At 46.1% G+C, this 72,089-nt stretch overlaps 1 protein-coding gene across 2 annotated transcripts; it reads right to left on the reverse strand.

Annotated features, from left to right (window-relative positions):
• Positions 1-16,830: 16,830 nt before the first annotated feature.
• Positions 16,831-58,101, reverse strand: MBD2 (methyl-CpG binding domain protein 2). 2 transcript variants are annotated; one of them, XM_069745999.1, is made up of 7 exons: positions 57,870-58,098; positions 46,894-47,053; positions 35,915-36,052; positions 34,242-34,332; positions 30,622-30,799; positions 18,163-18,292; positions 16,831-17,273 (listed from the first exon to the last, which is right to left on the reverse strand). In XM_069745999.1, the coding sequence occupies exons 1-6, from the start codon at positions 57,977-57,979 to the stop codon at positions 18,175-18,177; spliced, it is 795 nt and encodes a 264-aa protein (XP_069602100.1). In that variant the 5' UTR covers positions 57,980-58,098; the 3' UTR covers positions 16,831-17,273; positions 18,163-18,174. The 2 variants fall into 2 exon arrangements, with proteins under 2 accessions (XP_069602100.1, XP_069602101.1); XM_069746000.1 differs by lacking the exons at positions 16,831-17,273; positions 18,163-18,292 and adding an exon at positions 26,699-30,476 and having other exon boundaries at positions 57,870-58,101.
• Positions 58,102-72,089: the final 13,988 nt, after the last annotated feature.

Genomic DNA, 72,089 nt, shown 5'->3' on the forward strand with positions numbered 1-72,089 from the left:
TTGATTCTTCTTCTGGTCGATCTGTGAACATGTAGCACATGCTGCAGCTCACCATGTAGGTTGTCACATCTGCCATGTTGCTCCTAGATCCTGCTGACTTGCTGTGTGTTTTCCTTCTTGTGTAATCTACTCAGCCAAGCTCTCTTGCAATAATGTGCTACAGGCAAAAATTCGCGCGCAGTAAGGCGCGCGGTTTGGTGATTCTTTCAAAGCAGCTGGTCCCGGCTGTACCCAACGATCTTCTAGCTTAGGGAGACTTCGCTTCTCCCAGAAGGCACCTGGAATATGCAAATTATCCTCCTCAAGCTTGAATCCCTGGTTTTCAGCTTGAATCCCTGGTAGTTATATTCTTGTACATAGGGGCAGTATTATAGTAGTTATGATCTTGTATATAGGGGCAGTATTATAGTAGATATATTCTTGTACATAGGGGCAGTATTATAGTAGTTATATTCTTGTACATATGAGCAGTATTATAGTAGTTATATTCTTGTACATAGGAGCAGTATTATAGTAGTTATGATCTTGTATATAGGGGCAGTATTATAGTAGTTATATTCTTGTACATATGAGCAGTATTATAGTAGTTATATTCTTGTACATAGGAGCAGTATTATAGTAGTTATGATCTTGTATATAGGGGCAGTATTATAGTAATTATATTCTTGTACATAGGAGCAGTATTATAGCAGTTATATTCTTGTATATAGGAGCAGTATTATAGTAGTTATATTCTTGTACATAGGAGCAGTATTATAGCAGTTATATTCTTGTATATAGGGTCAGTATTATAGTAGTTATATTCTTGTACACAGGAGCAGTATTATAGTAGTTATATCCTTGTACATAGGAGCAGTATTATAGTAGTTATATTCTTGTATATAGGAGCAGTATTATAGTAATTATATTCTTGTACATAGGAGCAGTATTATAGTAATTATATTCTTGTACATAGGAGCAGTATTATAGTAATTATATTCTTATACATAGGAGGCAGTATTATAGTAGATATATTCTTATACATAGGAGCAGTATTATAGTAGTTATATTCTTGTACATAGGGGCAGTATTATAGTAGTTATATTCTTATACTTAGGGGCAGTATTATAGTAGTTATATTCTTGTACATAGGAGCAGTACTATAGTAGTTATATTCTTGTACATAGGAGCAGTATTATAGTAGTTATATTCTTGTACATAGGAGCAGTATTATAGTAATTATATTCTTGTACATAGGAGGCAGTATTATAGTAGATATATTCTTATACATAGGAGCAGTATTATAGTAGTTATATTCTTGTACATAGGAGCAGTATTATAGTAGTTATATTCTTGTACATAGTGAGCAGTATTATTATAGTAATTATATTCTTGTACATAGGAGGCAGTATTATAGTAGATATATTCTTATACATAGGAGCAGTATTATAGTAGTTATATTCTTGTACATAGGAGCAGTATTATAGTAATTATATTCTTGTACATAGGAGCAGTATTATAGTAATTATATTCTTATACATAGGAGGCAGTATTATAGTAGATATATTCTTATACATAGGAGCAGTATTATAGTAGTTATATTCTTGTACATAGGGGCAGTATTATAGTAGTTATATTCTTATACATAGGAGCAGTATTATAGTAGTTATACTCTTGTACATAGGGGCAGTATTATAGTAGTTATATTCTTATACATAGGAGCAGTATTATAGTAGTTATATTCTTGTACATAGGGGCAGTATTATAGTAGTTATATTCTTGTACATAGGAGCAGTATTATAGTAGTTATATTCTTATACATAGGAGCAGTATTATAGTAGTTATATTCTTGTACATAGGAGCAGTATTATAGTAATTATATTCTTGTACATAGGAGCAGTATTATAGTAATTATATTCTTATACATAGGAGGCAGTATTATAGTAGATATATTCTTATACATAGGAGCAGTATTATAGTAGTTATATTCTTGTACATAGGGGCAGTATTATAGTAGTTATATTCTTATACATAGGAGCAGTATTATAGTAGTTATATTCTTGTACATAGGAGCAGTATTATAGTAGTTATATTCTTGTACATAGGAGCAGTATTATAGTAGTTATATTCTTGTACATAGGAGCAGTATTATAGTAGCTATATTCTTGTACATAGGAGCAGTATTATAGTAATTATATTCTTGTACATAGGAGCAGTATTATAGTAATTATATTCTTGTACATAGGAGCAGTATTATAGTAATTATATTCTTGTACATAGGAGGCAGTATTATAGTAGATATATTCTTATACATAGGAGCAGTATTATAGTAGTTATATTCTTGTACATAGGAGCAGTATTATAGTAATTATATTCTTGTACATAGGAGCAGTATTATAGTAATTATATTCTTACACATAGGAGGCAGTATTATAGTAGATATATTCTTATACATAGGAGCAGTATTATAGTAGTTATATTCTTGTACATAGGGGCAGTATTATAGTAGTTATATTCTTATACATAGGAGCAGTATTATAGTAGTTATATTCTTGTACATAGGGGCAGTATTATAGTAGTTATATTCTTATACATAGGAGCAGTATTATAGTAGTTATATTCTTGTACATAGGAGCAGTATTATAGTAGTTATATTCTTGTACATAGGAGCAGTATTATAGTAATTATATTCTTATACATAGGAGCAGTATTATAGTAGTTATATTCTTCTACATAGAAGCAGTATTATAGTAGTTATATTCTTGTACATAGGGGCAGTATTATAATAGTTATATTCTTGTACATAGGAGCAGTATTATAGTAGTTATATTCTTATACATAGGAGCAGTATTATAGTAGTTATATTCTTGTACATAGGAGCAGTATTATAGTAATTATATTCTTGTACATAGGAGCAGTATTATAGTAATTATATTCTTATACATAGGAGGCAGTATTATAGTAGTTATATTCTTGTACATAGGAGCAGTATTATAGTAGTTATATTCTTGTACATAAGGGCAGTATTATAGTAGTTATATTCTTGTATATAGGAGCAGTATTATAGTAATTATATTCTTGTACATAGGAGCAGTATTATAGTAATTATATTCTTATACATAGGAGGCAGTATTATAGTAGATATATTCTTATACATAGGAGCAGTATTATAGTAGTTATATTCTTGTACATAGGAGCAGTATTATAGTAATTATATTCTTGTACATAGGAGCAGTATTATAGTAATTTTATTCTTATACATAGGAGCAGTATTATAGTAGTTATATTCTTGTACATAGGGGCAGTATTATAGTAGTTATATTCTTATACATAGGAGCAGTATTATAGTAGTTATATTCTTGTACATAGGAGCAGTATTATAGTAGTTATATTCTTGTACATAGGGGCAGTATTATAGTAGTTATATTCTTGTACATAGGGGCAGTATTATAGTAGTTATATTCTTATACATAGGAGCAGTATTATAGTAGTTATATTCTTGTACATAGGAGCAGTATTATAGTAGTTATATTCTTGTACATAGGAGCAGTATTATAGTAATTATATTCTTGTACATAGGAGCAGTATTATAGTAATTTTATTCTTATACATAGGAGCAGTATTATAGTAGTTATATTCTTGTACATAGGGGCAGTATTATAGTAGTTATATTCTTATACATAGGAGCAGTATTATAGTAGTTATATTCTTGTACATAGGAGCAGTATTATAGTAGTTATATTCTTGTACATAGGGGCAGTATTATAATAGTTATATTCTTGTACATAGGGAGCAATATTATGTTAGTTATATTCTTGTACATAGGGGCAGTATTATAGTATTTATATTCTTGAACATAGGGGCAGTGTTATAGTAGTTATATTCTTATAAATAGGGGCAGTATTATAGTAGTTATATTCTTGTACATAGGGGCAGTATTATGGTAGTTATATTCTGATACATAGGGGAAGTATTATAGTAGTTATATTCTGGTACATAGGAGCAGTATTATAGTAGTTATATTCTTGTACATAGGGGCAGTATTATAGTAGTTATATTCTTATACATAGGAGCAGTATTATAGTAGTTATATTCTTGTACATAGGAGCAGTATTATAGTAGTTATATTCTTGTACATAGGAGCAGTATTATAGTAGATATATTCTTATACATAGGAGCAGTATTATAGTAGTTATATTCTTGTACATAGGGGCAGTATTATAGTAGTTATATTCTTGTACATAGGGGCAGTATTATAGTAGTTATATTCTTATACATAGGAGCAGTATTATAGTAGATATAGTCTTATACATAGGAGCAGTATTATAGTAGTTATATTCTTGTACATAGGGGCAGTATTATAGTAGTTATATTCTTGTACATAGGAGCAGTATTATAGTAATTATATTATTATACATAGGAGGCAGTATTATAGTAGTTATATTCTTGTACATAGGAGCAGTATTATAGTAGTTATATTCTTGTACATAGGGGCAGTATTATAGTAGTTATATTCTTATACATAGGGGCAGTATTATAGTAGTTATATTCTTGTACATAGAGGCAGTATAATAGTAGTTATATTCTTGTACATAGGAGCAGTATTATAGTAGTTATATTCTTGTACATAGGGGCAGTATTATAGTAGTTATATTCTTATACATAGGGGCAGTATTATAGTAGTTATATTCTTGTACATAGGGGCAGTATTATAGTAGTTATATTCTTGTACATAGGGGCAGTATTATAGTAGTTATATTCTTGTACATAGAGGCAGTATAATAGTAGTTATATTCTTGTACATAGGAGCAGTATTATAGTAGTTATATTCTTGTACATAGGGACAGTATTATCAGTATTATAGTAAGTAGTTATATTCTTGTATACAGTGGACATTATAGCAGTTATTCTTATACATTAGGTCAGTTTTATAGTAGAATACATGGAGATGACAATTTATGTCATAAAATACAGGAAGGAACCTTTCCAAGTCTAATGATTTTCATCTTCTGATGACAGCAGTGGACACATTTGTGCTTTAACATTATACAATGCTGCCGCCTATAGGACAAATAAAGCGACATCTGTAAAAGAAGTGAAATTAAAGTGGAGAACTCCGCTAAAAGAGAAGTGATGATAAAACAAATGCAGCAGAGCTTTTCTGCAGTGCAGTACAGATGGTTTTGCAAAGTAATTGACCCCGTCTCCATCTTGTCCATCATTAAAGGTGGCTTGCAGCACGCGGCATATTTGCCCGTCACTGTCCGATTACCTAATTAAATTTCACAGCCGGATTAAACGCTAAGCGATGAAGAGCCGGCGTTTAGTAGAAGAATCCCAGGGTTCTGTTTTAACCATCTGCTCCTTACAAGTGTCCACTTTGATAGTGACCTGCAGCCACTCACTAGGAAAACTTTAAAGCTTTTATCCCAGTTTTGATGGCGCAGAAAGAAAAAGGGAAAAAGCTGTTCTTTTGATGGGCGACCAAGAGCCGATGCTTCAGCTTAGAGGGGAAGAGGCTTTCTCTGTGATGCTGGAACTCTGTATAATGACTGCGGAGGACAGATGGACCACTATAGTATGGGACCAGTGCAGAACTTTGGATTTTGGCCATTTTTGTTTCTTGGTTAAATTCGTTATGACGCTTGCACTTTTATTTTTACACTAGTTTTTGTAAGTCATTTTTTCACATTTTACTGTAAACAGGTGCAACAAAAAATGACAGAATTTTGGTTTTCCTAAACTCAAACTAACTGCGCCACTATTAATCTGGTGCAAATTTCACCCATACAAAGAAGAATTAATCCATTCCTTGTTTTAAGACCCAATTATTTCAATTTCTCATCAATGTGAACAATTCTGTGGGATGGAGGTGGATAGGAACATTAACATCCACAGTGTAAAAATGATGAGTGGACGTCATGAGAATAGTGGATTATTGTGTATAGCAGGGGTGTCAAACTGCATTCCTCAAGGGCTGCAAACAGGTCATGTTTTCAGGATTTCCTTGTACTGCACAGGTGATAATTTAATCACCTACACAAATAATGAGTTGGTGATTAAATTATCACCTGTGCAGTACAAGGAAATCCTGAAAACATGACCTGTTTGCAGCCCTCGAGGAATGCAGTTTGACACCCCTGGTGTATAGCACAGTCCCTTAGTATATAGTGTACTCACTTATATATAGCACAGTTCCTTAGCATATAGTGTACTCACTTATTATATGTAGCACAGTCCCTTAGTATATAGTGTACTCACTTATATATAGCACAGTCCCTTAGTATATAGTGTACTCACTTATTATGTGTAACACAGCCCCTTAGTATATTGTGTACTCACTTATTTGTAGCACAGTCCCTTAGTATATAGTGTACTCACTTATGTGTAGCAGTCTCTTAGAATATAGTGTACTCGCTTATGTGTAGCACAGTCCCTTAGAATATAGTGTACTTACTTGTATGTAGCACAGTCTCTTAGTATATAGTGTAATCACTTATTAGGTGTAGCACAGTCCCTTAGTATATAGTGTACACACTTATGTGTAACACAGCCCCTTAGTATATAGTGTACTCACTTATGTGTAACACAGCCCCTTAGTATATAGTGTACACACTTATGTGTAGCACAGTCCCTTAGTATATAGTGTACTCGCTTATGTGTAACACAGCCCCTTAGTATATAGTGTACTCACTTATGTGTAGCACAGTCTCTTAAAATATAGTGTACTTACTTATATGTAGCACAGTCTCTTAGTATATAGTGTAATCACTTATTAGGTGTAGCACAGTCCCTTAGTATATAGTGTACACACTTATGTGTAACACAGCCCTTAGTATATCGTGTACTCACTTATGTGTAACACAGCCCCTTAGTATATAGTGTACTCACTTATGTGTAACACAGCCCCTTAGTATATAGTGTACACACTTATGTGTCTTATTTTTAGTGACTCTATAGCGACAGGGTCTGTTCCGCAGGACTGGCGCATAGCAAATGTGGTGCCAATATTCAAAAAGGGCTCTAAAAGTGAACCTGGAAATTATAGGCCAGTAAGTCTAACCTCTATTGTTGGTAAAATATTTGAAGGGTTTCTGAGGGATGTTATTCTGGATTATCTCAATGAGAATAACTGTTTAACTCCATATCAGCATGGGTTTATGAGAAATCGCTCCTGTCAAACCAATCTAATCAGTTTTTATGAAGAGGTAAGCTATAGGCTGGACCACGGTGAGTCATTGGACGTGGTATATCTCGATTTTTCCAAAGCGTTTGATACCGTGCCGCACAAGAGGTTGGTACACAAAATGAGAATGCTTGGTCTGGGGGAAAATGTGTGTAAATGGGTTAGTAACTGGCTTAGTGATAGAAAGCAGAGGGTGGTTATAAATGGTATAGTCTCTAACTGGGTCGCTGTGACCAGTGGGGTACCGCAGGGGTCAGTATTGGGACCTGTTCTCTTCAACATATTCATTAATGATCTGGTAGAAGGTTTACACAGTAAAATATCGATATTTGCAGATGATACAAAACTATGTAAAGCAGTTAATACAAGAGAAGATAGTATTCTGCTACAGATGGATCTGGATAAGTTGGAAACTTGGGCTGAAAGGTGGCAGATGAGGTTTAACAATGATAAATGTAAGGTTATACACATGGGAAGAGGGAATCAATATCACCATTACACACTGAATGGGAAACCACTGGGTAAATCTGACAGGGAGAAGGACTTGGGGATCATAGTTAATGATAAACTTACCTGGAGCAGCCAGTGCCAGGCAGCAGCTGCCAAGGCAAACAGGATCATGGGGTGCATTAAAAGAGGTCTGGATACACATGATGAGAGCATTATACTGCCTCTGTACAAATCCCTAGTTAGACCGCACATGGAGTACTGTGTCCAGTTTTGGGCACCGGTGCTCAGGAAGGATATAATGGAACTTGAGAGAGTACAAAGGAAGGCAACAAAATTAATAAAGGGGATGGGAGAACTACAATACCCAGATAGATTAGCGAAATTAGGATTATTTAGTCTAGAAAAAAGACGACTGAGGGGCGATCTAATAACCATGTATAAGTATATAAGGGGACAATACAAATATCTCGCTGAGGATCTGTTTATACCAAGGAAGGTGACGGGCACAAGGGGGCATTCTTTGCGTCTGGAGGAGAGAAGGTTTTTCCACCAACATAGAAGAGGATTATTTACTGTTAGGGCAGTGAGAATCTGGAATTGCTTGCCTGAGGAGGTGGTGATGGCGAACTCAGTCGAGGGGTTCAAGAGAGGCCTGGATGTCTTCCTGGAGCAGAACAATATTGTATCATACAATTATTAGGTTCTGTAGAAGGACGTAGATCTGGGTATTTATTATGATGGAATATAGGCTGAACTGGATGGACAAATGTCTTTTTTCGGCCTTACTAACTATGTTACTATGTTATGTGTAGCACAGTCCCTTAGTACATAGTGTACTCACTTATGTGTAACACAGCCCCTTAGTATATAGTGTACTCACTTATGTGTAGCACAGTCTCTTAAAATATAGTGTACTTACTTATATGTAGCACAGTCTCTTAGTATATAGTGTAATCACTTATTAGGTGTAGCACAGTCCCTTAGTATATAGTGCACTCACTTGTGTAGCCAAGTCCCTTAGTATATAGTCTACTCACTTATGTATAGGACAGTCCCTTTATAGTGTACTCATTATGTATAGCACAGTCCCTTATTATAGTGTACTCACTTATTATGTATAGAACAGTCTTTAGTATATAGTGCACTCAGTTATTTGTCGCACAGTCCCTTAATATATAGTCTACTCACTTATGTATAGGGCAGTCCCTTAGCATATAGTGTACTCATTTATGTATTGGACAGTCTTTAGTATATACTGTAGCGTACTCACTTATGTGTAGCACAGTCTCTTAAAATATAGTGTACTTACTTATATGTAGCACAGTCTCTTAGTATATAGTGTAATCACTTATTAGGTGTAGCACAGTCCCTTAGTATATAGTGTACACACTTATGTGTAGCACAGTCCCTTAGTATATAGTGTACTCACTTATGTGTAACACAGTCCCTTAGTATATAGTGTACTCACTTATGTGTAGCACAGTCTCTTAAAATATAGTGTACTTACTTATATGTAGCACAGTCTCTTAGTATATATGTAGCACAGTCTCTTAGTATATAGTGTAATCACTTATTAGGTGTAGCACAGTCCCTTAGTATATAGTGTACACACTTATGTGTAGCACAGTCCCTTAGTATATAGTGTACTCACTTATGTGTAACACAGTCCCTTAGTATATAGTGTACTCACTTATGTGTAGCACAGTCTCTTAAAATATAGTGTACTTACTTATATGTAGCACAGTCTCTTAGTATATAGTGTAATCACTTATTAGGTGTAGCACAGTCCCTTAGTATATAGTGCACTCACTTGTGTAGCCAAGTCCCTTAGTATATAGTCTACTCACTTATGTATAGGACAGTCCCTTTATAGTGTACTCATTATGTATAGCACAGTCCCTTATTATAGTGTACTCACTTATTATGTATAGAACAGTCTTTAGTATATAGTGCACTCAGTTATTTGTCGCACAGTCCCTTAATATATAGTCTACTCACTTATGTATAGGGCAGTCCCTTAGCATATAGTGTACTCATTTATGTATTGGACAGTCTTTAGTATATACTGTAGCGTACTCACTTATGTGTAGCACAGTCTCTTAAAATATAGTGTACTTACTTATATGTAGCACAGTCTCTTAGTATATAGTGTAATCACTTATTAGGTGTAGCACAGTCCCTTAGTATATAGTGTACACACTTATGTGTAGCACAGTCCCTTAGTATATAGTGTACTCACTTATGTGTAACACAGTCCCTTAGTATATAGTGTACTCACTTATGTGTAGCACAGTCTCTTAAAATATAGTGTACTTACTTATATGTAGCACAGTCTCTTAGTATATAGTGTAATCACTTATTAGGTGTAGCACAGTCCCTTAGTATATAGTGCACTCACTTGTGTAGCCAAGTCCCTTAGTATATAGTCTACTCACTTATGTATAGGACAGTCCCTTTATAGTGTACTCATTATGTATAGCACAGTCCCTTATTATAGTGTACTCACTTATTATGTATAGAACAGTCTTTAGTATATAGTGCACTCAGTTATTTGTCGCACAGTCCCTTAATATATAGTCTACTCACTTATGTATAGGGCAGTCCCTTAGCATATAGTGTACTCATTTATGTATTGGACAGTCTTTAGTATATACTGTAGCGTACTCACTTATGTGTAGCACAGTCTCTTAAAATATAGTGTACTTACTTATATGTAGCACAGTCTCTTAGTATATAGTGTAATCACTTATTAGGTGTAGCACAGTCCCTTAGTATATAGTGTACACACTTATGTGTAGCACAGTCCCTTAGTATATAGTGTACTCACTTATGTGTAACACAGTCCCTTAGTATATAGTGTACTCACTTATGTGTAGCACAGTCTCTTAAAATATAGTGTACTTACTTATATGTAGCACAGTCTCTTAGTATATAGTGTAATCACTTATTAGGTGTAGCACAGTCCCTTAGTATATAGTGCACTCACTTGTGTAGCCAAGTCCCTTAGTATATAGTCTACTCACTTATGTATAGGACAGTCCCTTTATAGTGTACTCATTATGTATAGCACAGTCCCTTATTATAGTGTACTCACTTATTATGTATAGAACAGTCTTTAGTATATAGTGCACTCAGTTATTTGTCGCACAGTCCCTTAATATATAGTCTACTCACTTATGTATAGGGCAGTCCCTTAGCATATAGTGTACTCATTTATGTATTGGACAGTCTTTAGTATATACTGTAGCGTACTCACTTATGTGTAGGACAGTCCCTTAGTACATAGTGTACTCATTATGTATAGCACAGTCCCTTAGTATATAGTGTATTCACTTATGTATAGTAGTCCCTTAGTATATAGTGTACTCACTTATACAGTCATGGCCAAAAGTATTGACACCCCTGCAATTCTGTCAGATAATACTCAGTCTCTTCCTGAAAATGATTGCAATCACAAATTCTTTGGTATTATCTTCATTTAATTTGTCTTAAATAAAAAAAAAACACAAAAAGAATCGTCCTAAGGCCAAATTGGATATAATTCCACACCAAACATAAAAAGGGGGTGGACAAAAGTATTGGCACTGTTAGAAAAATCATGTGATGCTTCTCTAATTTGTGTAATTAACAGCACCTGTAACTTACCTGTGGCACCTAACAGGTGTTGGCAATAACTAAATCACACTTGCAGCCGGTTGACATGGATTAAAGTTGACTCAACCTCTGTCCTGTGTCCTTGTGTGTACCACATTGAGAATGGAGAAAAGAAAGAAGACCAAAGAACTGTCTGAGGACTTGAGAAACCAAATTGTGAGGAAGCATGAGCAATCTCAAGGCTACAAGTCCATCGCCAAAGACCCGAATGTTCCTGTGTCTACCGTGCGCAGTGTCATCAAGAAGTGTAAAGCCCATGGCACTGTGGCTAACCTCCCTAGATGTGGACGGAAGAGAAAAATTGACAAGAGATTTCAACGCAAGATTGTGCGGATGTTGGATAAAGAACCTCGACTAACATCCAAACAAGTTCAAGCTGCCCTGCAGTCCGAGGGTACAACAGTGTCAACCCGTACTATCCGTCAGCATCTGAATGAAAAGGGACTGTATGGTAGGAGACCCAGGAAGACCCCACTTCTTACCCCGAGACATAAAAAAGCCAGGCTGGAGTTTGCCAAAACCTACATGAAAAAGCCTAAAACGTTTTGGAAGAATGTTCTCTGGTCAGAAGAGACAAAAGTAGAGCGTTTTGGGCAAAGGCATCAACAGAGTTTACAGGAGAAAAAAAGAGGCATTCAAAGAAAAGAACATGGTCCCTACAGTCAAACATGGCGGGGGTTCCCTGATGTTTTGGGGTTGCTTTGCTGCCTCTGGCACTGGACTGCTTGACCGTGTGCATGGCATTATGAAGTCTGAAGACTACCAACAAATTTTGCAGCATAATGTAGGACCCAGTGTGAGAAAGCTGGGTCTCCCTCAGAGGTCATGGGTCTTCCAGCAGTACAGTGACCCAAAACACACTTCAAAAAGCACTAGAACATGGTTTGAGAGAAAGCACTGGAGACTTCTAAGGTGGCCAGCAATGAGTCCAGACCTGAATCCCATAGAACACCTGTGGAGAGATCTAAAAATGGCAGTTTGGAGAAGGCACCCTTCAAATATCAGGGACCTGGAGCAGTTTGCCAAAGAAGAATGGTCTAAAATTCCAGCAGAGCATTGTAAGAAACTCATTGAGGGTTACTGGAAGCGGTTGGTCGCATTTATTTTGGCTAAAGGTTGTGCAACCAAGTATTAGGCTGAGGGTGCCAATACTTTTGTCTGGCCCATTTTTGGAGTTTTGTGTAAAATGATCAATGTTTTACTTTTTGCTTCATTCTCTTTTGTATTTTTTCATTTAAGACAAATTAAATGAAGATAATACCAAAGAATTTGTGCTTGCAATCATTTTCAGGAAGAAACTGAGTATTATATGACAGAATTGCAGGGGTGTCAATACTTTTGGCCATGACTGTATATAGGACAGTCTTTAGTATATAGTGTACTAACTTATATAGGACAGTCTTTAGTAAATAGTGTACTCACTTATGTATAGCACTAGCACAGTCCCTTAGTATATAATGTATTTAAATATGGGTATTTCAGTTCTTAGTTATATAGTTTCCTTTTTTATCATGTATAAAACTGTCCCTTATTAGGTACCATCCTCTAGTTATGCATAGGGTGGTCCCTTATTATAAAGAGTCATCTCATTATGTACAGTTCTATCCCTTACATAGCATATTTGAAGTGCCCTCTCTATATTACATAGTCCTATCTTATAAGATATAAAATGACTGCTGATGGAGCAGCCGGTGACCAGAAGATCAGTTCATCAGGTCCTCCATAAAAAAACGCTTTTCCGTGCTCCATCAGCCATCATTGCATTATATTTATAACAAGAGAGGACGGTATGTAATAAAAAAACAGGGCTCTATATAATCCGATATGTAAGGGACGGTGCTGTACATAACAGAGGACATTATGTAATAAAGGGACATACTGTACATATATACAAATGCACACATTATATAGAGCGCAAAATCCCTCAGCAGGGGAAAACTGGTGAAAATGTAGGATACAAGTCACACAATAGCCAGAAATAGCGTTATTGTTTACAAGAGTCACCTGAAATGACAGGTAAACTTTAATAGTAATCATCTACTATATAATTGTCTAAGGGTCAATTCCGTCTTTCCGTCTGTCTTTCTGTCACAGATATTCATTGGTTGCGGCCTCTGTCTGTCATGGAAATCCAAGTCCCTGATTGGTCGTGGCAAAACACCCACGACCAATCAGCGATGGGCACAGTCCGCCGGCAAAATGGTCGCTCCTTCCTCCCCGTAGTCAGTGCCCGCTCCGTACTCCCCTCCAGTCAGCGCTCACACAGGGTTAATGCCAGCGTTAATGGACCACGGTGTAATGCACTCCGTTAACGCTGCTATTAACCCTGTGTGACCAACTTTTTACTATTGATGCTGCGTATGCAGCATCAATAGTAAAAATATCTAATGTTACAAATAATAATAATTAAAAAAAAAACATTATTCTCACCCTCCGACGTCGCGCCCTGTTCTCGGCAGTGCAAGCGTCAGGTTATCCGGTGCCAAGGATGCTATGCGAGAAGGACCTGCCATGACGTCACGGTCATGTGACCGCGACATCATCACAGGTCCTGCACTCATACCAACCCTGGGACCGGAAGCTGCCGCGTGCACCGCACACAGGCGCCAGGACTGCAAGGGGCCCTCGGATGGTGAGTATATGTTTATTTTTTATTTTAAGTCTTTTTTAACCTGTTACAAATGTGGCTGGGCAATATACTACGTGACTGGGCAGTATACTACGTGACTGGGCAATATACTACGTGGCTGGGCAATATACTACGTGACTGGGCAATATACTACGTGGCTGGGCAATATACTACGTGACTGGGCAATATACAAGTGACTGGGCAATATACTACGTGGCTGGGCAATATACTACGTGACTGGGCAATATACTACGTGGCTGGGCAATATACTACGTGACTGGGCAATGTACTACGTGACTGGCCAATATACTACGTGACTGTGCAATATACTACGTGGCTGGGCAATATACTACGTGGCTGGGCAATATACTACGTGACTGGGCAATATACTACGTGGCTGGGCAATATACTACGTTGCTGGGCAATATACTACGTGGCTGGGCAATATACTACGTGACTGGACAATATACTACGTGGCTGGGCAATATACTACGTGACTGGCCAATATACTACGTGACTGTGCAATATACTACGTGGCTGGGCAATATACTACGTGGCTGGGCAATATACTACGTTGCTGGGCAATATACTACGTGGCTGGGCAATATACTACGTGACTGGACAATATACTACGTGGCTGGGCAATATACTACGTGACTGGCCAATATACTACGTGACTGTGCAATATACTACGTGGCTGGGCAATATACTACGTGGCTGGGCAATATACTACGTGGCTGGGCAATATACTACGTGGCTGGGCAATATACTACGTGGCTGGGCAATATACTACGTGACTGGGAAATATACTACGTGGCTGGGCAATATACTACGTGGCTGGGCAATATACTACGTGGCTGGGCAATATACTACGTGGCTGGGCAATATACTACGTGGCTGGGCAATATACTACGTGGACATGCATATTCTAGAATACCCGATGCGTTCGAATCGGGCCACCATCTAGTTTTTTAAATTTCTCCAATGAAAAAATATTTGAACAACTGTAAAAACGAGCATGATTATTAAATGAAGTCTGGAATGAAGTTGGGAGGGAATGTGGGGCTATTAGAATCGGCCCCATGGGGTTTTTGCCTTCTTCTGGATCAACATGTTAGGATATACAGTGGGGCAAAAAAGTATTTAGTCAGTCAGCAATAGTGCAAGTTCCACCACTTAAAAAGATGAGAGGCGTCTGTAATTTACATCATAGGTAGACCTCAACTATGGGAGACAAACTGAGGAAAAAAAATCCAGAAAATCACATTGTCTGTTTTTTTAACATTTTATTTGCATATTATGGTGGAAAATAAGTATTTGGTCAGAAACAAACAATCAAGATTTGTGGCTCTCACAGACCTGTAACTTCTTCTTTAAGAGTCTCCTCTTTCCTCCACTCATTACCTGTAGTAATGGCACCTGTTTAAACTTGTTATCAGTATAAAAAGACACCTGTGCACACCCTCAAACAGTCTGACTCCAAACTCCACTATGGTGAAGACCAAAGAGCTGTCAAAGGACACCAGAAACAAAATTGTAGCCCTGCACCAGGCTGGGAAGACTGAATCTGCAATAGCCAACCAGCTTGGAGTGAAGAAATCAACAGTGGGAGCAATAATTAGACAATGGAAGACATACAAGACCACTGATAATCTCCCTCGATCTGGGGCTCCACGCAAAATCCCACCCCGTGGGGTCAGAATGATCACAAGAACGGTGAGCAAAAATCCCAGAACCACGCGGGGGGACCTAGTGAATGAACTGCAGAGAGCTGGGACCAATGTAACAAGGCCTACCATAAGTAACACACTACGCCACCATGGACTCAGATCCTGCAGTGCCAGACGTGTCCCACTGCTTAAGCCAGTACATGTCCGGGCCCATCTGAAGTTTGCTAGAGAGCATTTGGATGATCCAGAGGAGTTTTGGGAGAATGTCCTATGGTCTGATGAAACCAAACTGGAACTGTTTGGTAGAAACACAACTTGTCGTGTTTGGAGGAAAAAGAATACTGAGTTGCATCCATCAAACACCATACCTACTGTAAAGCATGGTGGTGGAAACATCATGCTTTGGGGCTGTTTCTCTGCAAAGGGGCCAGGACGACTGATCCGGGTACATGAAAGAATGAATGGGGCCATGTATCGTGAGATTTTGAGTGCAAACCTCCTTCCATCAGCAAGGGCATTGAAGATGAAACGTGGCTGGGTCTTTCAACATGACAATGATCCAAAGCACACCGCCAGGGCAACGAAGGAGTGGCTTCGTAAGAAGCATTTCAAGGTCCTGGAGTGGCCTAGCCAGTCTCCAGATCTCAACCCTATAGAAAACCTTTGGAGGGAGTAGAAAGTCCGTGTTGCCAAGCGAAAAGCCAAAAACATCACTGCTCTAGAGGAGATCTGCATGGAGGAATGGGCCAACATACCAACAACAGTGTGTGGCAACCTTGTGAAGACTTACAGAAAACGTTTGACCTCTGTCATTGCCAACAAAGGATATATTACAAAGTATTGAGATGAAATTTTGTTTCTGACCAAATACTTATTTTCCACCATAATATGCAAATAAAATGTTAAAAAAAACAGACAATGTGATTTTCTGGATTTTTTTTTCTCAGTTTGTCTCCCATAGTTGAGGTCTACCTATGATGTAAATTACAGACGCCTCTCATCTTTTTAAGTGGTGGAACTTGCACTATTGCTGACTGACTAAATACTTTTTTGCCCCACTGTAGGTTGAACTTTGACTTCTTTCAACCTTCAACCTATGACACATCCATGCAACTTCAATGATTCCCTATGAAGGGGAAAAAGGGTTAAAAAGCTTAATTTTGATTAAGATTATTAGCACATGTTAAGAGCGGCCCATGGGAAGTCAGTTCTCCTGTTGGTGAATGCAGATGAGAACAAGTAAGGTGAAGACCAGGCGCGGATCATTATTGCATAGAAATTATTTCTTTATTTTTAGATTTAAATATATAAGATGCCGATAATATTACACATCTCTGAGGTATAAAAAGGGATTTAAATAACTTGAAAATGACAATAAACGTCCATCAAAATTTCAATAGGAAAAAAAAAAAATTCTTTATATTAAGAAAAAAAAAATAAAAAATCTGCCGTAGACACCGGCTGGCTGTGGACCTGATGCATAAAAACGGAGGCTGGATTAATATCGCTTTACATTTAAAAAGTCAGAAAAAATAAAAATTGCTCTGTTCCATCATAATATAGATATATACATCAAAAATACAAAGTCTAGGAAGGCATTGCATCGATGAGATTTATAAAAGTAAAAGTCCTCTAAAAATGTGCATCTGTCTTTATTCGAAGCTCAGACCCAGGAATTGCACTTTTTGATAAATAGTCGCGGTACCTGCAAAAAATAAATATGTTTGTTGAAAACGTCAAAATCGCATTAAGAAATGTGTTTTCACAAAAAACAAATGAGACGGCAATAAATAAATAGCTAAAAAAGTTTTTATAGAGGCTGCCGATATTTTCAGAAACGGTGCCGCTCCTGTGGAGCAGTGCAGAGCGCGCAGGAGCGGTGCAGAGCGCGGAGGAGCGGTGCAGAGGGCGGAGGAGCGGTGCAGAGGGCGGAGGAGCGGTGCAGAGGGCAGAGGAGCGGTGCAGAGGAGCGGTGCAGAGGGCGGAGGAGCGGTGCAGAGCGCGGAGGAGCGGTGGAGAGAGCGCAGGAGCGGTGCAGAGGAGGGATGCAGAATGCGGAGGAGCGGTGCAGAGTGGGCAGGAGTGGTGCAGAGTGCGCAGGAGTGGTGCAGACCATGCAGGAGTGGTGCAGAGAGCGCAGGAGGGGTGCAGAGCGCGCAGGAGGGGTGCAGAGCGAGCAGGAGGGGTGCAGAGTGCGGAGGAGCGGTGCAGAGTGAGCAGGAGCGGAGCAGAGAGTGCAGGAGTGGTGCAGAGCGTGTGCAGGAGCGGTGCAGAGTGCAGAGGAGCGGTGCAGAGTGAGCAGGAGCGGTGCAGAGCGCGTGCAGGAGCGGTGCAGAGCACGTGCAGGAGCGGTGCAGAGCACGTGCAGGAGTGGTGCAGAGCACGTGCAGGAGCGGTGCAGAGTGTGCAGGAGTGGTGCAGAGCACGTGCAGGAGCGGGCAGAGTGTGCAGGAGTGGTGCAGAGTGCGGAGAAGCGGTGCAGAGTGCAGCGGAGCGGGGCGAGTCTGGTAGTGATGTGGAGCTGGAATGTGGTGCGGAACACGTCCAGGTACCGATTCTCCAGGAGTAGAACAGACACAGGTTTCTGCTCTTACCTAAAGACAAAGTTATGTTTCCATGGCATTTTCTGTGTCACTTGTGGTCTCAGCGCTTCGGGCTAATATGTCGGCCATTAAAGCATCTTCTAATTTCTTTCTGACGTGCTGCACTCGCTCCTCTTGTTTTCTATAATATTAAAAGAAAGCAAAAGTTACAAAGGAAAATGCAGAATAATAGTGCGGCACCTGCATTACTATGTCATTCAATAGAATTCCAATGCATGTGCTTTTAAAATGGTCCTAAAGTAAGTGCCCCCCTCCCTGTTAATAGTCAATATATAGATACATTACTTATCCAGTATTATGCTCCAGAGCTGCACTCACTATTCTGCTGGTGCAGTCACTGTGTACATACATTACATTACTGATCCTGAGTTACATCCTGTATTATACTCCAGAGCTGCACGTACTATTCTGCTGGTGGAATCACTGTGTACATACATTACATTACTGATCCTGAGTTACATCCTGTATTATACTCCAGAGCTGCACTCACTATTCTGCTGGTGCAGTCACTGTGTACATACATTACATTACTGATCCTGAGTTACATCCTGTATTATACTCCAGAGCTGCACTCACTATTCTCCTGGTGCAGTCACTGTGTACATACATTACATTACTGATCCTGAGTTACATCCTGTATTATACTCCAGAGCTGCACTCACTGTTCTGCTGGTGCAGTCACTGTGCACATACATTACTGATCCTGAGTTACATCCTGTATTATACCCCAGAGCTGCACTCACTATTCTGCTGGTGGAGTCACTGTGTACATACATTACATTACTGATCCTGAGTTACATCCTGTATTATACCACAGAGCTGCACTCACTATTCTGCTGGTGCAGTCACTATAAACATACATTACATTACTGATCCTGAGTTACATCCTGCATCATACCCCAGAGCTGCACTCACTATTCTGCTGGTGCAGTCACTGTGTACATACATTACATTACTGATCCTGAGTTACATCCTGTATTATACCCCAGAGCTGCACTCACTATTCTGCTGGTGCAGTCACTGTGTACATACATTACATTACTGATCCTGTACTGATCTGGTGTTACATCCTGTATTATACCCCAGAGCTGCACTCACTATTCTGCTGGTGGAGTCACTGTGTACATACATTACATTACTGATCCTGTACTGATCCGGTGTTACATCCTGTATTATGCTCCAGAGCTGCACTCACTATTCTGCTGGTGGAGTCACTGTGTACATACATTACATTACTGATCCTGAGTTACATCCTGTATTATACTCCAGAGCTGCACTTACTATTCTGCTGGAGCAGTCACTGTGTACATACATTACATTACTGATCCTGAGTTACATCCTGTATTATACTCCAGAGCTGCACTTACTATTCTGCTGGTGCAGTCACTGTGCACATACATTACATTACTGATCCTGAGTTACATCCTGTATTATACCCCAGAGCTGCACTCACTATTCTGCTGGTGTAGTCACTGTGTACATACATTACATTACTGATCCTGAGTTACATCCTGTATTATACTCCAGAGCTGCGCTCACTATTCTGCTGGTGTAGTCACTGTGTACATACATTACATTACTGATCCTGAGTTACATCCTGTATTATACCCCAGAGCTGCACTCACTATTCTGCTGGTGTAGTCACTGTGTACATACATTACATTACTGATCCTGAGTTACATCCTGTATTATACTCCAGAGCTGCGCTCACTATGCTGCTGGTGCAGTCATGTTGTACATACATTATATATTACATAAGCCATGTGCTGTACAGACTCTGGCTCAGTAGGAAATGCCAGAGATAGGAAGTGTTAGCCAGCAGAACTGTAAATGCAGCTGTGGAGTGTATAACAGAACATGAAGGTAACCAGTATCGCTGACACTTTCATCACTCCTATGCTCCGCCATCAGTCTATCACTTATCATGCAGGGCACTGTGCGGGGGAACGATTAGTACATAAGTGAGGATCTGTGCATCTCAGCTGTGCGGCTCCTCGGGTACGACGTGCAGAGAGCGCACAGACTACTAAAAGATCCTCCATCAGTCACTCACAGCATCTGAACTCCGGATCTGTAACTCCAGGGACGACTCCGGAGGATTTGGCAGAACAGAGCAGGCACAAAACGCCACCTTGAAGCGAGATTTGCAGCGATGGACGAGCTCCATTAATTTATTGATTAGGCGGCTGCCTGCATTAAATACTAATGAGCGGAGGCTCCAGTGTCAGGCGGCCAGCGGTGCTGCATGGAGAGCCGCGCGGGGCGGTGTACCCAGGGCGGTGTACCGCGAGCCCCAGGAGCAGCTACATAAATCTGCGGCCATTTTGGTGGGAATTACTCAAATAGATCAAGGGGATCGCAGTCCAAAAATAGAAAAAGAGTCCTCAGAAAAAATAACAATAATATAGATTAATCTGAGAACTACTAGAGATCAAATGCCCAAATTAAATGTTATTATTTGATAGAGTGACCAGTTTCTTTTGTATGTATGTGGAAATATATATATATATATATATATACCTACATATATATATATATACCTACTGATATACTTCTGTCACCTGTAGTTCACTTCTGGCAGATATTTGACCATTTTACACTTCTATTGTTTTTTTGATTTGTATCTTTTTCTTATTTTTGTATTGTTTTGTAGATAAACTGCCTTAACAAAGGCCTTATGGCCGAAACGTTGGCACAGTGTATGACTGGTCACTATCAAATAATAATATTTAATTTTGGCATTTGATCTCTAGTAGTCCTCAGAGTAATCTATATTATTTTGGTGGGAAGGCACAGGATTTTTTTCCTGTTTTCAGCCCTTGTATTCGGCCATTTTATTTTTTCCTCATAGTAAGTGTGTGTGGTTGTGTTATGCAGAATGGAGAATATTGTCGGCTCTGATGTGGGGAACTTATAAGATAGTAATTCTTGTGCTGAAGATCGCAGCGATCTTCTTACAACAGCTAGCGCCCCCTGCAGCCTCCTCTTAGTCGCCCATTAAGAGTCTTCCTCTATGGAGTAATAAATCACAACTTACTCTAAGGGAGGGAGGACGCCACTGGCCAATCACGACCGGCCGAGGGTGGGAGGGAGGGACGTCACCACCGGCCGAGGGTGGGATGGAGGGACATCGCCACTGGCCGAGAGAGGAAGGGAGGAAGCCACCGGCCGAGAGAGGAAGGGAGGAAGCCACCGGCCGAGAGAGGAAGGGAGGAAGCCACCGGCCGAGAGAGGAAGGGAGGAAGCCACCGGCCGAGGGTAGGAGGGAGTCGGGCACCACTGGCTGAGGGTGGGAGGGAGGAAGCCACCTGTCGAGGGAGGAAGGGAGGAAGCCACCGGCCGAGAGAGGAAGGGAGGAAGCCACCGGCCGAGAGAGGAAGGGAGGAAGCCACCGGCCGAGAGAGGAAGGGAGGAAGCCACCGGCCGAGAGAGGAAGGGAGGAAGCCACCGGCCGAGAGAGGAAGGGAGGAAGCCACCGGCCGAGAGAGGAAGGGAGGAAGCCACCGGCCGAGAGAGGAAGGGAGGAAGCCACCGGCCGAGAGAGGTAGGGAGGAAGCCACCGACCGAGAGAGGAAGGGAGGAAGCCACCGGCCGAGAGAGGAAGGGAGGAAGCCACCGGCCGAGAGAGGAAGGGAGGAAGCCACCGGCCGAGAGAGGAAGGGAGGAAGCCACCGGCCGAGAGAGGAAGGGAGGAAGCCACCGGCCGAGGGTAGGAGGGAGTCGGGCACCACTGGCTGAGGGTGGGAGGGAGGAAGCCACCGGCCGACAGAGGAAGGGAGGAAGCCACCGGCCAAGGGTAGGAGGGAGTCGGGCACCACTGGCTGAGGGTGGGAGGGAGGTTGCCACCTGTCGAGGGAGGAAGGGAGGAAGCCACCGGCCGAGAGAGGAAGGGAGGAAGCCACCGGCCGAGGGTAGGAGGGAGTCGGGCACCACTGGCTCAGGGTGGGAGGGAGGAAGCCACCGGCCGACAGAGGAAGGGAGGAAGCCACCAGCCGAGGGTAGGAGGGAGTCGGGCACCACTGGCTGAGGGTGGGAGGGAGGAAGCCACCGGCCGAGAGAGGAAGGGAAGAAGCCACCAGCTGAGAGAGGAAGGGAGGAAGCCACTGGCTGAGAGAGGAAGGGATAAGCCACTGGCTGAGGGAGGGATGCAGCCACTGACCGAGGGATGGATCAAGCAATCGCCTATGTGCCCACTCTGTTGCAATCAGAGATAAAGCCGGCAAACTGACTGATCAACTGGTATATGGGGTGGAGGATAAAGCAATTGGTTAGCACATGAGTGAGAAGGGGAGGATAGAACGACCCACTGAGTACAAAGGGAGTGAGGATCCAGCGATCGGCCAGTGTATGGGGGGGGGGGAAGGGGTTAGAGGATCGAGCAGCCAGGGTATGGGGGTACAAGTGAGGATCGAGTAATCGGCCAGGGTGTGGTGGAAGAGAGGATCGAGTGATCGGCTGGGATACAGGGGAGGTAGGATCGACTGATCGGCCGGGATATGGGGGGGAGGGAGGATCGACTGATCGGCCGGGATACGGGGGAGGGAGGATCGACGCCAGGATACGGGGGAGGGAGGATTGACTGATCGGCCAGGATACGGAGGGAGGGAGGATCGAGCAATCGTACAGGATACGGGGGAAAGGAGGATCAAGCAATCGGCCGGGATACGGGGGAGGGAAGGATGGAGTGTGGGGAAACGTTGCTGCACGCTCGGATGCACAGTAGGTCAGGCCACCGTCTGGCTGCAGGCATTGTGCACGTGTCCTATTGCTTAGAAGGGGACACTACTGGCAGGGTCTCCATGCCTGAGGTCTGATCAGATAGAATACACTGCAGATCCGCAGACTATCGCAGATTAGAGGAGCACAGTACGTATCAATAACCCCAATTACAAGGAGCAGAAGTTTGTTCTTCATAGATCCATCGCTTCTCGCGGATCCTCCGGCCTGACATGGGAAATCTAGATTTATTTTCGAGCAGTAATAGCTCTTATTTAGAGGACACTGGGGAGATTTTCTCCCTCGACCCAAAAGCATTTTTACAGCCTTTTTATTGCCATCTCAGCTTATCGACATGAACCTCTGAATGCAGTGGTGATCGTGGAAAGCAGCCGCACTCTCTGCATTCGCAGGACATAAATCTGACAACTTTCTTACACAAGAAGAACTGACGGGAGAACTGGATAATGCCCCCGAGATCCTTTACACAAAGCGCCCGGTACAGAAGATGTATCATCTGCTTCCAGGGATGAGATAGAGGCGGCTACTGCTGAGCCAGCGGCTCTCCGACCATCACAGAAGATCAATGGTCTCTTTACCATTTCAAGGAATAAAGGAAAATTTACTCCCCGATATTGGGAACATTGTAAAGAATCGCCCCCTGTCTACAGTTAGTGGCGCAGGAAAAATGGGGTTTTAATATAGCAGGTATACAGTCATGGCCGAAAGTGTTGACACACCTCAGATTGTTCCAGAAAATGGAAGTGATTCTGCGAGAAAATTATTGCAATTACACTTCTTGATATACACATGTTTATTTCCATTGTGTGTATTGGAACAACACAAAACAAGAGAAAAAAAAAGGCAAATTGGACATAATTTCACACAAAACCCCAAAATGGGCCGGGCAAAATTGTTGGCACCCTCAACTTAATATTTGGTTGCACACCCTTCGGAATATATAACTGCAATCAATCACTTCCTGTATCATCCACAAGCTTCTTAGAGCTGCCAGCTGGAATTTTGGAGCACTCTTCTTTTCCAAACTGCTGCCGGTCTCATATGTGAAGGCGCCTTCTCCCAGGAACAATTTTAAGTTCTCTCCACAGGTGATCAATGGGATTTAGATCCGGACTCATTGCGGCCACCTCAGAACTCTCCAGAACTTTGTTTCCATCAATTTCTGAGGGCTTCTTAAAGTATGTTTGAGGTCATTGTCCTGCTGGAAAATCCATGACATAGGACACAAACCCAGCTCTCTGACACTGAGCACTACATTGCGACCCAAAATCCTGTGGTAAGCTTTAGATTTCATGATGCCTTGCACACCACATTCAAGGCAGCCAGTGCCAGAAGCAGCAGAACAACCGCAAAACATCTTTGAACCTCCACCATATTTGACTGTAGGACCTGTGTTCGTTTCTCTCTAGGCCTCATTTCGTTTTCAGTAAAAAGAATGATGTGTTTTACCATAAAGCTCTATATTAGTCTCATCTGTCCACAAGACGCTTTCCCAGACGGATTTTGGCTTACTCACGTACATTTTAGCAAACTGCAGTCCAGCTTTTTTATGTCTCTGTGACAGCAGTGGGGTCCTCCTGGGTCTCCTGCCATAGTATTTAATTTCTTTCAGATGTGGATGGATAGTTTGTGCTGACACTGAAGCACCCTGAGTCTGCGGGACAGTTTTAATTTCTTTGGAACTTGATTGAGGCTGCTTATCTACCATCCGGACTATTCTGATTTACAACCTTTCATCAATTTTTCTCTGCCGTCCATGTCCAGGGTTGTAAGCTACAGTGTCATGGCTTGTAAACTTGGTTATGTTGCACACCGTGAACAAAGGAACATCAAGATATCTAAAGATGGACTTGTAACCTTACCTTGGGTTTGTTGATATTTTTCAACAATTTTGGTCTCATGTCCTCCGGACAGTTCTGTTTCTGTACTTTATGCTTAGTGCAGCACACACAGACACAAAATGGAAAGATTGAGCCAACTTCTCCCCTTTTTATCCAGTTTCAGGTGTGATTTCCATATAGCCCACACCTGCTACTTGCCATAGGCGAGTTTGAATGAGCATCACATGATTGAAACAAAGTTGTTTACATGCAATTTTGGAACGGTGCCAACAATTTTGCCTGACCCATTTTGGGGTTTTATGTGAAATGATGTCCATTTTTTCTTCTATGATTTTTTTTCTAGTTCCTCCAATACACAGAAAGGAAATTATCATGTGGATAATACATAATTTTCTGGATCAATTTCAAGGGTGCCAACAATTTTGGCCGTGATATATATATATATATATATATATCTATATCTATCTCCAGTCCAGTCAGTGCCCAAAAAATATCACAACAGGATATTAATGCAGCAGAGAAGCCTGGACAGCATAAAGTGGTCCATACCACAGACAGCTAGGGAACACAGGCATTGAGCGGACCGGACCCCAGACAGCTGGAGGACATAGGGATAGAGCGGCCCGGACCCCAGACAGCTGGAGGACATAGGCATAGAGTGGCCCGGACCCCAGACAGCTGGAGGACATAGGGATAGAGCGGCCCGGACCCCAGACAGCTGGAGGACATAGGGATAGAGCGGCCCGGACCCCAGACAGCTGGAGGACATAGGCATAGAGCGGCCCGGACCCCAGACAGCTGGAGGACATAGGGATAGAGCGGCCCGGACCCCAGACAGCTGGAGGACATAGGCATAGAGCGGCCCGGACCCCAGACAGCTGGAGGACATAGGGATAGAGCGGCCCGGACCCCAGACAGCTGGAGGACATAGGCATAGAGCGGACCGGACCCCAGACAGCGGGAGGACATAGGCATAGAGCGGACCGGACCCCAGACAGCTGGGGACATAGACAGAGCGGCCCAGACCCCAGACAGCTGGAGGACATAGGCATAGAGCGGACCGGACCCCAGACAGCTGGAGGACATAGGCATAGAGCGGACCGGACCCCAGACAGCTGGAGGACATAGGCATAGAGCGGACCGGACCCCAGACAGCTGGAGGACATAGGCATAGAGCGGACCGGACCCCAGACAGCTGGAGGACATAGGGATAGAGCGGACTGGACCCCAGACAGCTGGAGGACATAGGCATAGAGCAGCCCGGACCCCAGACAGCTGGAGGACATAGGCATAGAGCGGACTGGACCCCAGACAGCTGGAGGACATAGGCATAGAGCGGACTGGACCCCAGACAGCTGGAGGACATAGGCATAGAGCGGACCGGACCCCAGACAGCTGGAGGACATAGGCATAGAGCGGACCGGACCCCAGACAGCTGGGGACATAGACAGAGCGGCCCAGACCCCAGACAGCTGGAGGACATAGGCATAGAGCGGACTGGACCCCAGACAGCTGGAGAACATAGGGATAGATTGGCCCTGACCCCAGACAGCTGGAGGACATAGGGTTAGAGCGGACCGGACCCCAGACAGCTGGAGGACATAGGCATAGAGCGGACTGGACCCCAGACAGCTGGAGAACATAGGCATAGAGCGGACTGGACCCCAGACAGCTGGAGAACATAGGGATAGATTGGCCCTGACCCCAGACAGCTGGAGGACATAGGGTTAGAGCGGACCGGACCCCAGACAGCTGGAGGACTGGGGCACAGAACGGCTCGGACCCCGGAGAGTTGGGGGACTGGACCCCAGACCCCCAACTGGGGACCCCAGACAGCCGGGGTGGACTGGGGTATAGTACATATATCTGATAGTATTTTGTGCCCAAAACTAATTCACCTAAATCAACGATTAAATTATCCTATCAAAAAAGCTTGGAGTACTTCTTAATAAAATCAACAATTCTTTATTAAACACAATAATTAATAAAACACACAGATTGTGAGTAGTACATGATTAGACAATACAAGATACCTTCAAGTAAGAAGTGGTGCAAAATATTAGATAGTTCTTTAAAAATACAGGATTATTCTCACAAAAACACCGTCCTCGTTATATTGGACTATGGAACTATATTCACCATTACCTTCTCAAACATTGCAGAAACAAATCTCCACAATTTATTCATACAAAATATTATTATTTTATTATTACACTGCCCTCTAGTGGGAAAAAGAATTACATCCTACTGGTGATTAAAACCATATATCCTGCTGCAATCATTCCTATAGTTCCTTATATGCCTTTTTGCAGATTGTGCCAAGCACCATCCAATACCCAAATATATCTCCTTTAAATCTATATCATAATCACTGCAAAAGTGCATAAACAAAGAGGAAAGTTATTTAAAGTGCAATATTAGTAGTATTATATTGGTGCAAGGCAATCCACATAGCAAAAAGATGAAAAAAACCTTTAGGCTATGTGCACACGTTCAGGATTTCTTGCAGAAAATTCCTGAGAATTCCGGACATTTTCTGCAAGAAATCCGCAAGAAAACCGCATGCGTTTTTGCCGCGATTTTGCCGCGGTTTTTTCCAGACACTTCCCAATGCATTTTGGAGTGGGAAATCCGCAAAAAAAACCGCAAAAAGATAGAGCATGTCCGGATTTTGTGCGGTATGCGTTTTTTTTGCGGAAAAAAAACGCATCATGTGCACAAAACATGCGGAATTCATTCTAAATGATGGGATGCTTATTGTATGCGGGTTTTTTGCGGTTTTATAGCGTTTTTATCGGGAAAAAACCGCGAAAAAACCGCAACGTGTGAACACAGCCTTAGGTTAACATACCACTGAATCAGACTGAAGGACCACGTGTGAGAACCCCCTAACGCACGTTTCGCGTTCTTGCTTCTTCCGAAGGGGTGGGCAAAGTACATCCTGGACCACAGACAACTGGGAACAGCAGCAAAGAGCAGCCCGGACCCCAGACAGCCGGAGGACAGAGGGGAAGAGTAGCCCGGACCCCAGACAGCCGGAGGACAGAGGGGAAGAGTAGCCCGGACCCCAGACAGCCGGAGGACAGGGGCATAGAGCAGCCTGGACCCCAGACAGCCGGAGGACAGGGGCGAAGAGTGGCCCGGACCCCAGACAGCCGGAGGACAGAGGGGAAGAGTAGCCCGGACCCCAGACAGCCGGAGGACAGGGGCATAGAGCAGCCCGGACCCCAGACAGCCGGAGGACAGAGGGGAAGAGTAGCCCGGACCCCAGACAGCCGGAGGACAGAGGGGAAGAGTAGCCCGGACCCCAGACAGCCGGAGGACAGGGGCATAGAGCAGCCCGGACCCCAGACAGCCGGAGGACAGGGGCATAGAGCGGCCCGGACCCCAGACAGCCGGAGGACAGGGGCGAAGAGTAGCCCGGACCCCAGACAGCCGGAGGACAGAGGGGAAGAGTAGCCCGGACCCCAGACAGCCGGAGGACAGGGGCATAGAGCGGCCCGGACCCCAGACAGCCGGAGGACAGGGGCATAGAGCAGCCCGGACCCCAGACAGCCGGAGGACAGGGGCATAGAGCAGCCCGGACCTCAGACAGCCGGAGGACAGGGGCGAAGAGTGGCCCGGACCCCAGACAGCCGGAGGACAGAGGGGAAGAGTAGCCCGGACCCCAGACAGCCGGAGGACAGGGGCATAGAGTGGCCCGGACCTCAGACAGCCGGAGGACAGGGGCATAGAGCGGCCCGGACCCCAGACAGCCGGAGGACAGAGGGGAAGAGTAGCCCGGACCCCAGACAGCCGGAGGACAGAGGGGAAGAGTAGCCCGGACCCCAGACAGCCGGAGGACAGGGGCATAGAGCAGCCCGGACCCCAGACAGCCGGAGGACAGGGGCATAGAGCGGCCCGGACCCCAGACAGCCGGAGGACAGGGGCGAAGAGTGGCCCGGACCCCAGACAGCCGGAGGACAGGGGCATAGAGCAACCCGGACCCCAGACAGCCGGAGGACAGGGGCATAGAGCAGCCCGGACCCCAGACAGCCGGAGGACAGGGGCATAGAGCAGCCCGGACCCCAGACAGCCGGAGGACAGGGGCATAGAGCGGCCCGGACCCCAGACAGCCGGAGGACAGGGGCAAAGAGTGGCCCGGACCCCAGACAGCCGGAGGACAGAGGGGAAGAGTAGCCCGGACCCCAGACAGCCGGAGGACAGGGGCATAGAGCAGCCCGGACCCCAGACAGCCGGAGGACAGGGGCATAGAGCGGCCCGGACCCCAGACAGCCGGAGGACAGGGGCGAAGAGTGGCCCGGACCCCAGACAGCCGGAGGACAGGGGCGAAGAGTGGCCCAGACCCCAGACAGCCGGAGGACAGGGGCATAGAGCGGCCCGGACCCCAGACAGCCGGAGGACAGGGGCGAAGAGTGGCCCGGACCCCAGACAGCCGGAGGACAGGGGCATAGAGCGGCCCAGACTGCAGACAGCCGGAGGACAGGGGCAAAGAGTGGCCCGGACCCCAGACAGCCAGAGGACAAGGGCATAGAGCAGCCCGGACCCCACACAGCCGGAGGACAGGGGCGAAGAGTGACTCGGACCCCAGACAGCCAGGGGACTGGGGCAAAGAGTGGCCCGGACCCGACAACCGGAGGACAGGGGCGAAGAGTGACTCGGACCCCAGACAGCCAGGGGACTGGGGCAAAGAGTGGCCCAGACCCCAGACAACCGGAGGACAGGGGCGAAGAGTGACTCGGACCCCAGACAGCCAGGGGACTGGGGCAAAGAGTGGCCCGGACCCCAGACAGCCGGAGAACAGGGGAAAAGAGTGGCCCGGACCCCAAACAGCTGGAGGAAAGGGGCAAAGAGTGGCCCGGACCCCAGACAACCGGAGGACAGGGGCGAAGAGTGGCCTGGACCCCAGACAGCCGGAGGACAGGGGTGAAGAGTGGCCCGGACCCCAGACAGCCGGAGGAAAGGGGTATAGATTGGCCCTGACCCCAGACAGCTGTGTGACAGGGGCAAAGAGTGACCCGGACCCCAGACAGCCGTGTGACAGGGCAAAGAGTGGTCCGAACCCCAGGCAACTGGGAACAGCGGCATAGAGCGGCCCGGAACCCCAGACAGCCAGAGGACAGGGCAAAAGAGTGGTTCGGACCCCAAGGCATAGAGCAGCTTGGACCCCAGAAAACCAGGGAACATGAGCATAGAGCACCCCGGACCCCAGACAGCCGGGGGACTGTGGCAAAGAGTGGCTTAGCTGACTGTGCAAAGGAAGCTCATTCCCACTCATACACTCAGTTGTCGGTATGATAGTCGTACCATGCAGAGGAGCCGTTACTGAAATTATCAGTCTATACTGGAGTCAGAGGACAGAAAATGACTCGACAGCCACCTAGTGGCCATTCTGCAGAAAGCACGTGTGGTACGAAATATTTCACACTACAATGAGGAATGTACTGGGAACAGGAGACCCCCTGATGTAGGGGATTTTGTTCTCTTTAACCACTTACTCCCATGGCCAACTTTAATTTTTGCAGTTTGCTTTTTTCTTGCACTTCTTCCTATTTTTCCAGCACATAGCCATGAAGGGTTGGATTATTGTTGGATGACTTGGAGTTTTGTTTTGTTTTTTCTCTCTCTCTCTCTCTATATATATACACTTATATGCACACACACACTTTTTTCCTCATCTGTCCGAACTTTCACGTTTAATATGAGCAACGGCCACGGTGCATCGACCTGCAAACACACAAAGCAAATTCAGCTTTTGAGCCACCTGGACCCCGGGGAGCTCAGGACTCAGCCCCTTGGGGGGCTCTTTCCCCCATATCCAGGTGGGCATTACACTGATATTTCTGCACCTTCCTCTGGCGCCGGCCCTTACCGGATATCCTCATCTGTGACTATAAAAGCTTTACACAGCGGCTGCAATGTGTTTAGCCAGACGGACGGATTTTTCTCTACGGCTGCAGAAAGCTGTCCTGTGATCGGTGCCGAGCTGGTGTGCAGGGCGCTGGCAATGGCGGCAAGAAGGGTGTCCTCATTGTTTCCTGGCCCGACACCTACAGCAAGAAGAGAAGCAAAAAGATTTTAAAACCAGTTCATGCCTTGCATTAGTTACTGCGAGGGTTCATACTGCATGGTGGATACTGTAAGGGTAAAAGTAAGACCGCAGCCCACCACCACTTCCTGTACAGAAAAACAGACACCTGCCCAGGCTTCTCATAGACAGACGGAGGCCTGCCCACCCTTCACGTAGAGAGAGAGAGACAGCGGCCCACCCCCTGTAGAGAAATGGTGGCCGGCCCTCATTTCCCGTAGAGAGAGCGAGATGGCAACCCACCCCTGCTTCACATAGAGAGAGAAACAGAGGACCGTTTCCCCGTAGAGAGATAGACAGCGGCCCCCGCTTCCCGTAAAGAGAGAGTGAGACAGCGGCCCGCCCCCATTTCCTGTAGAGAAAAACAGACACCTGCCCAGGCTTCCCATAGAGAGACGGAGGCCTGCTCACACTTCACATAGAGAGAGAGAGACGGCGGCCCACCCCCCGTAGAGAAATGGTGGCCGGCCCTCATTTCCCGTAGAGAGAGCGAGATGGCAACCCACCCCTGCTTTCCATAGAGAGAGAAACGGCGGACCGTTTCCCCGTAGAGAGATAGACAGCGGCCCCCGCTTCCCGTAAAGAGAGAGTGAGACAGCGGCCCGCCCCCATTTCCTGTAGAGAAAAACAGACACCTGCCCAGGCTTCCCATAGAGAGACGGAGGCCTGCTCACACTTCACATAGAGAGAGAGAGACGGCGGCCCACCCCCCGTAGAGAAACAGTGGGCCCCCCTCACGAGAGAGAGAGAGAGACAGAGACAGAGAGAGAAGAGAAACGGCAACCCGCCCCTGCTTCCCATAGAGATAGAAACGGAGGACCGTTCCCCCGTAGAGAGGTAGACAGCGGCCCCCGCTTCCCGTAAATAGAGAGTGGGAGACAGCGGCCCGCCCCCATTTCCTGTAAAGAGAGAGAGACAGTAGCCCAAACTAACCGCGGCCCGCCCCCGCTTCCTGTAGTAACCGCGGCCCGCTCCCCTTAGAAAAAAAAACTGCGACCCACCCCCGCTTCCCTTTGACAGACCGTGGCCCGCCCCTGATTCCCATAGAGAGAAACCAAGGCCCGCCCCCAATTCCCGTACAGAGAGACCGCGGCCCGCCCCTGATTCTCAGAGAGAGACTGTGGCCTGCCCCCACTTTCTGGATAGCAAAATATTCCCACCTCGCTTCCCGATGAGGCCCACCCCCCCAACCCGCTTCCCGATGAGGCCCCCCCCCCCCACCCCCTTTACTGTAGAAAATGACAAGACTGTCTCACTTTCCGAAGAGAATGGGGGAGAGAGGCCCGCCCCCACTTCTTATATAGAGACAGAAGCCCACCCCCGCTTCCTAGAGAGAAAGAGGCCCGCCCCCGCTTCCTACAGAGATGCACGCCACCACTTCTTATAGAGAGAGACAGAGGCCCGCCCCCACTTCCTAGAGACAGAGGCCTACTACCGCTTCCTACAGAGAGGCCCGCCACCACTTATAGAGAGACAGAGGCCTGCCCCTACTTCTTATAGAGAGACAGAGGCCCGCCCCCGCTTCCTACAGAGAGAGAGGCCCGCCCCCACTTCTTATATAGAGACAGAGGCCCGCCCCCACTTCTTATAGAGAGGCAGAGGCCCGCCCCCACTTCTTATAGAGACAGAGGCCAGCTGCTGCTTCCTACAGAGAGGCCCGCCCCCACTACTTATATAGAGACAGAGGCCCGCCCCCACTTCTTATAGAGACAGAGGCCCACTGCCGCTTCCTACAGAGAGGCCCGCCACCACTTCCTACAGAGACGCCCGCTCCCACTTCTTATAGAGACAGAGGCCCGCCCCCACTTCCTATAGAGAGACAGAGGCCTACCACCACTTCTTATACAGAGACAGAGGCCCGCCCTCGCTTCCTATAAACAGAGGTCCGCCACCGCTTCCTACAAAGAGACAGAGGCCCGCCCCCACTTCCTACAGAGAGACAGAGGCCCGCCCCCACTTCCTACAGAGAGACAGAGGCTCGCCCCCACTTCCTACAGAGAGACAGAGGCTCGCCCCCACTTCCTACAGAGAGACAGAGGCTCGCCCCCACTTCCTACAGAGAGACAGAGGCTTGCCCCCACTTCCTACAGAGAGAGGCAGAGGCCCGCCCCCACTTCCTACAGAGAGAGGCAGAGGCCCGCCCCCACTTCTTATAGAGACAGAGGCCCGCTGCTGCTTCCTACAGAGAGAGAGGCCCGCCCCCACTACTTATATAGAGACAGAGGCCCGCCCCCACTTCTTATAGAGACAGAGGCCCGCTGCTGCTTCCTACAGAGAGGCCCACCCCCACTTCCTACAGAGACACCCGCTCCCACTTCTTATAGAGACAGAGGCCCGCCCCCACTTCCTATAGAGAGACAGAGGCCTACCACCACTTCTTATACAGAGACAGAGGCCCGCCCTCGCATCCTATAAACAGAGGTCCGCCACCGCTTCCTACAAAGAGACAGAGGCCCGCCTCCACTTCCTACAGAGAGACAGAGGCCCGCCCCCACTTCCTACAGAGAGAGACAGAGGCCCGCCCCCACTTCCTACAGAGAGACAGAGGCCCGCCCCCACTTCCTACAGAGAGAGACAGAGGCCCGCCCCCACTTCCTACAGAGAGACAGAGGCTCGCCCCCACTTCTTATAGAGAGTCAGAGGCCCACCCCCGCTTATAAAGTGACAGAGGCCCACCCCCGCTTCCTATAGAGAGACAGAGGCCTACCACCACTTCTTATAGAGACAGAGGCCCGCCCCCACTTCCTACAGAGAGACAGAGGCCCGCCACCCCTTCTTATAAAAGTGACAGAGGCCCGCCACCGCTTTCTGTAGAAACAGACAGTGCCTCATCCGTGCTTCTCCGTAGAGACAGAGGCCTGCCTTTTCTTGTAGAGAGACCCACCCCTGCTAAATATGGCACATCCTGTAGGAAGTCATAAGCCCCACCACCCCAATGTCATTTAATCTGCCCCGGGGTCTCCACAATTATATTACAACAGGCAGTGGAAAGCGAGTTAGGCAGAAAGGAGACACCGAGTGGCCTGCATTCGGGAGGTTTTTTTTTTTAGAGAGGCAAGATAACATAACATCCAACCATACCAGAAGGAGCAGGAAAAGGGGCTCTGCAGTCCTAGGACCGGATTTGGGTCTCTGTGGTCAGAAACCTCCCAATATAAAGTTATCCCCTCTCAAACATATACACCACATCCCATTGTAAAATCAATAGACAACACTCTTAAACACGGATCTCCTTGTTATTACAATCGCTCTGTTCAGGTTTTCCTCTGACAGTAAGTGAAGGCCGAATCACACTCGCGGGTTGGGACGGAGTTTTCTGAGCCAAACCCAGAAACTGGACAATTTATTAAAAAAAGGAGATCTAATCTGAATCCAGCCCCCATTACGACTTGCTGCAGACTTACCTTGTAAACCTTTAGGAAGCTCCATGGAGCTTATGACTTGCTCGGTTACATCTGATGCACTTAGTCCTTCTAACCTCTTCTCCCAGAAAAGCTTTAAAAAAAAAAAAAAAAAAAAAAAATATTTATATATAATATATATATATATATATATATATATATATATATATATATATATATATATATATAATATATATATATACATATATATATATACATATATATATATATATATATATACATATACACACACAGATCTTTTTTTATAACTTTGCTGTGCTGTAAATGGAGAAAATTGACAACTACGTGTTACCACATTTGTCCAAGGGGGCGTGTCCCTCAGAAAAGACGGCTAGTTTATTTCTAGATGTAAAAAAAAGTGGAGTAACTGCAAATCATTTGCCTTTGCAGGTCTGTTATTTTATTCCCTTTGTTCATCTTCATTGCAGCTTTCAAAGTTTTGCCAGGTGGGTGCAGGATCCCTAAACATGAAGTTAGTGTGGAGTTTGGGTCCCCCTAATGGTGATGTGATGCCTGGGGCCGTACGATGGATCAGGCACTGCATTGCTATAAGCAGCAGCAATGAAATCCTCCTGGCTCATATACGAGAATTCGCTACTTGCGCCTCGGCTTCTCCACCACACAGGAAGTTAGCAGGTGTCAGTATGAAGCTCTGTAACTTCCTGCCACGGGCTTCATTAAAGCTTTAGTGACAGGTACTTCAGCAAACATATCAACCTCTAACGAGTTTCCCAGAAAGCTGATAACGAGGCCATAAATGTGTGAGTGGTGGGGGTCCGCAGACAGCCCTAACTACCCCCCTTAACATGCACTCAGTGGAGACTCTGCTGACTCCAACCTAAAATCTAAGCGTGTCCGACCCTTGTTTCCTCTCCACCCGAGGATCTCCTGGCCTGAAAAGATCATTGGCTGATCCCGTTGAAATCTTTTAATCAAAATTTTTTAAATATTAATTCCTTAATGGTGCAATTTTAAATTTGTGCACTTCCCTTTTTTTCAAGAACCACAACTTTTTTATTTTTAATTTTCCGTCAACTTGGCCAAAATAGAAAAAAAAAAAAAATGGGGGCAGCACTCAATAGTCAGATGGTGAAAAAAAAAAAAAAAAAATCAGTCCACGCGACACTTAGGCTCAGCTGATTTGATCCATTCTCAAGCAGAGAAAATAAAACTTTAAATATCCAGCCAGGACCCATAGACTGAGACCAGACTAGTGCTTGGCCGGCTCTTCCCAGCACTGTGGAGGAGATGATAGGTCTCTGCACTTGCATATACGTGGGAGAGACTTGTCAATCATCCACAGAAGCACTGGGAAGAGCCGGCCAAGGATAGTGTCGGACTAGGCTCGAATCTTTCTAGGACATACAATTATGATCTAGGAGACATTATGACTGGGATTAGGAACGGATAAGCAACACTGCCTTATATATTTTACAACCAACCCGCTGCGAAGGCCCTTTAAAAACCATATATATTTTTGTTTTTTTGCATGCAGAGGTCTACTCGGAGTTGCAGACTCCAACTGGGGGCAACAGAGCTGCAGCACCTTTGGATAATTTTTAAGATACGGTATACATATTTTTTATTTAGAGATGTTGGGACCTAAAAAGCAGAATGGCAGCAAAGCCTGGACTTACCCCGTGTCCCCGGCTTACCTGGCGAGGCTGCTCAATCACCCGCTGGGGGTCCGATCGGACTTTATTGTTGGGATGGTTGGTAATTTTAGTTACTGGCTGCTTGAAGATGGAAGCGGTCTGGCGGATGGGCAATGTCGTGTTCAAGTCTGGTTTGGACTGTTATCGAAAGAATAAAAAAAAAAAAAAAAAAAAGAAAAACATACATATTCCACTTGTTAAAAGATGTAAAATATTAAATAGTTACAAATGTTGTACCCTTACTATAAAGTAAAGCTGCCCCATCATTAAAGGGATCTGCCGAGATTTAGAGCATAAAGATTGTATAATGGATTGTAAAGTATCTCACAATTCGCTCACACACAATTAATTACAATCACAGCAGATTTATATCTCCTGAAATAAACACTTGGGGACTTAACTCAAGCAGAGATTTTGAAAACTAGATCACATTTATGGTTTGCAGAACTTTTTATAAGAAAATTATGCTGAAACTGGAAAACTTCTATAAAGACTTTCTGCACTGTTTCCTGCCAAGTAAATTATTTTCTATTCCGCAATCTTCATTCCTTCGCTCAGTATCAGACATTTGCATATACAGTTTACAACGTATTCATCATTCCAGATCTTATTCAACCGGGAGTGTCCCTGCCAGGAATACATGCTGGACGTGAGGTTCTTTGTGACTAGGGTTCTCTTCACTAGCTCTCGTGTATCAAGCACAGCTTCCTTCCTGGAGTAGTTTCACCTTCTACAGCTCATCAGCATCACGTGGTGTTTTTTTTTTCCTTTCTACAGGCTGAGATCTACCAGCATCCTGGCAGCATTTTCTGGGACTTCCAGCAACTAACTTTACGCTAGTCCCTTCGCTTAGTAGGTCTCAGAGGTACCCTGGGTCTTCGCCCTCTAACCCCAAAATACTACAACCTGGACTTACAACATGGCCCCCTATGTTGCGTCCAGTAGGTTGGCTTACTAGGTCAAAGCCAGAGTATGTTGCATCCACAATGAGGACATGCTAGGGTCAAATCCAGAGAGGGAAGGTACTGGACACAATAAGGAAGTAGGGGACAAGGTCAGGAAGATTGCCGAGGTCAGAACCGGCAGGGAAGAGTCAGAAGCAAAATTGTCAGGCAAAACAGAGGATGAAGTCAACAGGTATCAATCAAGCCAGACCAAGTAACAGAAAAACATTACTGTAACCTCTCAGACTACAAGGAGTTTAAACAGGGTGTGGTGTTTCAGCATAGGGTACATTAGGGAGCCAACTACACCTGCTGACTAGCTGGTCTGCGGAAAGAAAATCTTTGGTAAAGCATCACAAGTCCCAGCCACACGAATACACTTGACCGGGCCCGTGTCAACCAGTGATGTTGGCATTGTCACTCCTTCAGCAGAGTAAATGTGACGCCAACTGGATAAAGAGGGAGACCAGATAAGGAAGTGACATCTACCCACCCCTAATAACTTGGGTGCTTTCCTCCCCATACACAGACTTTGTGACCAACTCTCCCTAAAACCTTAGATGCTTTCTCCCCTTCTCTCGGATTTGCAGTGTGCAGCTACCTCACCTTCCCAGCAGGAGAAGAGCTGTGATGGATTTGGTGAGGTTTTGCAGACCAGCTAGCTGGTGAAGGACTTACACTCCGCTACTATCTAGTGTTCATTATAGTTTCCTGTCACTTTGTTGCTGCATGTAAGAGTCCTATGGGAAATACAACATTCACTGCCTAGGACAGGAATGTTGCAGTCTCTGGGGAAAAAAAAGCAGCCATGTTAATTAAATAATGGACCACCCCTTAAAATCACTTGTCTAACATGGGCGAAGTTAAACTACTGTGTTCTGCGCGGTAAAACAAGCAATGTATGGGAATAAAAAAAGAGATGGTGGCAAATTGTACGGTAAGAAGGGAAAAACTGCAGCAGTTCCACATGTGGGAACACGGCTCTCCTGGGACTTCTATGGTATTCCCAGTTATCAGGGACGGTCCGTGGCAGAGCTGATCGGGGGGCTAGTAAGTTACACGCAGGTTCTCCTGTCTGGCAGCCGAACTGCTTCTGCTACATCACAGGAGCGGGAACGCAGCAACACAAAGACATTGCAGCAGATTATGGGACCACCGAGCTGCCGGCAGTCTGCTGTCAGTCACCAAAGGCTTCAGGGACTGACAGCAGACTGCCGGCAGCTCGGTGGTCCCATAAAGCAGCATTTAGAAACGATCCAGTTATAACTTCTCCAAGACTTCACCATCATATCACAGCGCATCTGACAGCAGAAGACCCCGACAGAAAGCCAAGATGCCTCCAGTGCCAATAATACTACAAAAAGTTGTTTGTTTGTTTTTATTATTATTCCCCCCCACTAAAACAGATGTTACTCAACGAAAATTAAATGCAAAACCATCGCCCTAAAAACCACAAAGAAAAGAGCCGCTCTGGTAAGAAACAGGTGCACATAAAGGGTCATGGTGTCATCACTGCTACAGAGCCAGGCAGCGCTATACTAATCTGATCAACTGCAGCTCAGAGGGAAGGAAGCAGCAACCGGAGCCAACGTCTGACCCCACATGCCCCAAGTGACTGCACCAGCAGAATAGTGAGTGCAGCTCTGGAGTATAATACAGGAGATAACTCAGGATCAGTAATGTAATGTATGTACACAGTGACTGCACCAGCAGAATAGTGAGTGCAGCTCTGGGGTATAATACAGGAGATAACTCAGGATCAGTAATGTAATGTATGTACACAGTGACTGCACCAGCAGAATAGTGAGTGCAGCTCTGGGGTATAATACAGGATGTAACTCAGGATCAGTAATGTAATGTATGTACACAGTGACTGCACCAGCAGAATACTGAGTGCAGCTCTGGGGTATAATACAGGAGATAACTCAGGATCAGTAATGTAATGTATGTACACAGTGACTGCACCAGCAGAATAGTGAGTGCAGCTCTGAGGTATAATACAGGATGTAACTCAGGATCAGTAATATAATGTATGTACACAGTGACTGCACCAGCAGAATAGTGAGTGCAGCTCTGGGGTATAATACAGGATGTAACTCAGGATCAGTAATGTATGTACACAGTGACTGCACCAGCAGAATAGTGAGTGCAGCTCTGGGGTATAATACAGGATGTAACTCAGGATCAGTAATGTAATGTATGTACACAGTGACTGCACCAGCAGAATAGTGAGTGCAGCTCTGGGGTATAATATAGGATGTAACTCAGGATCAGTAATGTAATGTATGTACACAGTGACTGCACCAGCAGAATAGTGAGCGCAGCTCTGGTTTATAATACAGGATGTAACTCAGGATCAGTAATGTAATGTATGTACACAGTGACTGCACCAGCAGAATAGTGAGTGCAGCTCTGGGGTATAATACAGGATGTAACTCAGGATCAGTAATGTAATGTATGTACACAGTGACTGCACCAGCAGAATAGTGAGTGCAGCTCTGGGGTATAATACACGATGTAACTCAGGATCAGTAATGTAATGTATGTACACAGTGACTGCACCAGCAGAATAGTGAGTGCAGCTCTGGGGTATAATACAGGATGTAACTCAGGATCAGTAATGTAATGTATGTACACAGTGACTGCACCAGCAGAATAGTGAGTGCAGCTCTGGGGTATAATACACGATGTAACTCAGGATCAGTAATGTAATGTATGTACACAGTGACTGCACCAGCAGAATAGTGAGTGCAGCTCTGGGGTATAATACAGGATGTAACTCAGGATCCGTACAGGATCAGACCCAAGAAGAGGTGCGAAACCGGCTAAATAAGATTAAAATAGATAAATCTCCGGGTCCGGATGGCATACACCCACGAGTACTAAGAGAACTAAGTAATGTAATAGATAAACCATTATTTCTTATTTTTAGTGACTCTATAGCGACAGGGTCTGTTCCGCAGGACTGGCGCATAGCAAATGTGGTGCCAATATTCAAAAAGGGCTCTAAAAGTGAACCTGGAAATTATAGGCCAGTAAGTCTAACCTCTATTGTTGGTAAAATATTTGAAGGGTTTCTGAGGGATGTTATTCTGGATTATCTCAATGAGAATAACTGTTTAACTCCATATCAGCATGGGTTTATGAGAAATCGCTCCTGTCAAACCAATCTAATCAGTTTTTATGAAGAGGTAAGCTATAGACTGGACCACGGTGAGTCATTGGACGTGGTATATCTCGATTTTTCCAAAGCGTTTGATACCGTGCCGCACAAGAGGTTGGTACACAAAATGAGAATGCTTGGTCTGGGGGAAAATGTGTGTAAATGGGTTAGTAACTGGCTTAGTGATAGAAAGCAGAGGGTGGTTATAAATGGTATAGTCTCTAACTGGGTCGCTGTGACCAGTGGGGTACCGCAGGGGTCAGTATTGGGACCTGTTCTCTTCAACATATTCATTAATGATCTGGTAGAAGGTTTACACAGTAAAATATTGATATTTGCAGATGATACAAAACTATGTAAAGCAGTTAATACAAGAGAAGATAGTATTCTGCTACAGATGGATCTGGATAAGTTGGAAACTTGGGCTGAAAGGTGGCAGATGAGGTTTAACAATGATAAATGTAAGGTTATACAAACAGGATCATGGGGTGCATTAAAAGAGGTCTGGATACACATGATGAGAGCATTATACTGCCTCTGTACAAATCCCTAGTTAGACCGCACATGGAGTACTGTGTCCAGTTTTGGGCACCGGTGCTCAGGAAGGATATAATGGAACTAGAAAGAGTGCAAAGGAGGGCAACAAAATTAATAAAGGGGATGGGAGAACTACAATACCCAGATAGATTAGCGAAATTAGGATTATTTAGTCTAGAAAAAAGACGACTGAGGGGCGATCTAATAACCATGTATAAGTATATAAGGGGACAATACAAATATCTCGCTGAGGATCTGTTTATACCAAGGAAGGTGACGGGCACAAGGGGGCATTCTTTGCGTCTGGAGGAGAGAAGGTTTTTCCACCAACATAGAAGAGGATTCTTTACTGTTAGGGCAGTGAGAATCTGGAATTGCTTGCCTGAGGAGGTGGTGATGGCGAACTCAGTCGAGGGGTTCAAGAGAGGCCTGGATGTCTTCCTGGAGCAGAACAGTGTTGTATCGTGCAATTATTGGGTTCTGTAGAAGGACGTAGATCTGGGTATTTATTATGATGGAATATAGGCTGAACTGGATGGACAAATGTCTTTTTTCGGCCTTACTAACTATGTTATATACACATGGGAAGAGGGAATCAATATCACCATTACACACTGAACGGGAAACCACTGGGTAAATCTGACAGGGAGAAGGACTTGGGGATCCTAGTTAATGAGAAACTTACCTGGAGCAGCCAGTGCCAGGCAGCAGCTGCCAAGGCAAACAGGATCATGGGGTGCATTAAAAGAGGTCTGGATACACATGATGAGAGCATTATACTGCCTCTGTACAAATCCCTAGTTAGACCGCACATGGAGTACTGTGTCCAGTTTTGGGCACCGGTGCTCAGGAAGGATATAATGGAACTAGAGAGAGTACAAAGGAGGGCAACAAAATTAATAAAGGGGATGGGAGAACTACAATACCCAGATAGATTAGCGAAATTAGGATTATTTAGTCTAGAAAAAAGACGACTGAGGGGCGATCTAATAACCATGTATAAGTATATAAGGGGACAATACAAATATCTCGCTGAGGATCTGTTTATACCAAGGAAGGTGACGGGCACAAGGGGGCATTCTTTGCGTCTGGAGGAGAGAAGGTTTTTCCACCAACATAGAAGAGGATTCTTTACTGTTAGGGCAGTGAGAATCTGGAATTGCTTGCCTGAGGAGGTGGTGATGGCGAACTCAGTCGAGGGGTTCAAGAGAGGCCTGGATGTCTTCCTGGAGCAGAACAATATTGTATCATACAATTATTAGGTTCTGTAGAAGGACGTAGATCTGGGGATTTATTATGATGGAATATAGGCTGAACTGGATGGACAAATGTCTTTTTTCGGCCTTACTAACTATGTTACTATGTTACTATGTTAATGTATGTAGACAGTGACTCTTCCAGCAGAATAGTGAGTGCAGCTCTGGAGCATAACACAGGATGTAACTCAGGATCAGTAATGTAATGTATGCACACAGTGACTGCACCAGCAGAATAGTGAGTGCAGCTCTGGGGTATAATACAGGATGTAACTCAGGATCAGTAATGTATGTACACAGTGACTGCACCAGCAGAATAGTGAGTGCAGCTCTGGGGTATAATACAGGATGTAACTCAGGATCAGTAATGTATGTACACAGTGACTACACCAGCAGAATGGTGAGTGCAGCTCTGGGGTATAATACAGGATGCAACTCGGGATCAGTAATGTAATGTATGTACACAGTGACTGCACCAGCAGAATAGTGAGTGCAGCTCTGGGGTATAATACAGGATGTAACTCAGGATCAGTAATGTATGTACACAGTGACTGCACCAGCAGAATAGTGAGTGCAGCTCTGGGGTATAATACAGGATGTAACTCAGGATCAGTAATGTATGTACACAGTGACTACACCAGCAGAATGGTGAGTGCAGCTCTGGGGTATAATACAGGATGCAACTCGGGATCAGTAATGTAATGTATGTACACAGTGACTGCACCAGCAGAATAGTGAGTGCAGCTCTGGAGTATAATACAGGATGTAACTCAGGATCAGTAATGTATGTACACAGTGACTGCACCAGCAGAATAGTGAGTGCAGATCTGGAGCATAACACAGGATGTAACTCCGGATCAGTAATGTAATGTGTGTACACAGTGACTGCACCAGCAGAATAGTGAGTGCAGCTCTGGAGTATAATACAGGATGTAACTCAGGATCAGTAATGTAAGTACACAGTGACTGCACCAGCCGAATAGTGAGTGCAGCTCTGGAGTATAATACAGGATGTAACGCAGGATCAGTAATGTAATGTATGTACACAGTGACTGCACCAGCAGAATAGTGAGTGCAGCTCTGGAGTATAATACAGGATGTAACTCAGGATCAGTAATGTAATGTATGTACACAGTGACTGCACCAGCAGAATAGTGAGTGCAGCTCTGGAGTATAATACAGGATGTAACTCAGGATCAGTAATGTAATGTATGTACACAGTGACTCTTCCAGCAGAATAGTGAGTGCAGCTCTGGAGTATAATACAGGATGTAACTCAGGATCAGTAATGTAATGTATGTACACAGTGACTGCACCAGCAGAATAGTGACTGCAGCTCTGGGGTATAATACAGGATGTAACTCAGGATCAGTAATGTAATGTATGTACACAGTGACTGCACCAGCAGAATGGTGAGTGCAGCTCTGGGGTATAATACAGGATGTAACTCAGGATCAGTAATGTAATGTATGTACACTGACTGCACTAGCAGAATAGTGAGTGCAGCTCTGGGGTATAATACAGGATGTAACTCAGGATCCGTAATATATGTACACAGTGACTGCACCAGCAGAATAGTGAGTGCAGCTCTGGGGTATAATACAGGATGTAACTCAGGATCAGTAATGTAATTTATGTACACAGTGACTGCACCAGCAGAATAGTGAGTGCAGCTCTGGGGTATAATACAGGATGTAACTCAGGATCAGTAATGTAATGTATGTACACAGTGACTGCACCAGCAGAATGGTGAGTGCAGCTCTGGGGTATAATACAGGATGTAACTCAGGATCAGTAATGTATGTACACAGTGACTGCACCAGCAGAATGGCGAGTGCAGCTCTGGGGTATAATACAGGATGTAACTCAGGATCAGTAATGTAATGTATGTACACAGTGACTGCACCAGCCGAATAGTGAGTGCAGCTCTGGAGTATAATACAGGATGTAACGCAGGATCAGTAATGTAATGTATGTACACAGTGACTGCACCAGCAGAATAGTGAGTGCAGCTCTGGGGTATAATACAGGATGTAACTCAGGATCAGTAATGTAATGTATGTACACAGTGACTGCACCAGCAGAATGGTGAGTGCAGCTCTGGGGTATAATACAGGATGTAACTCAGGATCAGTAATGTATGTACACAGTGACTGCACCAGCAGAATGGCGAGTGCAGCTCTGGGGTATAATACAGGATGTAACTCAGGATCAGTAATGTAATGTATGTACACAGTGACTGCACCAGCCGAATAGTGAGTGCAGCTCTGGAGTATAATACAGGATGTAACGCAGGATCAGTAATGGAATGTATGTATACAGTGACTGCACCCGCAGAATGGTGAGTGCAGCTCTGGGGTATAATACAGGATGTAACTCAGGATCAGTAATGTAATGTATGTACACAGTGACTGCACCAGCAGAATAGTGAGTGCAGCTCTGGGGTATAATACAGGATGTAACTCAGGATCAGTAATGTATGTACACAGTAACTGCACCAGCAGAATAGTGAGTGCAGCTCTGGGGTATAATACAGTATGTAACTCAGGATCAGTAATGTAATGTATGTATACAGTGACTTCACCAGCAGAATAGTGAGTACAGCTCTGGGGTATAATACAGTATGTAACTCGGGATCAGTAATGTAATGTATGTATACAGTGACTTCACCAGCAGAATAGTGAGTACAGCTCTGGGGTATAATACAGGATGTAACTCAGGATCAGTAATGTAATGTATGTACACAGTGACTGCACCAGCAGAATAGTGAGTGCAGCTCTGGAGTATAATACAGGATGTAACTCAGGATCAGTAATGTATGTACACACTGACTGCACCAGCAGAATGGTGAGTGCAGCTCTGGGGTATAATACAGGATGCAACTCGGGATCAGTAATGTAATGTATGTACACAGTGACTGCACTAGCAGAATAGTGAGTGCAGCTCTGGGGTATAATACAGGATGTAACTCAGGATCAGTAATGTAATGTATGTACACAGTGACTGCACCAGCAGAATGGTGAGTGCAGCTCTGGGGTATAATACAGGATGTAACTCAGGATCAGTAATGTATGTACACTGACTGCACTAGCAGAATAGTGAGTGCAGCTCTGGGGTATAATACAGGATGTAACTCAGGATCCGTAATATATGTACACAGTGACTGCACCAGCAGAATAGTGAGTGCAGCTCTGGGGTATAATACAGGATGTAACTCAGGATCAGTAATGTAATGTATGTACACAGTGACTGCACCAGCAGAATAGTGAGTGCAGCTCTGGGGTATAATACAGGATGTAACTCAGGATCAGTAATGTATGTACACAGTAACTGCACCAGCAGAATAGTGAGTGCAGCTCTGGGGTATAATACAGTATGTAACTCAGGATCAGTAATGTAATGTATGTATACAGTGACTTCACCAGCAGAATAGTGAGTACAGCTCTGGGGTATAATACAGTATGTAACTCGGGATCAGTAATGTAATGTATGTATACAGTGACTGCACCAGCAGAATAGTGAGTACAGCTCTGGGGTATAATACAGGATGTAACTCAGGATCAGTAATGTAATGTATGTACACAGTGACTGCACCAGCAGAATAGTGAGTGCAGCTCTGGAGTATAATACAGGATGTAACTCAGGATCAGTAATGTATGTACACACTGACTGCACCAGCAGAATGGTGAGTGCAGCTCTGGGGTATAATACAGGATGCAACTCGGGATCAGTAATGTAATGTATGTACACAGTGACTGCACTAGCAGAATAGTGAGTGCAGCTCTGGGGTATAATACAGGATGTAACTCAGGATCAGTAATGTAATGTATGTGCACAGTGACTGCACCAGCAGAATAGTGAGTGCAGCTCTGGAGTATAATACAGGATGTAACTCAATGTAAACTTCTGCACAGATTTCTCTAACACACTGAATACTATGAAGAATATATTTCGGTAGTACAGGGTGAATAAATGTCTACAATAATCAGTTTGTCAGAGGGTCATCAATTTAATCAGTCCCATAGTCACTACGGTCATGGCTTCAGTCATCCTGTAGGGGGCGATGCAGAAAGGTTGTCAGTCGCATAGGACTGTACAGTCAGAGCTATAGATGTGTGTGCACAGCCCAGGACGGCGTGTCTGCGGCGTCTGCTCAGCTGCGCTCCTCGCTGGTGCGGAACGAGGCATAACATGGTGGCACGCACACAGCGGGGACTGTACAGTCTACCACTGCGGCGTCACATGGAGCGTGTCATGTGTACACAGTATGTACTGAGGGAGGGCATAATACATAAATTTTGTATTTTTCCGTCCACATGGCCGTATGAGGGCTTGTTTTTTGGGGGAATAGTTGCTGTATTCAATGGCACCATTCATTTTACCATAAAACATACTGAAAAATGAGGAGAAAAAAACAACGCGATCTGGTAAAAAATAAAATACGCAGTTTTGGCATTGTTTTTTTTTATGCCGTTCATTTGGCCCAGCTGACATTATTGGCACAAGATAATAGTAATATTATTATTGCGTTCTTTTGGGTGGGGAGGAAATGTGTAACGATTACAATAAAAGTTTGAATTTTTTTCCTTTGTATAGAATTTTTCGGATGAGTTAATTTTAGCGACCGTTATGGACACAATACTTAATATGTTGATTTTATTTTTCTGTAATTTACGTCCGGGTATAGGAGAGGCAATGCAAACTTAGAAATATAGAAAAAACTAATGCTTGAACATGAAGAGGATTCTAAATGAGTTAGTCAGCTCAAGAGGCTGAATTTCCCCTGTAACTGGGGCTAATTTACCAACCCCAGGTTACAGGGGAAATCAGGTTAAAAAAAACGTTGAACTGCCAACAAAAGGTGTTTCATGACCTTATAGGAGAGGCACAATATAAAATTAAATGAAAAATAAAAAATAGGTAGAAAAAAAAGCCAACAATAGGTAAATAAACGTTACAGCATCTTAGTATAATGCCGATCCCCCTGATTATACTCCCTGCCGCCATCACAAAGTGGCGCCGTTTAGGGTGTGAGATCATTTGTGGATATCTCCCTTAGGTAAGGAAAACATCACGAACCTTCGCTTGGTTGAGAGCTTCGTTTCGTAGTCTTTGTTTGTTCTTCTGCAATTTGCTGGGCATCGTCTTTCCCGTCCTGAAGTCAAAGCTGCTGAGGTCGACTGTATTGCCCAGGTACCTCGCCAGCTGGGGCTTGCTTCTGAACTTCTTCCCGCTTGGACTACAAAGAAGAAGAAAAAAAAATTTAGACAAGTGTGGGTCCATCCAGACAGGGGAGGAGGACTGACCCTACTACTCTACCGTCTTCTTCATCGGACGAGGCATCACGAGCTTCGCTACTGCAGAATCAGGGTAGGGGTCCCATACCGGGAGGACGGGATAGGCACAGCTTTGATCAGACTACTCGATGCATAAACAAGACAGATGTGATGACGCATGTTCATGAGCATGTGCGAGCGCCACTCCGAAACCCTACAGGGGATGTGATGTCACCTACCATTACGTTAAAGCCAAATAAATATATATTTGTGATTTTCATTCTTGTGGTCTAGCCATTTGCCCTTTGACCAGAAGAAGACGTTTTTGGATGCCCTCCGACCACAGTGGCCAAGTGTGCAGCTCGCTGGTTACGCGTTTTGCTAGTCTTCTACTCTCAACTCAACATCGTTTGCACTCATGAGATGGTCGCTCGAGCACCGACAGTCCTGGAATTATCTGCCAGTCCTAACAAATGGTCAGCAGATTCCCCAAAACATTCCCAAAATGTCTGTGTGCGATACAGTGACCGTCAGAGCCTCAGCGCCAGGTTCATCCACATAAAACCTGTAGTTACACGTTTATGGTGGATTATATCTCCGTGGCATACCCCCAAAGTCCGAAACTTCACCCAGAACTGAACAGGGCTGTCCACAAATCCATAATGCTGGTGAACACACTTCCCCTTAGCCCCCGTTTTACTCCCACCACTGATCCTAATAATGAAGGGGTCATAGCACGACTTCCCCTTCAACGTTTTTCCTGCACAATGGAGGCAACGCGCCGGATGCAACCCGTAAAGGGGACGCAGATATTTTTGGAACACCAATAGAAGCCAATGACGAGAGCTACCTCTCCACTGACTGTGTCCGCAAGGTAGTGGACCACCGTTCTCCACATAAGTGAAGGTCTCAGAGGTGGGACCAACATCTAGAAGACATTTATGACACATGCTGGGGGAATGTCTGAGCGTTGAGATTAAAGTATCCCTTTAAGGTGCCCATACGCATTAGCTTAAAGTAGGTCTAACTCATCTGCCTATCTGGGAGGGTGTGGTACAATTTTCGACTGTATTGGGGGGATGATTCTAAAATTAAAGTGTGGGAAAAAGAAGGCTTGGGCACGTGGTCGACTGGGCACATGGTCGACTGGGCACATGGTCGACTGGGCCCATGGTCGACTGGGCCCATGGTCGACTGGGCCCATGGTCGACTGGGCCCATGGTCGACTGGGCACATGGTCGACTGGGCACATGGTCGACTGGGCACATGGTCGACTGGGCACATGGTCGACTGGGCACATGGTCGACTGGGCCCATGGTCGACTGGGCCCATGGTCGACTGGGCCCATGGTAGACTGGGCACATGGTAGACTGGGCACGTGGTCGACTGGGCACGTGGTCGACTGGGCACGTGGTCGACTGGGCACGTGGTCGACTGGGCACGTGGTCGACTGGGCACGTGGTCGACTGGGCACGTGGTCGACTGGGCACGTGGTCGACTGGGCACGTGGTCGACTGGGCACGTGGTCGACTGGGCACGTGGTCGACTGGGCACGTGGTCGACTGGGCACGTGGTCGACTGGGCACGTGGTCGACTGGGCACGTGGTCGACTGGGCACGTGGTCGACTGGGCACATGGTCGACTGGGCCCATGGTCGACTGGGCCCATGGTCGACTGGGCACATGGTCGACTGGGCCCATGGTCGACTGGGCCCATGGTCGACTGGGCACATGGTCGACTGGGCACATGGTCGACTGGGCACATGGTCGACTGGGCCCATGGTCGACTGGGCACATTGGTGCCACAGATGATTTGCACATTCCTTTGTACATTATGAACACATGCACGCACGAATTGATGGTGCATGTGTACTGGGGAGTCAGCAGCAATTGCTGTGGCCAAAGAAGCAGCTATATAAAGTCATTAAGCATCTTTAAGTTCTCAAAATTGTAAGTTACCTCCTACCAATAGGACAGTGGATAGGGAATAACTATCGATTTTGAGAAAACATCCTTGGGAATGCCTTTTTTTTTTTCTTGCACAACGGCGCCCCACAACTACTCTGCCATGCAGGGAACTGCAGCTGAGTCCTCGTCAATCTGAGGATCGTAGGGGTCCCAAACGTAAGACCTCCCACCCACAGATGGTATATCACTACCAACATGCCACCAATTCACAAGACGGGAGTGCCCCTTTAAAGGACGGACAGTGTGCGACGCATTCTTTATAGAGAGCTGCGAGGAGACACTATTGCAGCAGAGAAATCGAAAAGCTCCATCTGATCATCATCACCGCAGGGTGTGAAAGGAGAACTGAGCCCATGAGGGCGGTGAGGATCCCGGAAGTGATCGTCCCCATAGGACACCCGCAGATGCCGCGCTCTGGATTGACGACTTTACTGCAAGATTTCCTCCTGCGACGCCCCGACCAGCTCAGCCATTAACCCCTCACCGCCCGGCTGAGCTCAGCAGCTGAAAGGGGATGGGCGCACGGACTTTCGAGCAAAACAAATCCAAATTTTTGGAGAGAATTTGCAGAGTTTCAGCTCAAATTAATCTCAAGAAAGTACTCAGTGTGCACATATCCCTACAGGTCATCATTAATACTATGGTGGCACAGCAGAGACCCCCCAGCACTCTCCATGTGATATGCATGTTGTAGAATTAGATCCCTTCTGCCGCCAAACAGAAAAGACAATGCTCTTTATTACTGTCAGACTTCATCCACAACGGGGCATCTAGAGGGGTCCTGAAAACCAGACCCCCACTGATTCAGTCAAGGGATTGCTTTCCAGCGCCCCTCACTTCCACACCGATGACGGTTTGCTCAGCTGTCAGGCATCATGCACCTGCCCTATTAGACTGGTGCAAGTGACCAGTTAGGTGGTCGAAACACCTGTCACCGCCTTGGGGGGCATCAACCCAAGGCGCAGCGATACGTTTAAGGTGGCATACAGACGCCCAGTCCTGATTAGTCAGTCAATGACCAGAACAACGAGTGGAAGAAGGCATCATGTGAGCAGCCATAAGAAGTCCGACGTTACACATGCGAGGTCAGACACTGCCAAGGACTAAAGTCCCTGACGTCACAAGGACAGAAAATGATCCCGAGCACAGAGCTGTGAAAATGGCCCACACCCGGCCATAAATCCGCAATCAGGCTACGCCTCGTACTGTGACTCATCCACCCTGCCACTGTCACACCATATCTGATACTTCAAATATGGACACCCGGCCAGGGCCAGCCAACCAGACGAGGGCCAGCCGACCCGACGAGGGCCAGCCGACCCGACGAGCGACAGCCAACGCGACGAGCGACAGCCACACACCCGACGAGCGACAGCCAACACGACAGCCACACACCCGACGAGTGAAAGCCAACACGACGAGCGACAGCCAACACGACGAGCGACAGCCAACACGACGGGGCCCAGCCAACCCGACGAGCGACAGCCAACCCGACGAGCGACAGCCAACAGGACGGGGCCCAGCCAACCCGACGAGCGACAACCAACCCGACGAGCGCCAGCCAACCCGACGAGCGACAGCCACACACCCGACGAGCGACAGCCACACACCCGACGAGCGACAGCCACACACCCGACGAGCGTCAGCCAACCAGACGAGCGACAGCCAACAGGACGGGGCCCAGCCAACCCGACGAGCGACAGCCAACCCGACGAGCGACAGCCAACCCGACGAGCGACAGCCAACCCGACGAGCGACAGCCAACCCGACGAGCGACAGCCACACACCCGACGAGCGACAGCCACACACCCGACGAGCGACAGCCAACCCGACGAGCGACAGCCAACCCGACGAGCGACAGCCACACACCCGACGAGCGACAGCCAACACGACAACCACACACCCGACGAGTGAAAGCCAACCCGATGAGCGACAGCCACACACCCGACGAGCGACAGCCAACAGGACGGGGCCCAGCCAACCCGACGAGGGCCAGCCAACACGACGAGGGCCAGCCAACACGAAGAGCGACAGCCAACACGAAGAGCGACAGCCAACATGATGGGTCCCAGCCAACCCGACGAGGGACAGCCAACCCGACGAGCGACAGCCAACCCGACCAGGAAACTAGATCACCCGAATACAAACTTGTTTGTAGCTTTAAGACTTCCTTTAGACTCCTTAAAAAATTTCTCCTCTGCCTCCTGCTTCCACATTGGGAGGTGAGAGGAGCTACTGTTGTGATCATCTGCCGGCCACATGCAGAGTATCGGATGGGTGCATGGTTCCTGGCAAGCGGCCAAGAGATCCCACATCAGCGCTGCCTCTCACCTCCAATGCAGATGGGGTAGGCCTTTCAAATTGTCCATCCAGGCGCAGTCTCAAGTTTGGGGAAATGCAATTGCTCTCTGTATGGTACAACTGCGGTGGGAGTGATGGCAACTCAGATGAGAAAGTGTTCATGTGGGGGGGGGCCTGGAGGGATAGCCGTCAGCAGAGCACTGAGTGTTCATGTGTGTGGGGGGGCCTGGAGGGATAGCCATCAGCAGAGCACTTAGTGTTCATGTGTGTGGGGGGGCCTGGAGGGATAGCCGTCAGCAGAGCACTGAGTGTTCATGTGTATGGTAGAGTCAGCAGCGAGAGTAATAGGCTGAACATGCATTCGTGGGGGTCTAGGAGAGAGGATGGTCATACCAGTGACCAATCACGTGATGGGGTCCAGAGAGATCACAGTCAGAGAAGTGACACTTGTGTGCGGCGGGGGAGAGCTAGTTGGCTGATGGAGTATTTGTGTGTGTGCGGGGAGAAGGGGTCAGGGGTGATCGCTGTCAGATGAGCGAGCGTCCATGTGTGTGCGGGCGGTCGATAGTTGTCAGTGACGCCAGAGTTCTTGTGAATAGGGAAGTCGTGAGAGAGAGCATGTATGTATATGGGGGGGTCTGGAGAGTTAGCTGTCAGTATACAGGTGCAGGGGGCTCTGGAGAGTTAGCTGTCAGTATACAGGTGCAGAGGTCTGGAGAGTTAGCTGTCAGTATACAGGTGTGGGGGGCTCTGGAGAGTTAGCTGTCAGTATACAGGTGTAGGGGGGGTCTGGAGAGTTAGCTGCCAGTATACAGGTGCGGGGGGTCTGGAGAGTTAGCTGTCAGTATACAGGTGCGGGGGGGTCTGGAGAGTTAGCTGTCAGTATACAGGTGTTTGGGGGTCTGGAGAGTTAGCTGTCAGTATACAGGTGTAGGGGGCTCTGGAGAGTTAGCTGTCAGTATACAGGTGCAGGGGGGTCTGGAGAGTTAGCTGTCAGTATACAGGTGCGGGGGGTCTGGAGAGTTAGCTGCCAGTATACAGGTGCAGAGGTCTGGAGAGTTAGCTGTCAGTATACAGGTGCAGGGGGGTCTGGAGAGTTAGCTGTCAGTATACAGGTGTTTGGGGGTCTGGAGAGTTAGCTGTCAGTATACAGGTGTTTGGGGGTCTGGAGAGTTAGCTGTCAGTATACAGGTGTAGGGGGCTCTGGAGAGTTAGCTGTCAGTATACAGGTGCAGGGGGGTCTGGAGAGTTAGCTGTCAGTATACAGGTGCAGGGGGGTCTGGAGAGTTAGCTGTCAGTATACAGGTGCGGGGGGCTCTGGAGAGTTAGCTGTCAGTATACAGGTGCAGGGGGGTCTGGAGAGTTAGCTGTCAGTATACAGGTGCAGAGGTCTGGAGAGTTAGCTGTCAGTATACAGGTGCAGGGGGGTCTGGAGAGTTAGCTGTCAGTATACAGGTGCGGGGGGCTCTGGAGAGTTAGCTGTCAGTATACAGGTGTAGGGGGCTCTGGAGAGTTAGCTGTCAGTATACAGGTGCGGGGGGGTCTGGAGAGTTAGCTGTCAGTATACAGGTGTTTGGGGGCCTGGAGAGTTAGCTGTCAGTATACAGGTGTAGGGGGCTCTGGAGAGTTAGCTGTCAGTATACAGGTGCGGGGGCGCTCTGGAGAGTTAGCTGTCAGTATACAGGTGTGGGGCGCTCTGGAGAGTTAGCTGTCAGTATACAGGTGTGGGGCGCTCTGGAGAGTTAGCTGTCAGTATACAGGTGTAGGGGGCTCTGGAGAGTTAGCTGTCAGTATACAGGTGTAGGGGGCTCTGGAGAGTTAGCTGTCAGTATACAGGTGCAGAGGTCTGGAGAGTTAGCTGTCAGTATACAGGTGTTTGGGGGTCTGGAGAGTTAGCTGTCAGTACACAGGTGTAGGGGGCTCTGGAGAGTTAGCTGTCAGTATACAGGTGTAGGGGGCTCTGGAGAGTTAGCTGTCAGTAAACAGGTGCGGGGGGGTCTGGAGAGTTAGCTGTCAGTATACAGGTGTTTGGGGGTCTGGAGAGTTAGCTGTCAGTATACAGGTGTTTGGGGGTCTGGAGAGTTAGCTGTCAGTATACAGGTGTAGGGGGCTCTGGAGAGTTAGCTGTCAGTATACAGGTGTTTGGGGGTCTGGAGAGTTAGCTGTCAGTATACTGGTGTGGGGCGCTCTGGAGAGTTAGCTGTCAGTATACAGGTGTGGGGCGCTCTGGAGAGTTAGCTGTCAGTATACAGGTGTAGGGGGCTCTGGAGAGTTAGCTGTCAGTATACAGGTGTAGGGGGCTCTGGAGAGTTAGCTGTCAGTATACAGGTGTAGGGGGCTCTGGAGAGTTAGCTGTCAGTATACAGGTGTGGGGCGCTCTGGAGAGTTAGCTGTCAGTATACAGGTGTGGGGCGCTCTGGAGAGTTAGCTGTCAGTATACAGGTGTTTGGGGGGTCTGGAGAGTTAGCTGTCAGTATACAGGTGTTTGGGGGTCTGGAGAGTTAGCTGTCAGTATACAGGTGTAGGGGGCTCTGGAGAGTTAGCTGTCAGTATACAGGTGTGGGGCGCTCTGGAGAGTTAGCTGTCAGTATACAGGTGTTTGGGGGTCTGGAGAGTTAGCTGTCAGTATACAGGTGTAGGGGGCTCTGGAGAGTTAGCTGTCAGTATACAGGTGCAGGGGGGTCTGGAGAGTTAGCTGTCAGTATACAGGTGCAGGGGGCTCTGGAGAGTTAGCTGTCAGTATACAGGTGCGGGGGGGTCTGGAGAGTTAGCTGTCAGTATACAGGTGCAGGGGGCTCTGGAGAGTTAGCTGTCAGTATACAGGTGTAGGGGGGTCTGGAGAGTTAGCTGTCAGTATACAGGTGCAGGGGGGTCTGGAGAGTTAGCTGTCAGTATACAGGTGTGGGGCGCTCTGGAGAGTTAGCTGTCAGTAGACAGGTGTTTGGGGGTCTGGAGAGTTAGCTGTCAGTATACAGGTGCGGGGGGTCAGGAGAGTTAGCTGTCAATATACAGGTGCGGGGGGAGTCAGGAGAGTTAGCTGCCAGTATACAGGTGCAGGGGGGTCTGGAGAGTTAGCTGTCAGTATACAGGTGCGGGGGGTCAGGAGAGTTAGCTGTCAGTATACAGGTGCGGGGGGAGTCAGGAGAGTTAGCTGCCAGTATACAGGTGCAGGGGGGTCTGGAGAGTTAGCTGTCAGTATACAGGTGCGGGGGGGGTCAGGAGAGTTAGCTGTCAGTATACAGGTGCGGGGGGAGTCAGGAGAGTTAGCTGTCAGTATACAGGTGTAGGGGGGGTCTGGAGAGTTAGCTGTCAGTATACAGGTGCGGGGGGAGTCAGGAGAGTTAGCTGTCAGTATACAGGTGCGGGGGGAGTCAGGAGAGTTAGCTGTCAGTATACAGGTGTAGGGGGGGTCTGGAGAGTTAGCTGTCAGTATACAGGTGCGGGGGGAGTCAGGAGAGTTAGCTGCCAGTATACAGGTGCAGGGGGGTCTGGAGAGTTAGCTGCCAGTATACAGGTGCGGGGGGTCTGGAGAGTTAGCTGTCAGTATACAGGTGCAGGGGGAGTCAGGAGAGTTAGCTGTCAGTATACAGGTGCAGGGGGGTCTGGAGAGTTAGCTGCCAGTATACAGGTGCGGGGGGTCTGGAGAGTTAGCTGTCAGTATACAGGTGCGGGGGGTCTGGAGAGTTAGCTGTCAGTATACAGGTGCAGGGGGGTCTGGAGAGTTAGCTGCCAGTATACAGGTGCAGGGGGGTCTGGAGAGTTAGCTGTCAGTATACAGGTGCAGGGGGAGTCAGGAGAGTTAGCTGTCAGTATACAGGTGTAGGGGGGGTCTGGAGAGTTAGCTGTCAGTATACAGGTGTAGGGGGGGGGGGGACTGGAGAGTTAGCTGTCAGTATACAGGTGCGGGGGGTCTGGAGAGTTAGCTGCCAGTATACAGGTGCGGGGGGTCTGGAGAGTTAGCTGCCAGTATACAGGTGCAGGGGGGTCTGGAGAGTTAGCTGTCAGTATACAGGTGTAGGGGGGGGGACTGGAGAGTTAGCTGTCAGTACACAGGTGCAGGGGGGTCTGGAGAGTTAGCTGCCAGTAAACAGGTGCAGGGGGGTCTGGAGAGTTAGCTGCCAGTATACAGGTGCGGGGGGTCTGGAGAGTTAGCTGCCAGTATACAGGTGCAGGGGGCTCTGGAGAGTTAGCTGTCAGTATACAGGTGCAGGGGGGTCTGGAGAGTTAGCTGTCAGTATACAGGTGCAGGGGGGTCTGGAGAGTTAGCTGCCAGTATACAGGTGCGGGGGGTCTGGAGAGTTAGCTGTCAGTATACAGGTGCAGGGGGGTCTGGAGAGTTAGCTGTCAGTATACAGGTGCAGGGGGGTCTGGAGAGTTAGCTGTCAGTATACAGGTGTAGGGGGCTCTGGAGAGTTAGCTGTCAGTATACAGGTGTAGGGGGCTCTGGAGAGTTAGCTGTCAGTATACAGGTGCAGGGGGGTCTGGAGAGTTAGCTGTCAGTATACAGGTGCAGGGGGGTCTGGAGAGTTAGCTGTCAGTATACAGGTGCAGGGGGGTCTGGAGAGTTAGCTGTCAGTATACAGGTGCGGGGGGTCTGGAGAGTTAGCTGTCAGTATACAGGTGCGGGGGGTCTGGAGAGTTAGCTGCCAGTATACAGGTGCAGGGGGGTCTGGAGAGTTAGCTGTCAGTATACAGGTGCAGGGGGGTCTGGAGAGTTAGCTGTCAGTATACAGGTGCAGGGGGGTCTGGAGAGTTAGCTGCCAGTATACAGGTGCAGGGGGGTCTGGAGAGTTTGCTGCCAGTATACAGGTGCGGGGGGAGTCAGGAGAGTTAGCTGTCAGTATACAGGTGCAGGGGGGTCTGGAGAGTTAGCTGCCAGTATACAGGTGCAGGGGGGTCTGGAGAGTTAGCTGCCAGTATACAGGTGCGGGGGGGAGTCAGGAGGGAAGCTGATGGTAGTAGTGAGCGTCCATGTGTGTATGGGGGTCCGGCAGACATCGCTGGCAGGTGAGTCAGCATTCAGCCCACATTATGTCAGCACTATGGTCAGCCTTCGAGTGCAGCTGCATCTCCCCACACCGACCACTAGGGGCCCCCCAAATACAAATGTAGGAAGTTCTGACACTTTCTGCTTATGACTCCCCCATTATCAGTGACAGATCCGGCAGCAATGATTGTTACAAGTGTCCGGGGCCACAAACATCTCAGGACAAAGTATCAGTGAGGACTGGAACCACCCTGCTGATTCCACAATCCCTCCCATGTGAACACAGACTTAGCGCAAACCGTCCGGCCGTGATGGAACCATTCCAAGGTGACAGAGGCCATCGGTGACCGGCCACCGTCCGAGGACAAAACCAGCCGACGCAAGTGTGAACGGAACCGAAACTGCGGGGCGACTCCTCATTACATCAGCGCGTTTTTCAGCAATTTTTTTTGTCATTTTATGTTTTGCAATATTTTTTAGCCATGTGGGCGGGGTTAGACAGCTCCAGATATTTTTGGCCTATTTCATCATTTGCAATTCTTTTCATAGTCGATCTATTATTTTTTTTTACATTCAAACCCCCATAGGAGTATCATTATTATTATTTGCAGTTTTTTTTTGTTGGTTTTTTTTTTTTTTTGCATAGTGGTACCTTTTAAAGACTTTAAATTCTAAAATGGCAAAAAAAACAAGAAAGTCGAGCCAAAAGAAATGGGATGGATTTATAATTCACCAGCGCAAAAAAATAATAATTATTATTATTATTATTAATAATGAATAAAAATAAATATATATTTTTTATTCTTGTTTTTTTTCTTTTTATTTATTTTCTTATATTATGCATTTTAAGAATAATAAGTAAAATAGCTTTTAAACAGTGACCTTTAAAATTTGAGCAAAACGCCAAATTTCGCACTTTTTTTTTTTTAAATTAACTTTATTCGTTTTTTTGTCCGTGTTTTTCATCTATCCCAATTCGTTACGGTTGCGTAACAGAGAACATTTTATTGTTTTTTTTTTTGGTTTTTTTTTTAATGTATTTATTTTTTTTGGCAGACGAACGTGCGATATTACATTACTAAAGAGAATCTAAAAAAAAAAAAAAAGGCACAAAAATAAAAACTAGCAATAAATGGCGGCTGTTCGGTGAGAGGCGGTAACGCGTATAATGGGGATCGGAGGGAGCGTTCGGCGGTCCGCGCACTGACAGCTCGCGGGCGGGGGGGGGCTGGAGGATAGCGACAGACTCGAATAAACTTTATTGGAAAGTTACAGAACTTTTCGTCACGCCGTTAACCCTTCGCAGACAGGCTTCGACACAACGACCTCGCCGCCGCGGAGGGGGTCGGGGGCGACGCGTCCTGCGATTTTGTGACCGCTGACGACTCGGAAAATAAAAAATAAATGTTAAAATAATTGGAAGAAAAAAAAAAAGAAAAAAAAAACCTGCGTCACGTGACCAGCGCAGTAAAAGTCGCCCAGTCGGTAGCCCCGGCTCAGCTGTCACTCCGCTGCGCCCCTCACCTGAAGTAGTAGACATCGCTCTTGCCGGCGCTCAGCCCGGACTTTCTGATGACCTCCTCCTTCTTCCACCCCGGCGGCAGCGCCGGACAGTCCATCCTCCTCTTCTCCATGGACCGGCTCGTCTGTCTGCCTACACCATCGCCCCGCAGCCGCTCTCTGCTGCCCCCCGCCGTGCACTGCGCCCTCTGCTGGCGGCAGCGCCCTCCAGCAGCGACATTCTCTTCCGCAATCTAGTCCCGGCGTGACCGGCGGAAGGATATCTAGAACAGGAAGCCGGTCTGATGACAGCAGCTTCATTTAACCCTTTCCTTGCCATAAAAAGTAGTCCGCAGTTTATGTTCCAAAAGGAGACATTCATTCCATTAACGAGGTTTTTTTTTTTTTACGAGGTCTCTAAAGGGAATCCTCTCCAAAACACTTCCGGAAGGGCATATTGACACCCCCCCTCCACCACAGTATTTTACAGTAACAACTGAAACGAATGAGCTGTTTAATATCTTATTCGCGCTTTGCATTTTATTTTCTTGCGTTTGTCAAATTTTTACAGCAGCTGAGAGCTTGTACTTTCCATGCAGAAAAAAAATTCAGCTTTTCCAATTTTTGTATTTTTTTTTATAATTTAATTATAATTATTACTATTATTTATTTACGTTATTTTTATGTATTATATTTTTGTTTATTTTTATAGTAATTACTAATATTATTTGACTTACTTTTTATTATTTATTAGTTTATTTTGATTTATTATAATTACTGTATTTATTATTTATTATATGTATTTTATTTTTATTTATTATAATTACTGTATTTATTATTTATTATATTTATTAGTTTTTTTATTTATTATAATTGCTGTATTTATTATTTATTTTATTTATTAGATTATTTTTTATTATAATTATTACTATTATTTGTTTTACTTATTATTTTTATTTATTATATGTATTAGTTTATTTTTGTTTATTATAATTATTATTATATTTACTTATATTTATTACTTATTATATTTTAATTTGTTTTTATTTATTATAATTACTATTCTTTTATTTACTTATATTTTGTTTATTATTTATTATATTTATTAGGTTATTTGTTATTATAATTATTACTGTTATTTTATTTACTTATTATTTTTATTTACTATATTTATTAGTTTATTTTTATTTATTAGAATTACTATTACTTTACTTTTATTATTTATTATGATTTAGTTTATTTGTATTTATTATAATTTGTATTATTTTATTTACTTATAACTTGTATTTATTATTTATTTTATTTATTAGATTATTTTTTATTATAATTATTACTATTATTTGTTTTACTCATTATTTTTATTTATTATATGTATTAGTTTATTTTTGTTTATTATAATTATTATTATATTTACTTATATTTATTACTTATTATATTTTAATTTGTTTTTATTTATTATAATTACTATTCTTTTATTTACTTATATTTTTGTTTATTATTTATTATATTTATTAGGTTATTTGTTATTATAATTATTACTGTTATTTTATTTACTTATTATTTTTATTTACTATATTTATTAGTTTATTTTTATTTATTAGAATTACTATTACTTTACTTTTATTATTTATTATGATTTAGTTTATTTGTATTTATTATAATTTGTATTATTTTATTTACTTATAACTTGTATTTATTATTTATTGCACTTATTAGGTTATTTTTATTTACTATAAGTATTACTATTATTTTATTTACTTATTTTTATGTATTATTTATATTTGTTCGTTTATTTTTATTTATTTTTATTTATTATATTTTTTAATGTATTGTATTATTATTTATTTTATTTATTTATTTATTTATTTATTAAGTGGCTCCTCTCCAAAACCCTTCACCAAAAAACTGCATCTATTTATTTTTGTGGGAAATCCACTGTTCTTCTCATAGAGATTTTTTAGTTGTTTTCCCTCCCATGCCAGGTTTTGAAAAAGTAAGGGGGTAAAAAAAAAAAAGTAGTTATTTGCAGGAATCTGCTCCAAACAGGAACCGACCAATCAATAAGCTGGAAAAGGAAATAAGACCAAGAAAAAAAAAACTAAATTAAAATTGCATCAGGAAAATAAATTCACACACAGCGTTCTTGATGCATTTTTTTCCCTGATCCTTTTGTTTTTTTTACCGCACAGAAACTCTTTCACTTTGCAACTGTGAAGCCAAAGGGAGAAGAAAGAAAATGTACAGTTTAACGGCATCATTAAATGCACAGCGGACAGGAGTTTTTCAGGAAATCACATCCATTTTGTTTGGACAATTAAACAACAGTATTTTCTAAAAAAAAAAAAAAATGCAAAAAAAAAATGTATTTACACTACACTGGAATAAAGCCAAAAACATAAAAAAGGAGCAATTTCTGCTTGAAAACCTAGGGTTTTTTTTTTTTTTTTTTTAAAAAGCTGAAAAAAACCTCCTTGTGAACACAGCCTAAGGGTATGTTCACACCTAGTTTGGATTTTTCTGCCTTTAAAATCCACATCTAATAAAAGGCTTATTATAAGGGATGTATTAACACTGTGTAGTTTTCGATGGGCGCTTCTGATGAAAAAACCTTGTACAAATAAATATATATTTTTTTAATACAAACCCATTTTGTTGCAAAATTTGTTCCGGAAACCACCAAAAAAATTGGTAAAAAAAAACAAAACAAAAAACAACATGATCACTAAGGCCACATTCCCACTCCATGGAATGTAAAACTAATTAAAAACAGATTGGAACTTTTGTTTGTTTGCATTTTGCCAACAATCTACGGCAAAACTCACACGCAGATATATACAGACACACACAGCCTTTTTGCAGCAGAAATTCCATGGTTTTGGGGGATTATTATGGGTTTTTTTTTAGGAGGATTTGGAGAGTTTCCATTCAATTTCTACTCCAAGATCTCCTGGGGGGGAAAAAAAAAAGTTTTTTAAAAGTTTTCTAAGTTGATCTCCACAGTAGAGTCACATTATGGAGCATGCTCAGTGATGGCAGCGGGGGGGGGGGGGGTTTCCACACGCACCATCGCGCCCACCCTGCTGTTGAGCATGGACAAGAGCCCCCCAGGGAAATCCCACAAATCTGCCTTATGTACAAACCACAGAGACCTATATATGACAGATTGCATTACTGCCATCTAGACCTTACCCATACCACAGGGCGACCGTGCTGCGATGGGAGCCAGACCACTTCTACCAGGCAAACCTCTCCCCCACCTCAGAGCTGACAAATATAAAGGGCAGATGGGATCCAGCACTGATTGGAAGGAGAATGGGAGGTGGAAATGGAGATGATGGACTTGGAGGTCAAGGTCAAGGTCAGCCACTCAAAAAACTCCACTGATATTTGGAGAGTTCTTGATCAGTTTCTGTTGCAAAAACTCAATTCTCATGATATGTGCACACTGTTTTTTTTTTTAAAGAGGTTGTCCTCAGGAAGAGTTCAGAAATCAATATTTTGTGGAATAACCATGATTTTTAATCACAGCTTTCCTGCGTCTTGGCAGCTTTCCACCAGTCTTTCACACTGCTTCTGGGTGACCTTATGCCACTCCTGGTACACTAATGTAAGCAGTTCTTCTTTGTTTGATGGCTTGTGACTATCCATCTTCCTCTTGATTACATTCCAGAGGTTTTCAATGGGGTTCAGGTCTGGAGATTGGGCTGCCCATGACAGGGATTTGATGTGGTGGTCCTTCATCCACACCTTGATTGACCTAGCTGTGTGGCATGGCGCATTGTCCTGCTGGAAAAACCAATCCTCAGAGTTGGGGAACATTGCCTGAGCAGAAGGAATCAACTGTTTTTCCAGGATAACCTTGCATGCAGCTGGATTCATATGTTCTTCACAAAGATTAACCTGCCCAATTCCAGCCTTGCTGAAGCATCCCCAGATCATCACCGATCCTGCACCAAATTTCACAGTGGGTGTAAGACACTGTGGCTTGTACGCCTCTCCAGGTCTCCGTCTAATCATTAGATGACCAGGTGTTGGGCAAAGCTGAAAATTAGACTCATCAGAGATTACCTTACTCCAGTCCTCTATGGTCCAATCCTTAAGGTCTTTGGTAAACTTCAGCCTGATTCTCCTTTGCTTCTCATTGATGAAAGGCTTTTTTCTAGCTTTATATGACTTGAGTCCCTCCTCTAGGAGCCTGTTACGAACTGTTCTTGCCGTGCACTTCACCCCAGCTGCCATTGCCATTCTTTTTGTAGGTCACTTGATGTCATCCTGTGGTTGCCAAGTGATATTGACAGTCATCCCGGTCAGTGGAAAGTCGTTTTTGCCCTCTGACGGTCTGTAGCTTTGTTGTCCCCAATGTCTGCTGCTTGACCTTGTTGTAATGGACTGACGTCTTAGAAATTTTAAGGATGGAGGCAACATAGCGCTCACTGTGTCCCTCTGCTAGTAAAGCCAGAATTGAGCCCTTCTTTTCCTCACTCAAGACTTTTCTTTTCAGCTCCTTTGGCATAGTTAAAAGTTATTTTTTCATTCCCATTACTTTTGGGATATTCCTAGCACTTGTTTTGCCATCCAGCTTGTCCTTTTGCAGGAGGATTGTGAAGACCACATCAGGGTTTTTTATACTTTCCTTCGTTAAATAAGATTTGGTTCAGGTGATCACCTAATCAGAAGCACATTAAGTAGAATGAGGTGTTCTCTGGTGGGAATACAACTGACACTGGAATGGAATGGCTGTCAGACATGTAGAGATGGTGATTTTTTTAAAACTGTGCAGTGGTCTCTTAATTTTTGCCAGAGCTATATGTGATTGCTGACTTATGAATCCTCACTGCGCTCCTCAGGTAGGTCGCTCCTTCCCTCCTCGGTTAGGGGTAGCAGCTGTCTCTGACCTTGGATGACGATGGTCAGGGGACTTTCTTCTTCGTAACAGTCTGAAATCTTTTGCCTTTTGGGACAACATAACTGTCCCCCATGTTTCATGGTAGAGGAGACAATCCGCCATGGTTTATCATAAGGAATACATGGGGATGAGTCTGTTCCTTCTCTGATTCCTGGTGAGATGGGAGGTAGAAGTGGTGGCCAAGGATTTATCCGCCTGGTTTCCAGGGACATCGCCGTGTTGACTTGTATGTTGACTCGCACTACCCAAGTTTCCCCCAATGCCAGTATAGAGGTCACCGTGTGCACAGTCCCCCCCGGACATCGTAGGAGAGGAGCCATTTTTATGCCAACATAACCTAATCTAAAGAGAAAAACAACCATCTGTCTGATCCTGGGACATCGTAAATGTACTGCGTGGGGTTAAAACTCCAACAATCAAGAGTAAGAGGACTCTGGAGTAAAGATAGAAAATGACCGATCCTTAGGATAAGCAATCAACTAGGGTGGGACATCCGCTTCCCCCACAGGTCAGGTATTTGCAGTCGGATACTCCTCTGTATACAGAGCCAGCTCTGCACCCCCTGCAGAGGTTACTGTTAGGTATTGAAGCTCTGCTCCCATTCACTTCAATAGTAGCAGAACCCTATGGATCGGTCATCGGTGCACGAGTCCTGACAACCCCTTTACATTTACAGGGAGCTATATGAATTGGAATACATTCAGTGCCCCCTAGTGGCGGATTCACATGGATTTTTTTTCATATAATTTTATCTCAAACTGTGTTTTTTAGAAAAATGGATCTTCCTCCACCATAAAGAGGGATTATAAGATAAATCACCGTCCCCGTAGACCATCAGAAACATCAGCTAGTAACCCTTCCAACACTCGAATGTACTTGTGGACACAGACAGAGGAGGGTCTCTGTGCAAGGACAATATATCGGCCATTTTCAGCCCAAGAGGTCCTCATGAAGCACCATTCCACCTGCTGTGGAGGTAGCAGCGACCCCCTTACCTCTTAGACCCCTGTAACTGCACAGTTTGCCCCAATGATATGTCTGCCCCTGCTTTAATCATTACTGATGCCACACGCCGTCCTTGTGTTGGTGTTGGACTTCTGCTTGATGTTCCCGGCACGGCACGGTGTCTCCGGTGACTTCACATCTATTCAGTGATTATCCCATTATCCCTAATCCTTGCAAGACATAACCTGTACATCATGGCTTCCCATGTGCAGCCGGCAGCTCCGAGCCCCGAGCCACAGGCATGTCCATGGGCAGGACCAGGCATGCCACCCGTACGTCTCGTGTGGGATCCACTGCTCACACAAGGGAAGTGGCGGATGCTTCCATGTTGGCTTCTATTGCTCCACTGGAGTAAATGGCTGCAGATCGGGTCACGGAGCTCTTCCATTCTGCTATGAAGGTCACAGGATTCGAGGCCTCGTCATTAGGTTGTCCGTACATATCAGAAGGACGTCCGCCACCATCCAATGTGTCCGAGGATGTCCGGACTCCTCCACAACGACAGATGTTGGCGAGAGAAGGATTGGACAGATAGATTTGACGATGCCCTATCCTTTACTATGGGGGGTTCAGGAGAAATGGCGGCGTGCGGCGTTCCTAATGATCCTTCTGCTGACCACCGTCTTAAGTTAGAAAATCTTAACAAGTAACTGCGGCACAGTGACACGGTAGGAGTTTTATCAGTGGGGTCACAGTTCTTTGACCCCAGCAATGGCTGAAATGAAGGGGCAGAAGTGCTGAGCTGAGATCTTTGCCTCTTTGGTTGTGATCAGGAGGCTAGAGGTATATGGGACCATAGAAACGCATGAGCCCATCTACAAATAGCCCACCTCTCCGAGGAGAGACCACCATGACAGAAGGGACACAGAGCTCGGCTCATCACTTCTGACCCTTTGTTTCACCTGCACCGACCTGACCTGTCACTATGAAACGTCAATGAAAGTTCAGTTAGTCTTTACTAAAGAAATCAGCTGCGGAAACCTCCGAAAATTAGAAAGGGTGAGAGTGGTATTACATGGTGCGCTGAGTCCTCCTCCTCCTGCGCTGGCAGACGGGTCACTATCATGTGGTATTACATGGTGCACTGAGTCCTCCTCCTCCTGCGCTGGCAGACGGGTCACTATAATGTGGTATTACATGGTGCGCTGAGTCCTCCTCCTCCTGCACTGGCAGACGGGTCACTATAATGTGGTATTACATGGTGCACTGAGTCCTCCTCCTCCTGCACTGGCAGACGGGTCACTATAATGTGGTATTACATGGTGCTCTGAGTCCTCCTCCTCCTGCGCTGGCAGACTGGTCACTATAATGTGGTATTACATGATGCGCTGAGTCCTCCTCCTCCTGCGCTGGCAGACGGGTCACTATAATGTGGTATTACATGGTGCACTGAGTCCTCCTCCTCCTGCACTGGCAGACGGGTCACTATAATGTGGTATTACATGGTGCTCTGAGTCCTCCTCCTCCTGCGCTGGCAGACGGGTCACTATAATGTGGTATTACATGGTGCGCTGAGTCCTCCTCCTCCTGTGCTGGCAGACGGGTCACTATAATGTGGTATTACATGATGCGCTGAGTCCTCCTCCTCCTGCGCTGGCAGACGGGTCACTATAATGTGGTATTACATGGTGCGCTGAGTCCTCCTCCTCCTGCACTGGCAGACGGGTCACTATAATGTGGTATTACATGATGCTCTGAGTCCTCCTCCTCCTGCGCTGGCAGACGGGTCACTATAATGTGGTATTACATGGTGCTCTGAGTCCTCCTCCTCCTGCGCTGGCAGACGGGTCACTATAATGTGGTATTACATGGTGCACTGAGTCCTCCTCCTCCTGCACTGGCAGACGGGTCACTATAATGTGGTATTACATGGTGCTCTGAGTCCTCCTCCTCCTGCGCTGGCAGACGGGTCACTATAATGTGGTATTACATGGTGCGCTGAGTCCTCCTCCTCCTGCACTGGCAGACGGGTCACTATAATGTGGTATTACATGGTGCGCTGAGTCCTCCTCCTCCTGCGCTGGCAGACGGGTCACTATAATGTGGTATTACATGGTGCGCTGAGTCCTCCTCCTCCTGCGCTGGCAGACGGGTCACTATAATGTGGTATTACATGGTGCGCTGAGTCCTCCTCCTCCTGCGCTGGCAGACGGGTCACTATAATGTGGTATTACATGGTGCACTGAGTCCTCCTCCTCCTGCGCTGGCAGACGGGTCACTATAATGTGGTATTACATGGTGCACTGAGTCCTCCTCCTCCTGCGCTGGCAGACGGGTCACTATAATGTGGTATTACATGGTGCGCTGAGTCCTCCTCCTCCTGCACTGGCAGACGGGTCACTATAATGTGGTATTACATGGTGCGCTGAGTCCTCCTCCTCCTGCGCTGGCAGACGGGTCACTATAATGTGGTATTACATGGTGCGCTGAGTCCTCCTCCTCCTGCGCTGGCAGACTGGTCACTATAATGTGGTATTACATGGTGCACTGAGTCCTCCTCCTCCTGTGCTGGCAGACGGGTCACTATAATATGGTATTACATGGTGCGCTGAGTCCTCCTCCTCCTGCGCTGGCAGACTGGTCACTATAATGTGGTATTACATGGTGCACTGAGTCCTCCTCCTCCTGTGCTGGCAGACGGGTCACTATAATATGGTATTACATGGTGCACTGAGTCCTCCTCCTCCTGCGCTGGCAGACTGGTCACTATAATGTGGTATTACATGGTGCGCTGAGTCCTCCTCCTCCTGCGCTGGCAGACTGGTCACTATAATATGGTATTACATGGTGCGCTGAGTCCTCCTCCTCCTGCGCTGGCAGACTGGTCACTATAATGTGGTATTACATGGTGCACTGAGTCCTCCTCCTCCTGCACTGGCAGACTGGTCACTATAATGTGGTATTACATGATGCACTGAGTCCTCCTCCTCCTGCGCTGGCAGACAAGTCACTATAAGGTGGTATTACATGATGCGCTGAGTCCTCCTCCTCCTGTGCTGGCAGACGGGTCACTATAATGTGGTATTACATGGTGCACTGAGTCCTCCTCCTCCTGCGCTGGCAGACGGGTCACTATAATGTGGTATTACATGGTGCGCTGAGTCCTCCTCCTCCTGCACTGGCAGACGGGTCACTATAATGTGGTATTACATGGTGCGCTGAGTCCTCCTCCTCCTGCGCTGGCAGACGGGTCACTATAATGTGGTATTACATGGTGCACTGAGTCCTCCTCCTCCTGCGCTGGCAGACGGGTCACTATAATGTGGTATTACATGGTGCGCTGAGTCCTCCTCCTCCTGCACTGGCAGACGGGTCACTATAATGTGGTATTACATGGTGCGCTGAGTCCTCCTCCTCCTGCGCTGGCAGACGGGTCACTATAATGTGGTATTACATGGTGCGCTGAGTCCTCCTCCTCCTGCGCTGGCAGACTGGTCACTATAATGTGGTATTACATGGTGCGCTGAGTCCTCCTCCTCCTGCGCTGGCAGACTGGTCACTATAATGTGGTATTACATGATGCGCTGAGTCCTCCTCCTCCTGCGCTGGCAGACGGGTCACTATAATGTGGTATTACATGGTGCGCTGAGTCCTCCTCCTCCTGCGCTGGCAGACGGGTCACTATAATGTGGTATTACATGGTGCACTGAGTCCTCCTCCTCCTGTGCTGGCAGACGGGTCACTATCATGTGGTATTACATGGTGCACTGAGTCCTCCTCCTCCTGCGCTGGCACACGGGTCACTATAATGTGGTATTACATGGTGCACTGAGTCCTCCTCCTCCTGCGCTGGCAGACGGGTCACTATAATGTGGTATTACATGGTGCGCTGAGTCCTCCTCCTCCTGCGCTGGCAGACGGGTCACTATAATGTGGTATTACATGGTGCACTGAGTCCTCCTCCTCCTGCGCTGGCAGACGGGTCACTATAATGTGGTATTACATGGTGCGCTGAGTCCTCCTCCTCCTGCGCTGGCAGACGGGTCACTATAATGTGGTATTACATGGTGCGCTGAGTCCTCCTCCTCCTGCGCTGGCAGACGGGTCACTATAATGTGGTATTACATGGTGCGCTGAGTCCTCCTCCTCCTGCGCTGGCAGACTGGTCACTATAATGTGGTATTACATGGTGCACTGAGTCCTCCTCCTCCTGCGCTGGCAGACGGGTCACTATAATGTGGTATTACATGGTGCGCTGAGTCCTCCTCCTCCTGCGCTGGCAGACGGGTCACTATAATGTGGTATTACATGGTGCACTGAGTCCTCCTCCTCCTGCGCTGGCAGACGGGTCACTATAATGTGGTATTACATGGTGCGCTGAGTCCTCCTCCTCCTGCGCTGGCAGACGGGTCACTATAATGTGGTATTACATGGTGCACTGAGTCCTCCTCCTCCTGCGCTGGCAGACGGGTCACTATAATGTGGTATTACATGGTGCGCTGAGTCCTCCTCCTCCTGCGCTGGCAGACTGGTCACTATAATGTGGTATTACATGGTGCACTGAGTCCTCCTCCTCCTGCGCTGGCAGACGGGTCACTATAATGTGGTATTACATGGTGCGCTGAGTCCTCCTCCTCCTGCGCTGGCAGACGGGTCACTATAATGTGGTATTACATGGTGCACTGAGTCCTCCTCCTCCTGCGCTGGCAGACGGGTCACTATAATGTGGTATTACATGGTGCGCTGAGTCCTCCTCCTCCTGCGCTGGCAGACGGGTCACTATAATGTGGTATTACAGGGTGCTCTGAGTTCTCCTCCTCCTGCGCTGGCAGACGGGTCACTATAATGTGGTATTACATGGTGCGCTGAGTCCTCCTCCTCCTGCGCTGGCAGACTGGTCACTATAACGTGGTATTACATGGTGCACTGAGTCCTCCTCCTCCTGCGCTGGCAGACGGGTCACTATAATGTGGTATTACATGGTGCTCTGAGTCCTCCTCCTCCTGTGCTGGCAGACGGGTCACTATAATGTGGTATTACATGGTGCGCTGAGTCCTCCTCCTCCTGCGCTGGCAGACTGGTCACTATAACGTGGTATTACATGGTGCACTGAGTCCTCCTCCTCCTGCGCTGGCAGACGGGTCACTATAATGTGGTATTACATGGTGCTCTGAGTCCTCCTCCTCCTGCGCTGGCAGACGGGTCACTATAATGTGGTATTACATGGTGCTCTGAGTCCTCCTCCTCCTGCACTGGCAGACGGGTCACTATAATGTGGTATTACATGGTGCTCTGAGTCCTCCTCCTCCTGCACTGGCAGACGGGTCACTATAATGTGGTATTACATGGTGCGCTGAGTCCTCCTCCTCCTGCGCTGGCAGATGGGTCGTTATAATATGGTATTACTTGGTGCGCTGAGTCCTCCTCCTCCTGTGCTGGCAGACGGGTCACTATAATGTGGTATTACATGTTACACTGAGTCCTCCTCCTCCTGTGCTGGCAGACGGGTCACTATAATGTGGTATTACATGGTGCGCTGAGTCCTCCTCCTGCACTGGCAGACGGGTCACTATAATGTGGTATTACATGGTGCACTGAGTCCTCCTCCTCCTGTGCTGGCAGACGGGTCACTATAATGTGGTATTACATGATGCGCTGAGTCCTCCTCCTCCTGCACTGGCAGACGGGTCACTATAATGTGGTATTACATGGTGCGCTGAGTCCTCCTCCTCCTGCACTGGCAGACGGGTCACTATAATGTGGTATTACATGGTGCTCTAAGTCCTCCTCCTCCTGCACTGGCAGACGGGTCACTATAATGTGGTATTACATGTTACACTGAGTCCTCCTCCTCCTGTGCTGGCAGACGGGTCACTATAATGTGGTATTACATGATGCACTGAGTCCTCCTCCTCCTGCGCTGGCAGACGGGTCACTATAATGTGGTATTACATGGTGCGCTGAGTCCTCCTCCTCCTGCGCTGGCAGACGGGTCACTATAATGTGGTATTACATGGTGCACTGAGTCCTCCTCCTCCTGCGCTGGCAGACGGGTCACTATAATGTGGTATTACATGGTGCGCTGAGTCCTCCTCCTCCTGCGCTGGCAGACGGGTCACTATAATGTGGTATTACATGGTGCGCTGAGTCCTCCTCCTCCTGCGCTGGCAGACGGGTCACTATAATGTGGTATTACAGGGTGCTCTGAGTTCTCCTCCTCCTGCGCTGGCAGACGGGTCACTATAATGTGGTATTACATGGTGCGCTGAGTCCTCCTCCTCCTGCGCTGGCAGACTGGTCACTATAACGTGGTATTACATGGTGCACTGAGTCCTCCTCCTCCTGCGCTGGCAGACGGGTCACTATAATGTGGTATTACATGGTGCTCTGAGTCCTCCTCCTCCTGCGCTGGCAGACGGGTCACTATAATGTGGTATTACATGGTGCTCTGAGTCCTCCTCCTCCTGCACTGGCAGACGGGTCACTATAATGTGGTATTACATGGTGCTCTGAGTTCTCCTCCTCCTGCACTGGCAGACGGGTCACTATAATGTGGTATTACATGGTGCGCTGAGTCCTCCTCCTCCTGCGCTGGCAGACGGGTCACTATAATGTGGTATTACATGGTGCTCTGAGTCCTCCTCCTCCTGCGCTGGCAGACGGGTCACTATAATGTGGTATTACATGGTGCTCTGAGTCCTCCTCCTCCTGCGCTGGCAGACGGGTCACTATAATGTGGTATTACATGGTGCTCTGAGTCCTCCTCCTCCTGCACTGGCAGACGGGTCACTATAATGTGGTATTACATGGTGCGCTGAGTCCTCCTCCTCCTGCGCTAGCAGACGGGTCACTATAATGTGGTATTACATGGTGCGCTGAGTCCTCCTCCTCCTGCACTGGCAGACTGGTCACTATAATGTGGTATTACATGGTGCGCTGAGTCCTCCTCCTCCTGCGCTGGCAGACGGGTCACTATAATGTGGTATTACATGGTGCACTGAGTCCTCCTCCTCCTGTGCTGGCAGACGGGTCACTATAATGTGGTATTACATGGTGCACTGAGTCCTCCTCCTCCTGCGCTGGCAGACGGGTCACTATAATGTGGTATTACAGGGTGCTCTGAGTCCTCCTCCTCCTGCGCTGGCAGACGGGTCACTATAATGTGGTATTACATGGTGCGCTGAGTCCTCCTCCTCCTGCACTGGCAGACTGGTCACTATAATGTGGTATTACATGGTGCGCTGAGTCCTCCTCCTCCTGCACTGGTAGACGGGTCACTATAATGTGGTATTACATGGTGCGCTGAGTCCTCCTCCTCCTGCACTGGTAGACGGGTCACTATAATGTGGTATTACATGGTGCACTGAGTCCTCCTCCTCCTGTGCTGGCAGACGGGTCACTATAATGTGGTATTACATGGTGCACTGAGTCCTCCTCCTCCTGCGCTGGCAGACGGGTCACTATAATGTGGTATTACAGGGTGCTCTGAGTCCTCCTCCTCCTGCGCTGGCAGACGGGTCACTATAATGTGGTATTACATGGTGCGCTGAGTCCTCCTCCTCCTGCACTGGCAGACTGGTCACTATAATGTGGTATTACATGGTGCGCTGAGTCCTCCTCCTCCTGCACTGGTAGACGGGTCACTATAATGTGGTATTACATGGTGCGCTGAGTCCTCCTCCTCCTGCACTGGTAGACGGGTCATTATAATGTGGTATTACATGGTGCACTGAGTCCTCCTCCTCCTGCGCTGGCAGATGGGTCGTTAAAATATGGTATTACTTGGTGCGCTGAGTCCTCCTCCTCCTGTGCTGGCAGACGGGTCACTATAATGTGGTATTACATGGTGCACTGAGTCCTCCTCCTCCTGTGCTGGCAGACGGGTCACTATAATGTGGTATTACATGGTGCACTGAGTCCTCCTCCTCCTGCGCTGGCAGACGGGTCACTATAATGTGGTATTACAGGGTGCTCTGAGTCCTCCTCCTCCTGCGCTGGCAGACGGGTCACTATAATGTGGTATTACATGGTGCGCTGAGTCCTCCTCCTCCTGCACTGGCAGACTGGTCACTATAATGTGGTATTACATGGTGCGCTGAGTCCTCCTCCTCCTGCACTGGTAGACGGGTCACTATAATGTGGTATTACATGGTGCACTGAGTCCTCCTCCTCCTGCGCTGGCAGATGGGTCGTTATAATATGGTATTACTTGGTGCGCTGAGTCCTCCTCCTCCTGTGCTGGCAGACGGGTCACTATAATGTGGTATTACATGTTACACTGAGTCCTCCTCCTCCTGTGCTGGCAGACGGGTCACTATAATGTGGTATTACATGATGCGCTGAGTCCTCCTCCTCCTGTGCTGGCAGACAAGTCACTATAATGTGGTATTACA

The sequence above is a fragment of the Ranitomeya imitator genome, chromosome 1 (genome assembly GCF_032444005.1).
Source record: "Ranitomeya imitator isolate aRanImi1 chromosome 1, aRanImi1.pri, whole genome shotgun sequence".
Lineage (NCBI taxonomy): Eukaryota > Metazoa > Chordata > Amphibia > Anura > Dendrobatidae > Ranitomeya > Ranitomeya imitator.

What these genes read in the sequence shown, in the direction of transcription:
- MBD2 (XM_069745999.1), bottom strand. Translation starts at nt 57,979, where the DNA reads ATGGAGAAGAGGAGGATGGACTGTCCGGCGCTGCCGCCGGGGTGGAAG. An exon ending in GCTTCCTAAAGGTTTACAAG is followed by an intron (nt 30,800 to 34,241) that starts GTAAGTCTGCAG and finishes TTCTTGCTGTAG; the next exon opens with GTGTCGGGCCAGGAAACAAT. An exon ending in GTCACAGATGAGGATATCCG is followed by an intron (nt 18,293 to 30,621) that starts GTAAGGGCCGGC and finishes TTAATATTATAG; the next exon opens with AAAACAAGAGGAGCGAGTGC.